Here is a 70,199-nt window from a genome sequence, read left to right as displayed (position 1 = left end):
TGTATTTATAGCTGTGGCACTCGAGTTTGATCTCCACCGAGCACACTGGTTACTAGCTAGGGTTTCCTCGATCTGAGTTGCAGAAGCATGAAGCATCTTTTATCACCGGCCTTGTATTTATTAACTAATTCACGTCTGCTTCTGAGCTTAGTGATCACAGGAGATAATTATTATTTTAACTGATCACTGGCGCTTCGCAGCTATAGTTCTGTGCTATTCTCGTTGACATCATGCAGCGGGCAGGGCTCTCCGCGCACGGACATCATCTTAGTTACCTGAAGGATCGTGCCAGTCAATTGATAATTACTGCTGCACATGAGTTGACCTGAAATTAAACCTTGGAAGATCTGGAGAAGGCAGTCCGATTAAAAGCGCTGCGCAAGATCTGAGTTGACTTGAAATAGTAAACCTTGGAAGATCTAATGTATGAGTACAGAGATCCAAATGAAGTTCTGAAGTACAGAGATCCAAATTAAATTTTCTGAACCTTGGCAGCTCAAGCTGTTACCTGTAAATTTGCAGCATAGATCAGCACAGCAACCCAGAAAGGCCGGCAGGCCAAAGCTCCTCCATCCCATGTGTCATGTGATGCACTGGAGGTTATAGTCCTTTTGCAGGCTAGAATAGAATCTTATTGATGTCAAAACCTGATGCCGTCGTTTGACAACTAAGTTACAGTTGATATAAATACTTGAGTAAATATGTAGTATATTTCTACCATGGAAGCTCGTCGAACTCATTGATGCATATGCAGACTTTGTCCTTACTTAGTTCACTTGAATTGGATACCAGCTGCCTAGAATGGAACTTGAGCAGATGAGCATGCCTGCTCCGAAAATTATCAGAGATAGATTGATTTTTTTGTATTTACAGTAATGGAAACTTGTATCCGAGTCTAACGGAAACGAATCCTACACCAGACCTTATATTGGTGTGTCAGCAGCCCATGCGAAACAAGTTCAATGTTACTCCTCCAAGCACCCAAAGTGGTAGTTTGGACACGGATACAGTCTTCAAAACACAATTCTTTAGAACTTGTGCCGAAATATATGTTTAAACATAATGAATATGTATTAAAAAAGAGTCTGGTGCATATATATACCATTCTCGTATAGCAAATCTAAACATGTACAAAGATATTGTTCATTAAAAGTTCAAATAATTTGACTGCATGCATCTCAAAACGCCACTTACCTGTTATTACCAAGAGTAATTTCTCAACTGGTATAGCAGCATTCTCCTCCGAATGCTCCTCCTCCGAGTTCTGACTGAGATGAGATTCTGAGAAGGGAAATTGTAGTCCCTCAAATTTAATTGGATGCGTTGCTTCGGGCCTTGCCCATGTTTTTTCTGAGTTTTGGGCATATGATGGAAGATCATTCTGACTGATATATACTGTTTCGCTGACTTCATGAAATCCATAAAGCTTGAGATCTGAAAACAGATTCGTTATTCAGTATATGTGTTAATATCGTACCATTCTTGTTTGTTTTAATATCTACTTTGAATTCTCCAGAGCATTTTGTTATATATGTAATCTATGGCCGCGCTGTGTCTACACTTGGAGAGAGATTGAACCAAAGAAATGGTTGGTCTTTCAAGTTTGTTATTTTCAGACAATTGGAAAAATAACCCCGGCTTTTGCATCCATAGATGCACACAACCTATCTAAAACTTATTGCAGAGTTTTGAGCGCAGAGTTTTGAGCACAAAGCTGACGGAAAAAAATTAACAAGACGAACGTAAGTTTGACCGCTCGAATATCAACTAGCATGTTTCTAAATTTCCATTATGGTGTTCTCCAAGGTACGACGTGCCATAGATACCCGTCGCCCTCCCATGCAGAGTGTAGCCAATATATTACTCTGAAGATCACTGCATTTTAAGATAATGGAAAAAGAGTTTTCAGCTTCTGTACTACTTGGTGCACACAGCTTGGTTCATTATTACAATAATGCTGCAAGCATTTGAAATGAGAGAAATGGTGAAGATCACCTGCATATGAGTAATATATAGAATATAATTTTATTGACCTGAAAACATGTTGCCATCATTTGACAACTAGGTTGCAGATGATATATACTTGACTATACTAGCAACCACGCACGTGTTAACCACACGTGAAATCAAATAAATTGTGATCCGAAAGAGTGCCAGGACTTTGGACTCCTTCGATGGAAAGCGTGACCAAGGTTTTGTTGGATCAGTTGCTCAATTGCTCAATTGTTTGACTCATCAGGATGGTAAGAAATAAGTAAGGACACTGCAAATCAAATTGAACAAAAGGATGAATCATAATTCCTTGTATTGATAAATGCTATTACTCCACCCAATGCTCATTGATATGCCGGTTCATTTTAATAGCGCAACACAAATGCAGATCATTAAAGTTGATTGCGTAAACAATAGCCTATATGTAAATTTTCGTGCATAATGACTTAATTGAGGCACAGCAAAATGGAGAAAAATAGTGTTTGTTGCAGAGTATAGATAAAGGATTCAGAAAAGAAAGAGAGGCAAAATTCAACTTTAATGAGGAATTACTGATGCATTCACAATTTAATTGGATAGGAGACATCACTGTAAATGACACATGCTTGCAATGAACCAATGCAAAGAGTCATGATAAATGCTATTTAAAAAGAATGAGTGAATAACAAACTGAAACACAAAAACACCTTTTGTTATCTCACTAAAAAAATCAGAAGAATAGAACCGGCTGCATTTTCACAAATGTGGAAATAAGAATATTTCTTACTTTCCATGCATAGGTCACATTTAAAGATCTTTTTTTCCTTGACATATATTGTATTGTTGTGAAGTAAACTTATCAGCATATGTCTGCCCGCTGCCATTTCACAAATGTAGAAATAAGATTTTTTTTTTCTTACTTGCCATGTATAGGTCACATAAAACATTGGAAATCTAGGTATGGAAGACAAATATTGGATGTCTAGGTATGGAAGGTAAATAATGGGAGATTGAAAGTATTTTTGGAAAGAGGAACGAGATTTAACTTTGCACGATGACCGTTTGATCAACTCGGGTGGACATTGGAGATAGATCGGATCTGCTAGAACTTGTACATTTTATATGAGTATATATATGTGTATATTAGGTGTACCACCTGCACGTTGCTGGGCGGATGAATAATGAGCATTAAGTATATTTTACTATTATTATCAGTTGCTTACATTCATAGATATTATTGGAATTTAGGAAGAGAAAAATACTTTTCATTTTGAAATGCTTCACAGTTTAGTTGGAATGCCTTCTTTATGTTGATTATAGTGGGGTTAGAGGAACTGAAATAATACCCCTACCGTTCTTTTTTTGTTTATCATTTTAGATCGTGAGTCAAAGTGTTCTTTTTTTTTGTTATTCTAGGATTTCAATTAGAGATATATATAGTTACAAGCACCTGCACCATTTAGTATTTGTTATATTTTCTACAACTTGATTCTGTTGCTCATTGATCACCATGGGTGGTTGAGAAAACAAACTAATTTAATTAGGCAGTAAGAGACACAACTTTAATAAAGAGTTAGGGACGTATAACACCTTAATACCTCTACACAAAACTACAATAACGAATAAAAAAACAGAGGCAATAGCATATTACATTTGACGTGCATATGATATTATACATTGCAGGACTAAGCAACAGACATTGTTATAGATGGACATGATACTGATCTTACTTGAAATACGTTATTATGAACTAAAGAATATATGTAATGCATTATTTTTTTACCGGAGAGGGGAGGGTAAGACTTTGTGAATTGAAGTCTTCATGACTTTTTTTTGTTCTAAATATTCCTGGGAATCGAGAGGATCAGTTGGAGTACCAACTTATGTTTTAGAAGAAATCCACTATTCATACTAAATTGACGAGTTGCTTCCTCTCCCACTCCTTCCAAGCTTCCCTTGTCAATGGTTAGGCGCGTCATGTTTCATGCAGTTCTTAGATCATCTCCAACCATATTCTCTTCATTTCATACTCTTTCCGATTCCCTTTCCCGTTCTCATTCTCTTTATTTTCTCTCATCTCCAACAGCTTCCTTTCGAAGAGATTCGTAAAGAGAAAGTCGAAACAAGCGCTGAAAGGAATGAAAATTCCTTCATAAAAAGATTCTGTACCGTGATGAAAAACGGTTGGAGATGATCTTACGCTTGTTTCGACTTGTCGTGCAGGTGTCCACATTTTCTGGCTTTTGCTGTTGGCTGGGATTCATATGGCTGTGGGGCCGGCTGCCGTGGTGAGCTTCAAGCTTTTGCAACTGGCGGTTTATGCAGCTTCATGTGTCGCTTCGATTTTAGTTCGGTTGTAGACATTGTCTGTAAGTTGTGGGGACGTTTTGTTTCTTTGTGCCTTTACGTAGGGGTTGTGGTATGGGGCCACTCCACCCTAAGGGTGGTGTTATAAGGTGTTTCCCTCTTTATGGCCATTGTAATTATCATTTAATTGTTGATACGAAAGCTAGCGCTTTTGCCCATGATTTTAAAAATGCATGGGGTCAACCTAGATATTTTTGCGTACCAATGTTCAAAATTAAAAGAATTAAAAACATGAAAGAAACAAAAACAACTATAACTTTAGAAGAAAATTATAAGGATAAAAATTGAAGAGAGATGTGTTACATCTCTTATGATAGTCACTGCAAAAAACTGTCGGCAATTCAGCCCCAAATTGCGCCTGAACTTAATAAAAGTACAATTCTGTACGTGAGCACCTTTTACTTTGGTCTGGTCTCTTGTATTGGGTCAGCAAGTCATATGGACTGGTCCATGGGTCTAGTTCGCGGTGGACCGTTTTCACAACCACAGCTCAACATTTTCCACAGTGAACCAAGGACCAGGACAGTGTGGTCCATAGACCAAGGGCCCAAATGGCAGTATTCTATCCCTTTTTCCAGAATTTTGAAAATCGTTATTAATTACAGAATATATTTAAAATCTGCAGAATATTCTCAAAATATCCTTGTCCCTTTTCTTTTTCTAGAATTAACCATCCGGAAGATCTTCTGAGGGTTGTTTCTCTTTCATTTTAGTTCCAATTTTGACGATTTTTTTCTTATAAATTGAATATCTATTCATTCAAGATATTTCCTAATAATGTAGAATTATAACTTAATTTGGTTTGCCAGATAACCACACAAATATTGTCTTCATACTTTCAATTCACATAGTAGTACATAACCGAAGAGTCTAAAGAGTTTATCTAGGACCATGAGAACCAGTTTTTCTTGGTGTTCTTTCTTTTCTTTGGAGTTCATTTGGATTTGGAGTTTCTCTTGAGTTTGAATTTGGGTTTATGTTACAAGTACTAGAATACGAGAAAGAAGTTGAAGGGCAGGACCTATTCGAGAGGAACCCATAAGACCGAATTACAAGGAAGGACCCGAAGAAGACTTCGGAAAAGGCAAGTCCAAACTCCCTTGACCATATTCAACCCAGGTTTTATCACCACAACCCAATCAACCATTTTAAAATATTATTATATGCACGATCTATTTAATTATTTCAAATGCTTGAGTAATTATGACCTAGCTTGATTATGCCATACTTTGATATTGATTTACCTTTATTCCATGAAACCCTAGAAGGTCCCCAACATCGACTATACTTGATTGTTGGATGATGCTTTGTTTATCAGTACATTTAGGGCTCAAATACTCATTGTAGTATAATCACGAGTTATCATTCACCTTAATCATGCTTTTGCAAAAGGTGTGAAGTGTGGTGTGAGTTTGGTGGTGTGCGTGGGTAAAAAGGTGTGTGAAAGAAAATCAAAAGCCTACTTTGGTGGGGTGAGTAAGGTACCCCAGGGGGCAGAAATACCTTAGGAGCAAGTGGATTCACGAGCCACATATTGGTAGAAGGCACTCACCTCGGCCATATAAGGACCGATTCTTTGTGACATCTCACCAAACCCTAACCGTACTACCACATGCCTTGTATGGGCAGGTCTTGGGCTCACACCCCACTAGCTGAACCCAATGTCCACTCGAAGGCTGATAGTGGCAACGGGAGCCAAGAGAAGACTCGAGCGAGCTAAGTGCAATCCCATGATCTGGCTGGAGACTCTAAGACAATTGATTTGAGCCATGTTGATCATGAGCCCCTAGTTGCCCGTGGGTGGATATCGTGGTGACGCTCGGTGGGTACAGGACTTGTTATGCTTGCTCAAACCACGACGGTGGTGAGAGTATGTGCATATTTTGTGGATAAAGTGTCCAACCTTCGTTGAGTATAAATCTATTCGAATAGCTGCATCCTTGGTCATGTTCATGGTTATAGTGGGGTCTCTTAATTATTAGCTCAAGTGTGCGTGTCCTTGATGTGTGAGTGGTTGTATGCCTGTGTTTTGGAACATGTCAGGTACATGCCGTGAGTTGGAGAGGATATGATATCCACCAACTATAAAACTTGGGAACTGATGGGACACATATCATCTGTCTCAGGGCCTACAACATTTAATATTGATAATAAACTTGGTTTTACAAAATGTTTGAAACTATGCTTTGCAAACTCAACCCTTTGCATAAAAACTGGCTTTATACTCAAAACTAAGCCCTATGGCCTAATTCTTTGATAAACCCCTAAGCATCTACTCATATCCCTTGAAGTAGTGTTAGAACTTGTTGAGTACCTTCTGTACTCAAATTTGCTTGTTGAATTCAGGTGATAAGCCATGGCATTACTTTGAGGATGATGATAAAGCATAGAAAATTAAGGCAACATCCAAACCCAAGATGCTTGTGGCATGTGCATATCGTATTTCTGCTATCGAATTCTCTTTTGTTTGATCAGTCGGATGTGGATTCCATGAATCCTAAGTTGTGAGACCTATGTATAGCTTTACTCAGGTAATAGATTTTTATCTGAAGTGTGACTATGATATTATTTTGTTATAATATATACGTATCAACTACTGATCATGAACTGATATTGGACCGCATTTGCTTGCCCCATCAGTAAACCAAGGCCTTGCAGTGTTGGTACATAAAGAGCTTCCATAGTTATTACAGGAGTTGAGCACCACTACCATTGATATATGGGTCAGATGCTGCTGCATCATGTTACTTGCTTGTTACTGCTTCTTTTTGTAGTTTTCTATTTTGGAGATGAGACCTACCATCCAATTTGATTGTGCTAATAGCCTAATACTTTGAAAATGTTGATACGGGACAACTAATTTGGAAATTGGGAGCCCAATGCCTTTTTTTTTCCAAAACATTTGCTATTGCCACAATCATAAAACAAACAAATATGTAGAGGCAGAGCTTCCACAATGGCAGGGTACTGTGATTGTTGGGATCGGAGTCCCCGATAAGGAGGACCTTCGGGGGTGGAGATGGCGAAGGTCCCTTACAGTGACGTGTACTGGAAGTAGAACAGTTTTCGATTACCTTTCACGGTTACACTGTGGCTCTATTTATAGCCCATACCCGGTGATCACGGGTCCGGTTTACATATATTACCCCCTAACCTGCTACATTCCCGGAATATCTGGGGGTAATACGGTACAAATGAGCATGATCTCATAATTACAACCGTGCCCAGGATAACTGGGCCCACTGTCAAACTGGTCGTCCAACCGAAGGATATCGAAGCCCTCTTCGTCCGACCTCTTGACGAGCTACCTTCGCCGCATCCTGGCGAAGGCCTGGTCTTGTCTTCGCATGGTCCGAAGGACGCGGGACGCGAATTGGGGCTTCGCCCGACAATCGAGATCGGTCAGCCTTCGCATGCGCCAATCCGGTGAGAAGAAAATGCTTGGACGCTTCGCATGTACCAATCCGGTGAGAAGAAGATGCAACCAGCGCAACAGTTGTCCCGCATCACCTCCAACTAACTTCGCAGTTATCTTCAGGTGCGGGGATGGCGGGAGATGATCCCCAACAGTAGCCCCCTACTGGCAAGGTTTATCTTCGAGAGGCCGAGCCTATAGTCTTCGAGATATCTAAGCGTCATCCCCCTTCGGCCTGTCGAACCAATGCACGCTGTTAAAAAAATTTATTTTATTTTATTTTATTTTATTTTATTTTTATTATTATTTTTTCGTTTAGCGCCGCCGCAACGATATCTATAACTACCTGCATTTAATGTTCATGGTAGTTATCCGAGCACGGTTTCCGGTGTTGGTTCAATTTTCGATGCTGGTAGTGTTAACCGCGTCCGATCCCCCCTATAAATACCAGATGCTGTCAAAAAAAATTTTTACCGTGCCCTCGTTTAAAGTTGTCGCCCTCGTACGAAGTAAGTTACAGTTCTTCAGACGCCCTAGACGAAGCCCCCGATTGCCTTCGCGCTGCAAGAGGATTTCCTTGAACTAGATGGCTCCGAAACATAGGTCGTCCCGTCCGAAGACTTACTGGATTGGACAGTCCAAGGTAGATGGCGAAGTTTTAGCTGGCCTTGACAGGGAAGGGCTGATTAGTGATGTATCGAAGGTCCGGCTTCCCGGGAAACAGGAGACACCGGAGCCCGCTGACGATGAAGCTATCATGTTTGTGCATTATTTTAGGGCTGGCCTTCGGCTTCCCTGTGACGAGAAGGTAATCAAGGTGTTAAAGCTCTTCGAGGTATATTTGCATCAGTTGACGCCTAACGCCATAGTCAGAATGAGTCTTTTTGCCTGGGCCACTCGATCGGAGGGGGTTAAGGCTTCCGCAAGGGCCTTCTCCGCCGCGCACCGTCTGCATCATCAACCAAAGTCGGTCTTTGTCTGCGGAGTCCAGAGCGAAGCACACTACGGTTGTCTAAACTTCGCCTACCGCGCCGGCCTGTCTACTCCTGTGGTTGTATATAAGAATAAGTGGCCTAGCGACTGGACTCAATGGTGGTTTTACCATAAGGTGGAAACCGAAGATTACCTTGTATCAAAATGCGAAGGGGTCAAGGGAAACCGTGCACCAGATGTGCGGTTGAAACCATCGCAGCAAACTGCGCTTGAAGCCTTCGCCCGGTGTGCGAAGCATCTCTCAACTCGTGATTTGGTGGAGGAGTTTTTGTTTGCCGGGGTCTGGCCCCTTAGCCATGGCTGGGCTATTCCGGCCTTCGGGGAGAAAGGGCCCGAGGGGCTTTGCCGTCCTCATCCTACTGTGGAAGGCTTCGCAGGTACCCTCTTGACCGTGCATTCTTACTTAATTTAAATCTTCTCGTCTAACAGTTGTTAATTAATTTTTTTTTAGATTTGTCAGTAGCCGAAGTGGAGGCGAAGGCTGTGATGCTAGTTGGCAAGGTTACTCCCGGCGAAGCGCAACTGTGCGCCGACCAGGGACTTAACCGTAGGTTGAACAGAATCTTCGACTATCATGGTATGTCGTATGATGAACGCCCGAAGATTTCCGCTGTTCTGCGAAGCAATGCGGGAGGCTCCCCAGCAGCGAAAGCGGGCGAAGAACCCGTCGCTGGCCCTCCGACGAAAAGGAAGCTCTCAGAGCGATCGCCAAAAACGGGCCATACCAAAAAAGCTATTGCCCTCCGTAAAAAACCACGCGAAGCCGCGCCCGAGTCTCACGCAGAAACGTCTCCGGAGGACTCCGCTGCTTCGCGCGACCTGACCCGTCGGGAGAGTTCCGAAGGAGCGCAGGAGGCCCAGGCGCCGAAATCCCTGTTTTGCTCGCGCGTCGATCTTCCAACGTTGATTCTGAGTGACGACGAAGAATTGACAGAGACGGGCGCAGCATCCGAGCCCGGTGTTCCAGAGGAGCCTGTTGACGAAGGTGGCGACGACGTAGAGGTGGCGGCGCACTCGTCGCCCTCCTCACCTTCGAGCTCATCTTCCGAGAGCGAAGATTCCACGCCAAGTGCGCCCCGCCACAGAGGGAAGGGCTTGATGGGGCTCGGCGAGCTGCTCGACGCGAAGGCCCTTGCGCCCGAGGCTTTGCGGCCCACCGCCTTTGAGCCGAGTGTCGGGGAGGTCAGCGATGCGAGGAAGATTTTTGGAACCTTCGTTGTTCCTGAGGTCGAAATCCCGCTTGCTCAGAAGTCTTCAAGCGAATTGATTGATGCATCCGACGTGGCTATAGCGAAGGTATATCGAATATTTTCTTACATTGACAGAAAGAAAACTTTGTATTTTACTAACTTGTAATTGACATTTCAGGTTTTGCTTCTCTCCCGAGCTCAACGTAAGCAAGCAGAAAAGCCCGTAGCCCGTGCCCGAAGCGCTCAAGCCCAGATTGACTTGCTACAAAAACGGGCGGAAAAAGCTGAGGGCCAGAAGCGCGAGATGTCGCGGCGTGCGAAGGATGCAGAGTTACGATTGGAGCAGCTTGAAATGGAGCTCGACGCCCTATGCTCGGTGAAGGGAATCGCTGACAGCGAAGTGAGTTGCCTTCGACAGAATCTGTAGTCCTCCGAAGCGCAAGTTTGCGAATTGCAATCACTTTGCGCGTCGGAGAGAGAGAAAGCTGAGCGGCTGCAGATTGAACTAAGCGAAGCGAAGGCTTACAATGACGATGCCCTTAATGTCATTGGGGAGCTTGAGCCGAAGGCGGTTGCCACTTGCGAAGCAATCAGCCGTACCTTCGAAGATATAGGCGCCTCGGCGACTCCTCCATCACTTGAACTCGTCGGACTGGGTGGGCTTATCGGTTGGATCAATGAGACCAGCAGTAGCCTCCTTCCGGCTGCACAACTTTACGGCGACTTCTGCGCCATGGTTGCCGCCCGGAGTCTCGTGCAATCTGTGGAGATGACGGGTTGCGACCATCACACTACTCTCCAACGACCTTCCTTCCAGTATCCTTCGGATCTGTCAACTTCGGCTGTTACAAAAGCATCGAAGAGCACTGCTCGATCATTCACCACCAATTACTGGTGCAAGCATGGCCACGAGCTCACTCTTCGAGAGGCCGAATTGAACCGACAGAGGGTACAGCTACCAAACTTTTGTTTTCTCTTGCCGAAGGTTATGAAAGTGGTTATATGTGGCAATAATGTATTTATTGTTATTGAATTTTTTTCAGGCCAAGGAGAGGGATGACACCTCGTCGAAACCAACTACTATGGCAGCCGAAGATACTAGGAAGGTGGGATGAATTGGCGCGAAGGGTCGTGTTTATGCTTTTGTTTTTGTAATTAGCGATGTGACACATTGGCTGTGTAATACATTATATATTCATAATGAAGTGTTATTGACCTTTTTGCGCTCCCTACGCAGGTCCTTGCTTCGGACACTGCGCAGGTAGCCAAAGAAGCTGTGCCTTTGACTATGATGAGGGATAATTTTTATGTATCCTGGTCCTGCTGGGAATCATTTCACCGACGTCATGCTAATATCGACTTGGAGCGGTACTGGCATGCGAAGTGTAGATCGTATGACGATATGAATGCTAGAACGAAAGCGTTTTGGAAATCTGTTAGTCCTTCGATGCTAGTTAGTCGACGAGCTGAACGAAATCTGCGCCGTGCGGCGAGAGGGGACGTTGACGGCACATCGGTGCTCATTGAGCTGAAGATTGAACCTCAAGACGAGGAGCCGTTTTCACACAGACCCCAATTGTGCTATCGGCGTGGTCCCTCTTCGCAAGTAGCTAGGTGAAGTGGTAGTGATGGCGAAACTCCTATGTTGCCGTCATATTGTAATCAAGTTGGGGCCCATTCGGCCCCATCGTCGCGTTTCCATGCCAGCGAAGGCATCGATTATAAATTTTCTTTCAGTTTTTTGTATAAGGATTTTGTTGATCCAGAAGTTGATTTTGATGCGGAATAAATTGGGTTTGTGTTATGATTTGTTCTTTTGGTACACCTTTACCGGCATGATGCGCGAAGCGTTTTTTTTTGTGCGATGCGCTCTGAACCTATGTTGGATTCTCCGGGTTAGACTTTCTTGACGAAGGCCATCCCCCGATTTTCACCGCAGTTTCCTGCGATTCTACTGGGCTGATATTTTTCTTATTATCATTGTTATTTTTGCGAAGCGCCGTCCCCCCCCCCCCCCCGACTTTTACTCGCAGGTAACTTCGGCCTGGTGGGGGGCAAGCAATCTTGGCCTCTGACGTATAGCTTTGAAGGTTTTTGGCTTCAACTCGCTGGACGGTTGATATTTGGGTAGGCACTCCTAGCCCCCTGCCCTTGACGAAGTGTGCTCCTTTTAGTTGGCTTAAGGACACTTCGTTTTTTTTTTGTCCCGAAGGTTTGTTTTACCCTTCGGTGCGGGGGCAGGCACTCTTAGCCCCCGACTTTCGGCGAAGTTCGTTGCCTTTTCTTTGGCTCGGCGATACTTCGTTTTTGCGAACTTTTGTTTTTCCCTTCGGAGCTGGGGCAGGCACTCTTGGCCCCCAACTTTCGGCGAAGTTCGTTGCCTTTTCTTTGGCTCGGCAATACTTCGTTTTTGCGAAGGTTTGTTTTTCCCTTCGGTGCGGGGGAAGGCACTCTTAGCCCCCGACTTTCAGTGAAGTTTGTTGCCTTTTCTTTGGCTCGGCGATACTTCATTTTTGCGAAGGTTTGTTTTTCCCTTCGGTGCGGGGGCAGGCACTCTTAGCCCCCTGGCAGTTTTTATAATTCCGCGAAGGTTGCAAGTGTACGCTTGCTTGCCTACACTTCGCACCGTGTTCTAGTCGTCGATTGGTGCGCCAATCTCTTAGTCTGGCGCACTTCGACGAAAAGTACTACTACTTAAGACAAGCAATATTTTTTGGGGGGCACTATCATTGTTCACATGGGTTCCTGCCTCGTTAAAAACCTCACCCCCTAGCGAAGGGGTCCCCTGTGAGGAAAAGAGTGCAATACCCTTACAATGCGATTACAAGAACTACTACAAAAATTAAAAATTACATTGGAGTCTCAGACTCTAGTTGCCAATCTTCAGGCGTAGAACTTGCGAAGGTTGTCTGCATTCTAGGTGTGTGGAAGCTCTTCACCTTCCATATTGGCTAGATGATAAGAACCGGGTCTAAGAGATCTTTTAACTATGAAGGGGCCATCCCATTTACTCTGAAGTTTGCCAAACGATGCTGTTGTACCAGATCTTTACAACACCAAGTCTCCGGGTGCGAAGGTCATTTCGGATACATTCCTATCTCTCCATTTTCTTGTCTCTTTTTGGTAAGTGGCCAGGTTTTTTGCGGCTTGCAATCTTACTTCTTCGAGGGCATCTTTCGATGAAAATTCCTCGCATTGTTCTAGTTCATTCCCGACCCTGAATGATTTCGTTTTGCATTCATCTGGAGTCATGGCCTCTTCGCCAAACAGTAGGTGAAATGGCGTGTATCCTGTTGGTCTTGCAACCGTTGTTCTTAATGACCATAGTACCTTGGGCAATCCTTCGACCCACTTTCCTTTTGGCAATCCTTAAAGATGCTTCGCAACCCTTGCGAAGATGATGCCATTTGCTCTCTCAACTGCGCCATTAGATTGTGGGTGGTAAACTGATGCAAACATTAATTTTATGCCCAGGCCATTACAGAAATCTCTAAATCCCGCGCTATCGAACTGAGTACCATTGTCCACGGTTACTTCGTTTGGAACCCCGAAGCGGCACACAATATTCTGCCGTAGGAATTTTTGTACGTTTTTTGACGTTATGCTCACAAGTGGCATTGCTTCTACCCATTTTGAAAAGTACTCTACCGCCACCACCGCATAGCGCAAATTTCATGGGGCTGGCGGCAGCTGCCCGACAATATCGATTCCCCATCGCCGCAATGGCCAGATCGGCGGAATAAGTTGTGTCTTTGTTGTCGGTCTGTTTGATCCCTTTGCCCAAAATTGGCATTGTTGGCAACTTCTTACTAGCTGGTCCGCATCACTTACAGTCGTTGGCCAATAAAAGCCCTGTCTGTATGCTTTTCCTACCAAAGCCCTTGTTCCGATATGTGAGCCGCACAACCCACTGTGAATTTCACTTAACAGTTGTTGGCCTTCTTTCTGAGATATGCATCGCAAAAATGGTGCGCAGACTCCTGCTTTGTACAGATCTTCGTCTATAACTTTATAATTTCTTACCCTCTGAGCCATGCGCTTTTCTTCGACCTGATCTTCGATATCCCTTTGGCCCCGCAGATATGCCATTATCGGAAAACGCCAATCTTCGCTCTCAATTGTTGCGACCAGGCGTGTTTGGTTGGAACTGTCATCGAGGGCCGGTTCAGTTAGTTTCTGATAGAAGACATCTGGAGGCATGGGCATGTTCTGCGAAGCCGCTTTTGCTAACTCATCTGCTTCGCTATTATCATTCCTTGATACACTTTTCACCGTGAATCCGATGAAGTATTTTTCCATTCTTCGCACTGCTACTCTGTACTTGATCAGCTCTGGTTCCTTTGCCTAGAATGTTTTTTCAATCTGGCTTGCTACAACCTTCGAGTCTGTTTTGACAAGTATTCTTCGAGCTCCCAAAGCCTTCGCCTTGCGAAGTGCTAGGAGTACAGCTTCGTATTCCGCCGTATTGTTTGTGGATCGGAACTCTAACCTGGCGGCGTATCGCAGCTTCGTCCCCGAAGGTGAAAATATTACTGCCGAGACTCCTGCTCCTACAGCTCCCCAGGCTCCGTCGCAGTACGCGGTCCAGATAGGTTCTGCTGCTTCGTCATCCAAAGCCTCAGATGAAGGTGTCTATTCCGCCACGAAATCTGCCAGCGCTTGCGATTTTAATGATGTTTGTGCCACGAAGACAATCATGAATGGAGCTATCTCCGTTGCCCACTTCGCTATTCTTCCGATGGCTTCTTTGTTTTCGAACATGTCGTGAAGGGGTAGGGAAGTTGGCACTGTAATCTTGTGAGAAGTAAAATAGTGGCGAAGCTTGCGGGATGCCATTACTAGTGCATATGTTACTTTTTCCAACTCTGTGTATGACTTCTTTGGGCCTGCTAGTACTTCGGATACATAATACACTGGTGCTTGGCACAGCCTGGTATCTTCGGGTTTTTCCTGCACGAGAACAGCGCTGACTGCTGATGGGGAAGCCGCTATGTATAACAGCAAATCTGCGCCTGAATCCGGGCTGGTCAATGCTGTAAGCTTCGTCAAGTATACTTTTAACTCATCGAAGGAAGTCTGCTGCTCGGCACCCCATTTGAAAGGGTCAGAACTTCTTAACACCATGAAGAGTGGTAGACTTCGCTCGGCGGACTTCGCAATGAACCTGTTCAATGCTGCTAGTCTTTCTGTCAAGCATTGGGCTTGCTTTTTGTTATGTGGCGGTTTCATATCCAAAATTGCTTGTATCTTCTGAGGATCCGCTTCGATTCCTCTTTTCGACACTAGAAACCCCAGGAGTCTTCCGGATTGCACTCCGAAGACGCATTTCTCCGGGTTTAATTTTAAACCTGCTCTTCGCAGATTATCGAAGGTTTCCCGGAGGTCTTCGATGTGTTGGCTTCTCCTGGTACTTTTTACTACTATGTCATCAACATAGGCCAATACATTTTGTCCCAGCTACGACTTTAACGTGGCATGTACCAATCTTGTAAAGGTTGCTCCAGCATTCCGGAGTCCAAAAGGCATTCTTACGAAACAGTATGTTCCGAAAGAGGTTCTGAAACTCGTTTTGTCTTCGTCTTCCTTTGCCATCCATATTTGATGGTACCCAGCATAAGCATCTAGGAAGCTTAGCATCTCGCAGCCGGCTGCGGAGTCTATAAGCTGGTCAATGCTAGGCAGTGGAAAGTCATCTTTGGGGCAAGCTTTGTTTAAATCTGTGAAATCGATGCACATTCTCCACTTTCCATTGCTTTTCCTTACTAATACTGGGTTGGCCAGCCATTCCGAGTGCATAACCTCGCGTATTACTCCGGCATCGAGCAGTTTTTCTACTTCGACCTTTGCTGCTTCTTCTCTTTCCCCCCAAAGCCTTTCTAAGCTTATGTTTCCTTGGCTTCGCTTTGGGGTCCACATTTAGCTTGTGCTGAAAGATGCTTCGACTCACTCCTTGCAGGTCTCTAGGGGACCACGCGAAGACATCGTTGTTTCTGCGAAGGAACATGACAAGTTGTTGCTGATCTTCTGCCGGGCCTCTGCCCCTATTGTACTCTTCTTATCTTCTTCATGATTTAGCAGCACTATTCTGGTAGGTCCTTCTGGTGCAGCCTTCGCACATTTCTCTATGGTTTTCCTACTGTGGCCTGCTTCGGCACCCGTCGAAGGGTCTGCGATGTTGTGGACATTTCTTCTTCCTGGGGCTATTCCTACTTCGATTCGCCTAGCAACTCGCTGATCTCCCAACACCTTTATGACTCCTTCTGGGCCAGGCATCTTCATGCACAAATAAGCGTGGTGCGGTATTGCTCTGAATTTATTGAGAAACCCCCTCCCAAATATCGCATTGTATCGGTAACTAATGTCCACCACGTCGAAGGTAATTTCCTCTGTGCGGAAATTCATCTGTTCGCCAAGCGACACTGGGATTGTTAATTTTCCCAGAGCGTTGATTGTGTTTCCGCCGAAGCCCAGCAACGGCGACCCAGCTTGTTTCAAGTCATTTCTTCGCAACCCCATCTTATCGAAGGCATCAGCGAAGATAATGTCCGCAGAACTTCCCCCATCGATCAATATCATGTGTACTTTGTTTCCCGAGATGTTCGTGGTAATGACTAGGGCATCTGTGTGCGGATAATCTAATACCCTCATATCCTCTTGCGAGAATGAAATGGGAATGTTAGACCATCTTGAATTGATGTACGTTGGTCCCACTCCGACGTGGTTAACCCATCGTACGTATTCTTTTCGCTGTCTCTTGGATTCTGTTTGCTGGCTGGACCCCCTTGAAATAGCCAGCACCACATTGTACCCATTGTTTATGGTATTAACTGATTTGCTACTTTCTGGCGGTGCCTCGATTGCAGGTCTTGGCGGAGGCGGGGGTAGATCGCCCCGAATGTTCAGTTGCCTAGTTTGATCAAATTGGGCTGAAGGTGTGGGTGCAAATTGTGGTGCTGGAATTTGATGCCATTGGTTTGGAAACACCATGTTCTGATTGTGGTTTTGCCACCCTTCGCTTCTTGCGAAGCTTGTTGCGTGGTGAACTGCCCTTCCGTTATCTATTGACTGCTTCGCTATACTTTCTTTCATGGCCACGACTTGTGGGCAATGTTTAGTCCGGTGGCCTGCTCCTTCGCCGTGCAGCTCACAGTAAAAGGTTGCTAGGTCATGCGAAGGTCGTCCTCCTCTACCTCCGCGGCCTCTTCCCCTGCCCGCCCGGCCTCCTCTATTGGACGAGTTGTAGGCTTCGCACAAGCCTTGGACTACTTTGGGCGGGCCGGGGTTGATCTGGTTGATTTCTTTTTGGCTTGGATAATCAGGACCTTCGGGTTTTCTTGGACGCTGAGGTCTGTCTCTCTGATTGCCACCAACTGCCTCCTTATGTGGTGCATGCTTTGCTCTTCAGGCCGTAAACTCGTTTTTCCTTCGTAGATGATCGAGTTCAGATCTTGAATATTCTTCCATCTTGTTTAGTAGCTCTTGGACGCTTGTGGGTCTTTTTCTAGTGAGCTTCCCTGCCAAAAGGCCCCCTCTGATGCCCTGTATTGCGGCATCGATGATGGTATCTTCGCTCAGTCCCTTCGCCTGACAACGTATGTGTACGAATCGGCGCATATAGCCTTGTAAAGTTTCTGTTGGTTGTTGCTTCAGCGCGAAGAGGTCGGTTACGGTGATGTTATCCGCCCGGTTCCCTTGGAAGTTGCTGTATAGGGCAGTGCGCAGCTGTTCCCATGAATATATGGATCCCAGTGGCAGAGCGGAGTACCACGACCTTGCTATTATTCCCTTGATCGCCAATACAAAAGCCTTCGCCAAGGTTACACCGTCTCCGCCAGCTGACTCTACGGCTGCCTCGAAGCTCATGACAAATTCTCTCGGATCCGATTCTCCATCGAACATAACCACTCTGGGCATTTTGAATCCTAGCGGCCATGGCTGATTTTGTAGGTCCATTGCTAGGGGTGACTCAGGATCTCCCGTGGAAGATCTTCGCCGAACTTCTTGCGAGGCTCGTATCAAATCTCCCGGTGGTGTCGGCCGGCGAGACATGCCTTCTGCTTGGAGTATATCGATTTCCTCCTGGATCCTTTCCAACATTTTTCTTGCTTCGTCTGCCCGCCGACGGTACTTCGCAGCTTTCCGGATGGCTGCTAGGCCATCCAACATGCGCTTTTTGTGTGGAATCTGCCTTTCCAACTCCTTAGCTTCTAGCCTAGCATTTCGTTCTTCGTTTGTTTCTTCATCATGTTCCAACTCGGCGAAGTCGCCTAGTTCCTCCCATTCTTCGCTTCGCCCTCTTTTGCCTTCTTTTTCTGGAAGATCGAAGCGAATGCGATCTATTGGCTCCATGATCGGCATTTGCTCCGTGTCCACCCGTAGTGTGTCGTCATGTCGGCCATCGGCAGTTTGTTGTGGCACTGTGTCAACTTCGCAATGCTGCTCTTGTGCGACCGAAGCCCCCCCGGCCGAGGCATTGCCTGATTCTGGTACTGCCGGAGTGGTTCTGTCGGCCGAAGGTCCGACCACGGCTGGGAGTTCTAGTAGCGCCTCCGCTCCTCCAGGTGGCTTTGCTTTCTTCTTGGGTGGCATGTGGTCGTGGGTTCGAACCCGCGAACGGCGCCAACTGTTGGAATCGGAGTCCCCGACAAGGAGGGCCTTCGGGGGTGGAGGTGGCGAAGGCCCCTTATAGTGACGCGTACTGGAAGTAGAACAGTTTTTGATTACCTTTCACGGTTACACTGTGGCTCTATTTATAGCCCGTACCCGGCGATCACGGGCCCGGTTTACATATATTGCCCCCTAACCTGCTACATTCCCGGAATATCCGGGGGTAATATGGTGGTACAAATGAGCATGATCCCATAATTACAACCGTGCCTAGGACCACTGGGCCCACTGTCAAACTGGTCGTCCAACCGAAGGATATCGAAGCCCTCTTCGTCCGACCTCTTGACGAGCTGCCTTCGCCGCATCCTGGCGAAGGCTTGGTCTTGTCTTCGCATGGTCCGAAGGACGCGGGACGCGAATCGGGGCTTCGCCCGACAATCGAGATCGGTCAGCCTTCGCATGCGCCAATCCGGTGAGAAGAAAATGCTTGGACGCTTCGCATGTACCAATCCGGTGAGAAGAAGATGCAACCAGCGCGACAGCTGTCCCGCAGCACCTCCAACTAACTTCGCAGTTGTCTTCGGGTGCGGGGATGGTGGGAGATGATCCCCAACAGTGATATTGTCATCAGTTCATCACCAAAACTAAGATTACAACCATGAATAATTGGACAATTTCAGTTACTGTGATCGATAGTACATTTTGATGAACTATTGAATGTAACTGTACAGATATCAGAGCACACTGAAAAGTTTCAGCATATCATTGCCAAAGTGGCAAAGTCAAGAAACTGTTAGCTGGGGATTAGCTTCCAATAGTCCATTAGAACAAGAAAATAAACATTACCGCAACATATGCCTCTGACTAAAGTTGAGATAAGTTTTCACATCACAATATGGTTAGCAGGCGAACCAAAGTATCGAGCTAAACAAATAGAAAATATTGTGTTGGAATACGTGTCGAATATATGTACATAGTAGGTTAGAGATAGACTTGAGTTGTAATTAGGTGGGACTAGGATTAGAGTTATAGTCAAACTTCTAATTCCGGGCCTTTAAATAGAAGGCACCACCATTGTAACCAATGGTAAGACTGAAACAGTTAGGGAGGAGCGCCCGTAGTCATACCTCGAGGATATAGGTAATTTGGCCAAACCTTGTTAAAAACATCATGTCTTGTGTGTTGATCTTGTGCTTGGCTTGATGATCTTGGTGATGCTTCCGTCAAAAACCCTAACAAGTGGTACCAGAGTGATGATGAAATATTAAGGAAAGACATGAGGATATGTTCCAGACCGCACAAGGCTTGCACGGGTCCGAGGAAGGATAGCGCAAGGTGGAGCATGGTGGCGATCGACGATTCGGTCGGTGGATTCAGACACTTCGAGTGTGGCAGCTTGAACCCTCCGATGGGCTGCATCAACGGGATCCGTCTAGACGTGGAGATCGGGTTCATGGTGGCTAGGGGCTGCTGTTCGATAGGGGTCGGTCAGACGTGACAGCCATGTTCGATGGTGCAGCTGGAAGACGTTGCGGACAAGGCGGCGGCTTCGACTCACGGTCTGATTGACGGGCGGTCAATCTAGATCGGAGCGGCTGTTGTTTGCTCAAGGTGGAGCAGTGACAGCGGTGGCGAAAGTTATGGTGGACTTCAGAGGTTGCGAAGGCGTTCGGGATTGTGAAGCGACACGGGTGCGCGTGGACGGGTTGCGAGGCAGTAGGCAGGCAGTTTGGCGCGGCCCAAGCGCGTGGCAAATTCGGTGCCATGATGGATCAGGCAGTCGGTCTGCTGGTCGTGGCGCGTGGAGGCCGCGTAGGATACGAGGATGATGGTGCTGGATAATATGGTTGCATGCGAAGTTGGCGTACGACGGCTAAGAACGCATAGGAGACCGAAAGGAACCTGGAGGATCGGCGCTGGTTTTGTTTGCTACAGTAGTCCAGATCAATCAACGCTGGTGCTATCGGTGATCGAGTGGTGCATGTAGGAGGGCTCCACGTGTATTAATGCACATGCAAGGAAAAGATGCTTCACGTGTATTAGTGAATGCAGCCTGTTCATTGCATGTGTGTATTAATGCTTTGGCTGGAGTGCTCGGCGGATTAAAATACCAACAGCAGCGCTGAGGCAGCTGGCCAGGTGTGGGCCACTGGCCGACTCAAGCGCAGGACGTGGAGGGCGTGTCGGCCTAGAGAAACAAGGGCGTCGTGGTGGCTCGGTTGCAGGCGACGGCTTGGTACATGGCTGGCGCGCCTGTTTGGTCAGGAGGCTCGTGGGGTAGTCGGTCAGCTAAGGGGTGCTGGACATGTGCGCCTGGCGAGATGGCATGCGGTCGACTGGCCTGGTACGGGAGGCTTGGTTCAACCGGTAGGACAAGGCCTGGCGCAGGAACGCTTGGGAGGCACGAGACGTGCAGTAGGTGGCTAGTTTTATTGGAGCGCGCGGATCAGGAGACCGAATATTTGGAGTTGGAGTCGGTCACGACTTTTGTGTCGTAAGGCAATCATGTTTGGACTCATCCGATTTGGATTTAGATCAATGGTCCGGTAGGGCAATAAATAGTAGCTGTGTACAAGGTGCAAGAGAGCAGAACGCAGAGGCAACCGAGGTTTGGAGTTCACGGATCGCGGGATTTGCAATTGAGCTATTCGTGAACCGTTGCTTGCGGCGGTTGACGGCGAACAGTGGGCAGCGATCGAGCAGGTCGACTTCGTCGTATGCAAGCGGCGTGGCAGTCGACAGGGCTTGAGAGCGGCGGATCGTGCACTGACGGTGTACGAGGCGGCGTACGCGTAGTTCGGTGTGTGCGTGGTGGTGCGTCCAGGCGGGGTGTGGGTCTACGGCAACAAGCAGATGGAGTCGATGGGGTCCAAATTCGAGGTGATGAGATTTGACGGGACTGGCAACTTCGGGCTTTCGCAGATAAGAGTCAAGAACTTGCTGGCGTAGCAGGGGATCCTGAAGGCTCTTAGCGACAAGAAGCCAGTCATGGTAGATGATGACAAGTGGGAAGAGATGCAAGCACAAGCGGCAGCGACAATAAGGTTGTGTCTCTCCAATCAGATCATGTACCATGTCATGGATGAAACATCACCTAAGAAGATTTGGGATAAATTGGATGATCAATTCATGTCTAAGACATTGACTTATAAGCTGTATCTGAAGCAAAAATTGTTTGGGCTGAAGATGCAGGAGGGGTCGGATCTTGCTGAGCACGTAAACGTCTTTAATCAAGTTGTCGCTGATCTTGTGAAGGTGGAGTGGAGGTGACAATTGATGAGGAAGACAAGGCGATTATTTTTCTGTGTTCCTTGCCAAGATCTTATGAGCACTTGATCAAAACACTGACGTATAGTAAAGAGGCAGTCAAAGTGGATGATATTCTTGCGGCTTTGTTTGCTCATGAACAAAGGAGGAAGAACAATGCTGGTGAGAGTTCATCTGGAGATGCTTTTTTCGTCAAAGGTGATCGAGGCAGGGAGACTGACAAGAAAAAGAAGAAGGGGCCACATTGGAGACATGTAAGGAAAGATTATCTAGAACTGAAGAAGGGCGTGGCAAATATTGTGGTTTCCAAGAAAGATGACTCGGATAGCGATGGTGACCTTCTCGTGCTATCAGGTGAAAAGTCTTGTGGTAAAGCATGGTTGTTAGATTCGGCAAGTTCATATCATGCAACATCAAGCAAGGAGTGGTTCTCTTCATACTCCGAAGGTGATTTTGATTTTGCTCGCTTGGGAGATGACACGGGTTACCGTGTTATAGGAGTCGTTAATATCAAACTGAAGATGTATGATGGATAAGAAGTGCTACTTGAGGGTGTGCGGCATGTGCTGGGACTTAGGAAGAATCTAATGTCGCTTGAATTTCTGCATGGAGAAGGTTAGCTGTATCAGGGGTTGTCAGATAAGAAGACCTTGAATGTGATACAGGAGGGAAAGACTATGATGATAGGTGAGAAGACGGGAGATCATCAGTACAAGCTGAAAGGTGAAGCCATGGAGGTGGGAGCTGCAAATTTTGCGGAATACGTTCCTGGTGGCGAGGCATCCTCGTTGGACTGTTCAGGATGAACGCGGAGATAGACAGCTCAAGTCTAGGTACACGGAGGTTCACACATGACGGACTCAAGTTGGCGTGCATATTCGTCGAGGTGGAGTTTGTTGGAATATGTGTCGAATATGTGTACATAGTAGGTTACAGATATACTTGAGTTGTAATTGGGTGGGATTAGGATTAGAGTTGTAATTGGGTGGGATTAGGATTAGAGTTGTAGTCGAACTCCTAATTCTGAGCCTTTAAATAGAAGGCACCACAATTACAATGGTAAGGCTGAAACAGTTAGGTAGGAACGCCCGTAGTCATGCTCCGATGATTAGGCAACTTGGCCGAACCTCATTAAAAACATCGTGTCTTGTATGTTGATCTTGTGCTTAGCCTGATGATCCTAGTGATGCTTCCGTCAAAAACCCTAACACATTGCGTGCCAAAGCATGTTTGTTGTATACCAACTATGTTTGAATCCATTCTTTAGCTAATGTTTTCCTGAGGTCCAATACATAAGCACAAATGTACTTCACTTGGCATACTCCCGTTGTACATTATCTACAAGGCTGCAACTACTATCCATGTAGGGTCAACCAACAATCAGGCTCAAACAGAACAATTTACAATTGAACTAATCTGACTGTAAGGTAGTAAAAATGTAGGGTCAATCATTAATAAGCATAGGCACAGATAACAGTAGTTAAGAGTTTGAATAGCATACATCCAGATACAAATTTGCCATCTTAATGAACTAAGCAAGAAAGATCTTATCTGCAGCTTTGATTTTCTTTGTAATTACCCTTTAAGTATAGTAATCAAAGTATATTATTCTGAAATGATGAAGTTGGAATCTTATCTCCAGTATTAAATTTTACTATATTCTTATAATAATTGCAATCGGGCATTCAATTCATGTCATAAAAGGTAGAGCCTAGCACTATAATCCTGTTTTGGTCTACTGCAGTTGTTTCATCATAGGTGATGTGAACAACTAACTAGTGGAAGCAACCAGCACATTTGCAGTAATAGTGGAGGGGAGGTTACTTTGAAGCTGAACATTTCATCAGCACAGTAAGTAATGAAGATTTATGGAAATACCTGAGGTTACTTCTCCTTGTCCTCTATCATAGTGCGTGTTGCCCTTCTCTACAACCAGCATATGACACCGAATTATTTGCACCGCAGATGATGACGGATGGATGCAGCAAGCTTGTGTACCACCTGTGGCACACCAGGGGATCACCGAATCCTGTGGCACCACGCCCAATCATGATAATGAGTTGTCTAGCTTGTAAAATCAGTTAGCCATGATGCGTAATGTTTGTATACTAAATTACAATTCATTGGCATGTAACACGTCGAATACCTGATGGGCATCTCCATCCTTTTGCACCTGCTTGGCCATCTAGGAAGTGGAAAGTGCCATGCAGAGCAGACAATGCCAGATAGGAGGGAGAGCCAGTGCTGAAGCTGAGTGTACGCTAACCCCACGCGCGGTCTAGCTAGCCCAATCGCCGACCTGCCACGCACGCGAGCCGCTGTGTCCTACAGCCCTTCGTGCGAGCCGTTGTGCCCTATAGTCCTTCGTGCGCTCCGGATCCCCAATATGTCATGCCACCCAGCTTGAATATTAAGCTATATGGTGCTCTACAAATCAGGTGACATAGAGAGAGGAGATGGACAAGGTCAGAGGAAAGCTTCGAGCTTGCATCTTACCTTCATTAGCCACAGGTGGGTGCATGGTAGATGTTGCGTGTGCTGACCGCAGCTGTGATCAGGCCGCTGGACGCTCGGACGACTTGTGCGCATTTCACCAAACACATATAGGGCATCTCAGTTGTCACATCATCGCACATGTCGTTGCGAGCTACTGCACCACCGCTCGGCAACCCCACCGGCAAATCGTGCCATCCCGCTGATCGCATGGCTTACCTCGCCGTCACGCGAGGTGTCCAGCGGTCGTTCGCTGTCAACGTAGCCAAAGCCATCCATCAGTCACCGCAAAAAAAGGGTGAACCGCATGATGATCCAGAGACGGGTGAAATAATCACTCACACCGCGAGATGAATGCCACGATGCGGTCACAGGATCTGCGCTGCGCAATCAACGGAAGATCAGCTTGACGCACCCAATCTGTTTAGCACCAGAACATGAGCACCGAGGAGGAAAGCTGAGGGAGGGATGGACGAACCAGAGCAGAGAGTGCCAGTCCCACTCGTGGCGGCGGGAGCTGCCTCGCGCGTGACCAGTAATGTGGAGTACGTCGGGGCGGCGTCCACTCCCTTCCTCTCCGGCCGCACCAATTCGAGCCGTGCGGAAGGGGGTTACATGGCGAGGAGGAGGGCGAGCGAGGGGAGCTCGCCCATCCCGTGCGCGTCGGCCGTGAGGTTGGGGTGGCACGGCGCATGCCGCGTGGCGAGCCGATGATCACGTGGAAGCCGTGGGCGGCGGCTGCGGCGAGGTCGGCATTATCGTGGGTGAGGAGGGAGGAGAGGGACGGGACGAGGTCGGGAAAGAACTCGGGGGGCGCCGGTGCTCGACCTCGGCATGGATTTCGGCAGGAGCACCCGCGATTTGAGCTGGCCGGTCGCCGTGTTGCGCGTCTTCTCAGGCTTCCAGAGCTAGCGATGGAAACGGATCAAAAACATATGGAATCGAATTTAGAAAGTACAATTTATTATATTTTAATCTGAATGTGATTACAGAGCCGGATATCTTCGAATATGAATACGAATTGGATAGTTCGAGTACGAATCCGTATTCGGATATCTACTTGATCTTCGAAATTCAAGTCGGAAATTTAAATTTTTGAAAAATTTTGACTGAAAATTGATAAAAATTGATTGGGCCGAAATTTTAGAAATTTTGTTCAAAATTCATATTGGAAATTTAAATTTTTGATCAAATTTAACTGAAATTTAATGAAATTTGACTGAAATTTGTTCCAATTTGATTGGGTTGGAATTTCGTTCATATCTGAAATTTCTAAAACTTTAGAAAAATTTGGTTCCCTGGTTGGCGGATACGGATACGAATCGGATATATCTCGAATTCGGATATCCACATTTGAATCCGAATCTCGAAAACGAATTCGGATATATCAATTTTAGTATCCATTTCAGAAACAAATACGAACACGGATATCCATATTCGTATTTTAACGAATACGAAATCGGATAATTCGGATTTCCTGCCATCCATTTCCACCCCTATCCAGAGCACACCCAGGGACGTGGAGGGACCGGGATCCCTTAACTTCACGCGTTGTCGCAATGATTTCAATGTCAGGGGATCTTTCCTCTCTCACTGGTTTGATCCGACGGCCGGCGCTTTTTACGCTGACGTGGCTCAATATCGGCTGAGTAATCTTACGCGAATTAGGTAGTAAAAATAAATTAGGCGATAGGCGCGTGTTACGCCGCGTCCGTACAGATGATTGCATCATCCGTTTTGTTAAAACATTCACAGATTGTAATACGGAAATATAAAAAATGTTGTATAATACAACAATATAACGCTACATTAGTAGCAAAATAAAATCTTGCCCCTTTTACAGATTTCTTTAGTTCCTTACTGAAGTGAACTCTCTCAAACTGAGTTTTTAGCGTCGAGGAATTTATCACTTGATATTGATGCTGTGTTCACTCTTTTGTTCCTACATTCAGTTGTCCATGTTTTTATAACTTTTGCTTGATTCTTAACGCAGGTGAAATTTGGATTTTCTCTGGTTCTCATTGATCAGACACAGTGGCCTCTCGCTCATCGGTGTCCTTGTCGTCGGCGTCGGGCTCCTTGACCGCGAAGTACGAGTTGTGCATCTTCTCTAACATCAGTCTTATGCTTTATGCAGTCATATTTTAATCCTGCAAGACTGAAAATGCTGGGTAATCTCATGGTATGGTACTATGGTGTTAAGTGTTAGTACGTGCGCCGTCCCACGGACGCATGTATGCGGACACACGGGCATTTGGGCATAAAAGGAGCCTTTTGTTATCACCTTGTGATATGTTACCCTTTGGTCTTTCAACATTTATTTGGAATTTTGCTGCAAATGGCATACTCTTGAGCGATACTAATCATGTATCCATACTATACTGACACTTGCTGGTTCTGGTAATTCCAGGCAAGTTATCTCAATTTGCGTACACCCAGTTCTTAATACTTAAAAGTGGTGAAAACTTGGATTTTTATTAAAACCGTGCAATCCAGGTATCTATAGCAATTTCTTAGTACTTACTTTCTAGCTGATGTATCCACATCTTGTTTTATCAATGCCAGCATGTTTCCTATGTTGTTGTCTATAAGCTGAGAAGCTCCATGAAAATAAAGTGCTTAGAAAGAAAAATGATTGCGCTTAGTGTATCTTGATGATTACATAATTGGTTTTATATATCGAACCATCACTGTCGGTTCCTAATAGGCCGGTTTTATATGTTCAGAAATCGCATGGGAAGAATCAATCATTGTGGCTTATGAACCGCCAGTGATAAGGGTCATCACTGCGAACCGATGGCTTGAGCATATATTGATGTTTAGCTCCATCATCACTACTGGTTCGTGTTACGAACCGACAATGAAACCTTGACTATTACTGCCGGCTCAACCATGAACCGGCAGTAATAGTTCATCAAGTATTACTGTCGGCTCGTGTTATGGACCGGCAGTGATAATGGGTATCATTGCTGGCTCATAAGAAGAATCGATAGTGATAACAGGTGAACAATGACTGGTCAGGTGAATAGTGCCTGGTCGGGTATCACTACCGGTTCATAACACGAGCTGACAGTGATAATGGATGATAGATTATCTTCAAAAATTCATAACTTTTCAATACGAAGTCAGGTGATGACAAAATTTATATGAAAATTATAGCTCTCGACGAGATCTATGACTTTATAGTTGAAAAACTTTTCACTTGAAATCATTTAGATATCCAAATAATCATTTGAAGTTTTAGACAGAAGAGATCAAAAGGATTGCATATACTACTGTTATCACAAGTACTTTTGTGGTGAGATGGTAAAGATGTATCGCGCGAGCTGAGAGGTCTCAGTTCAAGTGCCATGAACTGCACGCGCGCGTATTTCGCGCGAAAAATCGCGTAACTTGTGACTTGCGACAGCGTGGGGTTCCTCGAGTGCAAAATTTATTTATTTTTTTTAGTTTTTTCGGCCCAAAAAATAAATCGGGGGTAGACTATATCACTCCCGGCTGAAGACTTCAGCCGACAGTGACAACCCTTTCACTGCTGGTGTTTGGGCCAACAATAATAGTCCCTGATTACCACTGTCCGTTGTTGATTACCGGCTATAAAATCGGCAGTGAAGACTACTTTAGAGCCGACAGTAATAGGATTTTCTGTAATAGTGTGTGCACATTTCAAATGATCTTAAGCTCAATTCTTAATAATTGTTTTCTAATATTCTAGGGGCTGAATTGCTTTTCTGTTTTCCCCCTATAAGTTAAGTTGGCAGCTACAATATGACCTCTGTGAATCACCATCTTGGTCCATGTTCTCATCAGAATTTAGAACCGTTCTCATTTACTGTAGCTAAACAGTAACACTCAACTACCATTCATGTACAGACAAGCTATTCATATTCATTTTCCTCAATTCTGACCACCTGCACGGGTGGTTTTCTCTTATGTTTTAGCTTCTTTCATCTTAACAATAAGTGAAATTAGTCCATAGAGAGTTCTATACGGCATAGATGAGGTTTAGAATCCCATATAGTGTATATTTTTGTTATTATCAGAAATATTTTTTATTTTTAAAATTGGCTGCTTATAAGATTCCTGCTGAGGCTCATAATCCAGATATTGCATTGTTTTTTTCATCTTTAATGTAATTCCTAACTCTGAAGTTGATAGCTTTTGCATATGTTTGATGTTATTTTGTGCAATTTTTATTTCTGTTGCAACGTACTGACACTCAACTAGTCTTATGAATAAGTGAAATCAGTACATATATAGTCCAACCCGCTTAGATTAAACTCACCTCTAAAAAAGCTTAGACTTCTTAAAAAAAAGGAGATACAACATTTAAATTATATTTTGTACGAAATATGGTGGTTAAACCCTTCATGTATATCGCCATAGCGCATCATGACATTGTGCAAAGCATCAGTCCACCATTTTTTTTTACTTCATATCGCTATATTTTGTATCTTTTTTTTATGTAAGCATGTAATATATTAAACACATAGTTTAATATTTAGTACTACTTACAATATGTAATTTATCGTGTTTCGTTCCATAATTAACTATTAACAATGACAGGGTTATCAGGCGTGGCAACACTGCGCCATCTTTCTAGTGAGACCTGATCATTTTCTCATCAACTTGGACTCTCTTTAGACCTTGCCATGTGGCAACTCCCCTCTGCCACCTTCACTCTGCCATGACCAAACCAATCCATTAGACCTCAGACTTAGTTAAATCTCTGGGCACACAACCAGTTACAAAATCTGGGAAATGATCCAACCATAGCTAAGGATTGTAAGGATCAGCGGGATGGGAAGGAGGGTTCGTGCAAGTTAAGAGGTTATGGGTTAGAGTGCTAAGAACCGCACACACGTGTATTTCACACGAAAAATCGTATGACCTATAATGACGTGGCCGCGGGGTGCCGGGTTAGGCAAATAAAATCGTTTTTTTTTCAAAAAATATCGATTTGAGGACCGATTATTATAGACGGTCCACTTAAGGAACCGTCTGTGAAAATGAGGTAATTTATTAAGTGAACTGTATGTGGTAATCGGTTTTTATTGTATATGGTAATTGGTTTTCACCTACGATCTTTTTTGTGCCTATGAAAATAGAAGATTTCCACATGCATTCAACCAGAGTCGGGTGGCTAAACGTCTGTGTAAATGGATTACTACTCGCCTTTAAAAATTGTTTTTATAGTAGTGGATCTGACAAACAATGGCACTAACAGGTCCGTGAGGATGTGAGGAAGAAGATGGGACGATCAATTTCTGCGAAGGATTATGGAGGGAGGCGTATTTGGAAAGGGAGGAAAGAGGTTTCAATGGAGAATGGCTCATCGTCGACTAAAAGGAAGGCTAGGGCCCAAATTCGCCTTTGCGGCAGTTTGCAATTGCTCGGGGATGGAAACAGGGAATGGAAACAAGGATAACATGACGAAGGAAGCGACTTGAAGCCGGGTGATGGAGCTATTGGCGACAAGCCCGGGCTTGAAATTCTACAGCAGCAACGAGCTCAGCGGCCTGAGGGAGCATGCATGTCACGCAGATGTTGAGGCCGAAGCAGGTGTATGTGTGCTCAACTTCTCCGTCTAGATCCAGCTAGCTTAGTTGTGAAATGATGCACGCATGCCTGCATAAAGCTTCAAATTGTAATTTCAAGTTGATCAAACTATTTCCTCCTTATTCTTCTTAACTACAAAAAGTCTAATATAAATAAAGAGAAACATCGTGGCTACATATTTCAAGCCTTCTTGCCTAGCTACGTTGTGTTATTATCTCTAAAAAAGCTAAATTAATTTTTTAAGTTCAAGGAATTAAAAAACATGCTGCTAGATTTCATGCGGATCATATGGAGGTGCACCGGAACCCTAAATAAGTATGACTACTACAGAATAGGGCATAAGTAATGCCTTATCAGTACCGGTTGTTAAACTCTCGTGCGCAAACAATGACTGAAGCGCTAAGAACCGGCACTGAAAATGGACTATCAGTACATCAGTGCCGGTTCCAACCGCGAATGGGCACTTGTCGAGGGTAAATCCCTGACAGTGATTCTAGGGTGTGTTGGTGGGTGCGTGAATGACGTTTCAGGGAGAGAATGTGTCTATTCGTCTAAACGAAGATTTTGGGACACCGGGGGTTATACAGGTTCGGGTCTCCCGGAGGATAACAACCCTATATCCTGTTTCTTTTCTTTGTTATAGTAGATCTTACTTGGTTACAGCGGTGTTCTAGAGGATTGCCAGAACTGATCTGTCGTGTCTTTACAACGGGGTCTTCATCCCTTTATATAGTAGAGAGTGGGAGAACTAACATGTTGGTTCTACACAGATGGCCTCTGCTCATCCTAATATCTATCTCAGCTCATCATTATGGAGTACTAGGCACGTAACTTTGCTATGACAGTATTGTACATCGTGCAGCCGCGCGCTGTCTTTGCCCAGCTTGTAGAACCTCATCCTGCTGTATTTAATGCGATGGGACAGAATGGTACACTCCTACGCCATCCCCGTCTACTTGCCTTTGCGCACCGTCCTCGTCCACTTGCCTCTGCGCGCCGTTCTCGCCCACTTGCCTCTGCACGCCGATCTCACCCGCTTGCCTCTGTTGAATGGCGGATAACATCCCATCTGTCGTGCGACACTGCACCGGCCTGTAGAGTCTCACACTATAGCTTTTAAGGTTACGGGACGGGACACGCCCCCCCTGCACCACCCACGACCTTATCCATCGGGGCTGGTGCCTGTTGAAGAGGATTGCTCGGGCAAGTGTCCAATCAGGTCCTGTGACCAGGAGGGCTAGTTGTGGGTTTGCGTGAAGATGCGGTGAGAGTGGTCGCTGGAGGCTTTGCACCGGTCGGGGTAGCTCATCGACTGACTAGATTTTTTAGGAGATGTTCCCCTGACCGTTTGTGCCCTTCGTGGGTCCGTTTAGCCGGGGTACCCCTTTACTTGGTACACCGACAGTAGTCCCCAAGCTCCACTGTGATTGCGGTTCGCCCTGATCCTACCACTTGGGTCCCAAGGCCAACGTAGTTTGCCCCAGGAGTGGTTATTGTCACCGTCCGTCCTCAAAGTTTTAACCTTTCGGCTCCGCATCACGGGGGGAGGTTTCAAATGACCTAAGGGATTCTTGGCTTTTTCTGCGTTCCCCTTCGGGTTTCGAGTGGTTTGAAGGTTTGTTGTAGTCTTTTTTTTAAAGAATGGGTGTTTGAGGGTCCTCCGAGTCCTTCTTCTGCATTCTTTCCTTGTTTTGAGCACTCTTGTGCCTAGAGTCCAGTATCTTCATCCCGTCTCGCACTCAGCTCTGTAGAGTAGTGACCGTTTAAACGTGGTCGGACGCTGTGGTCGGAGGTCCAATTTTGGGGAGTCCGTTTTTGGTCAGGAGGTCCTACAAAACAAGGAGTCTGGTTTTTAATTTGAGGACTTAAAGGTCACATTCCATGCTCGTCTGGAAGGTTCTACAAAAATAGAGAAAATAGGCCATTTTCCGAGCGACCCTACACATAGAACTTGCGCAACAGGGCAATGTTCCAGGAGTTGTGTAACTCACGACCGTCCTCCATGGCTAACTTGACCGTAACAGGTCGGGTGACATTGACCACCTTGTAGGGTCCCTCCCATTTGGGGGACCGACTGGCCTTATTCTGAATTTGTCTAAGGATGAGGTCGCCTACGACCAGTGTTCGTTGTCTTACCCTTCAGTCGTGATAGCCTCTGATGCTCTGCTGATACCGAGTGGCTCAAATCAAAGCACGATCGCGGAACTCTTCGATCAGGTTTATATCGTCCTTTCGTCGCGCCACTTGGTTGTTGTCCGAGTAGTTGCTGGCTCGGGGTGACTGGAGGGCGATTTCGAAGGGGAGCCGGCTGGGGGAGATTTCCGCGCCAAAGACCAAGGAGAAAGGGGTTTCGACCGTGGCCTAGCTGGGGGTCATTCGTAGCGACCAGAGTACCGTGGGGAGTTCGTCCACCCAATGCTTTGAATAGCTTTTAAGCCGATCAAAAACCCGGGTTTTGATCCCTTGTACTATCATCCAATTTGCCCTCTCGACTTGTCCGTTGCTTTGGGGGTGAGCCACAGATGCATAGCAAACCTTGGTCCCGATTTCTTTGTAGTAATCTTGGAAAGCACTACTGGCGAATTGAGTTCCATTGTCCGTGATTATGCGGTTTGGACTGCCAAACCGCACTACCAGCCGTCGTATAAACTTAATCGCTACTGCGGCGGTGATCTTCATGAATGGCTCGGCCTCGATCCACTTAGTGAATTTGTTGATTGCAACGAACAGGAACTCAAAACCGCCTGGGGCTTTTTGGAATGGTCCCACGATATCAAGCCCCCAGACAGCGAAAAGCCAAGAGAGTGGTATAGTTTGCAGTGCCTGGGCTGGTAGGTTAGTATTTCGGCCGTGGTACTGGCACGACTCACACTGTTTCACCAGCTCGCAGGCATCCTAGAGGGCAGTGGGCCAATAAAATCCTTGCCGGAAAGCCTTTCCAACCAGAGTGTGATATGAAGCGTGGCTACCGCATATGCCTCCATGGATATCAGAGAGCACTGTGCTCCCCTCTTCCTGAGTGATGCATTTCAGTAAGAGGTCACTGCTCCCTCGACGGTAGAGGCGTCCCTCTACCATGGAGTATCTGCAGGCTTGCCGCGAGACCTTTTCTGCTGACGCATCATCGTTAGAGATTGCTCGGTTCTGAAGGTAGTCCAATATCTGATCCATCCAAGTCATACCTGAATCGAGCAAGGCGACCACATGATGATCGCCCGAGGTCAACGGCACCGAAGGAGGCGTTGCCTCCAAAGGTGTTGCCTCGGGTGCTCCATTTTTGAGCGGAGCATCCCTGTCACCTTGGCCCGGGGCCGTGGTGGATGGTCGTGAGAGTCTTTCTTCAAAGACTCCTACCGGGACAGATTCTCGAGAAGAAGCTAGATGGGCCAGCTCATCGGCTAGGAAGTTGTCCTCGCGAGGGACGTGTTTGACCTCAAAGCTGATGAAGCGTCACTCTAGTTTTCTCACTTCGGCGAGGTATGCCGCCATCGTCGGGTCAGAGCACTGAAACTCCTTTTGCACCTGATTTACAACTAGTAGCGAGTCCCCTATCACTAATAATTATCTAATCCCAAGTGTGGAGGCTGCTCGCATTCCGGACAAGAGGCCCTCATATTCAGCAGTATTATTAGTGGTTGGAAAATACAATTGAACGACATACCTGTGGATGTCACCAATGGGTGAGGTCAGAACCACCCCCGCTCCAGCTCCCTTCAGCGTGAAAGACCCGTCAGAATGCAAGGTCCAGTGCTCATCTACCTCCGGTCGTTGTACCTGCTCGGGCTCAGAGGACGACCACTCGGCTACGAAATCAGCCAACGCCTGGGACTTGATAGAAGTTCGGAGGATGAACTGAAGGTCGAAACCCCCAAGCTCCACTACCCACTTTGTTGTTCTCCCTGTTGCATCTCTATTATGGAGAATTTGTCTAATTGGGAATGAGGAGATCACCTTGATTTTGTGAGCCTGGAAGTAGTGTATGTGCTTGTGAGAGGCTATCATGATGGCGTACAGCAGTTTCTGAGCCTGTGGGTATCGAGCCTTGGCGTCGGGTAAGACCTAGATGACGTAGTATACCGGTCGCTGGAGGCCCTCTCGCTCGGTGATCAGGACCGCGCTTGCGACCTGTGGTGTCAAGGCAACATAGAGCAAGAGCTCCTCGTTGGGCCGAGGTGTGGTTAGTATAGGAGGGGTGGAGAGGTACCTTTTGAGTTCTTGGAATGTTGGTTTTGCCTCTAGTGTCCACAGGAAGCGGTCGTTTTTCTTTAGGAGTTTGAAGAGTGGCTGTCCCCTTTCCCCTAGCCTTGAGATGAACCTGCTCAAGGCATTAATGCATCCTGTTAGTTTATGGACTTCCTTTAACCTGGTCGATGGCCACATCTGGTCGATGACTCTGATCTTGTCGGGGTTTGCCTCAATCCCCCGATGAGATATGAGGAACCCCAGTAGTTTTCTGGACGGAACCCTGAACGTACACTTCTCCGGGTTCAGCTTCATACGGTACTTCCGGAGATTATCAAATGTTTCTTGGAGGTCGGCGACTAGGTCTATCTTGATTCGACTCTTGACGACCACATCGTCCACGTATGCCTCGACGTTCCTACCGAGCTGTGGTTGGAGAATGAGTTGAATGCATCGTTGGTAAGTGGCGTTGGCTCTTTTCAGGCCAAAAGGCATTTTTATATAACAAAAGATCCCGAAGGGTGTGACAAAAGCCATTTTCTCTTCATCCCCTCTACACATGCTAATTTGATGGTACCCCAACCGGGCATCTAAGAAGCATAACAAGTCGCTGTCGGCAATTGAGTCAACTAGCTAGTTGATTCAGGGAAGGGGAAAAAGATCTTTCGGGCATGCTTTGTTTAGGTCGGTGAAGTCGACGCACATCCTCCACTTACCATTGTGCTTCCAGACCATGATTGGGTTAGCTAGCCATTTCACATACTGTACCTCCCGGATGAAGCCTGCCTTGAGGAGCTTGTCAATCTCCTGTCGAAGTGCTTCCTTCCAGTCGGCCACAAACCGATGCGCCTTCTGCCTGACGGGTCATGCGTCCACCCGTACGGATAGCTTGTGCTCGATCACATCCCTGGGGACTGCGAGCATATCAGATGGACCCCATGAAAAGACGTCCGCGTTTGCCTGGAGGAAGGTGACGAGCACGAGTTCCTATTTAGGGTCCAGTGAGGCCCCAATCTGGACGGTCCGGGTCGGGTCGGTGTTGTCTAGGCTTACTACTTTGAGTCGATCGTCTGGGCTGGCGATGACTTAGACTTTTACCGGCCATCTGCTGGGCTCAGCGGTCTCTGGTTGTGACCCGGAAGTTAGCTCGACCATGTTGAGGCTACTCTTGTCGCAGTGTAGGGCTGTCTTGGCGTTGTCGGCAATGGTGATGGCCCCTGTTGGCCCAGGGATCTTGATCGCCTGGTATGCGTAGTGAGCTACGGCCATGAACGGGGCCATCGCCGGTCGCCCGAGGATTGTGTTATACACAGTACTGAAGTTGGCCACATCAAAGAGGATCCTTTCGGTCCTGAAGTTGTCCGGCGAGCCGAAGGTGACCAATAGCTCAATTCATCCTTGCAGTTTGGCCGAGGAGCCTAGGGTGATTCCGAAGAAAGGTAGGGAGGGCTTTAAAGAGCTTCTCAGAATTTGCAGGGCTTCCAGAGCGTCGGTGAAGAGAAGATTGATCGAGCTTCCACCATCGATGAGCACGCGACCTAGCCGAATGTTTTGTACTGTGGGTTCAACCACGATGGGGTAGCAACCAGAGCGCCTGACGTATGCTAGATGGTCGGCCTGGCTGAAGGTGAGCGGGACCTCCGACAACTTGAGGCATGGGATCAGGTCTGATGCGATTGCCCATACTTCCCGGACCATCGATTTGTACTCCCTATTAGAGGAATACATCACGACACCTCCGAAGATGTGATGGACCATGTGGTCGGCCTGTTGGTATCCTAGTGCCTATTGGTCGAGGGCAGTCTGGTCTTCATCGTTGTCACCACGCTTGTGCTTGCGCTCTCCGAACTCCTGGTCGATGATGCCTCGTACGACCTTGCACTCGGTTAGGTCATGGGCATCCGTGTGATGGATCGGGCAGTAGTCCCGACGTTTTCTCCCATCCTTCTTTTTGAAGCGTCTGAGTGTAAGACCGGCTTGTTCGACAGCCAAGACTTCGAGGGATCCAGCATTTCACTTGTTCTTCTTATTCTTCCGGTCAACTCCTTTGTAAGCGGGCCGATCGGTCGCCGGGCGCAACCTGGAGTCGATCTGCCGCTCTCGGGCCTCCGCAGCATGTGCACATTTGTTTGCGAGCTCGAAGAGCTTGGTGGTGTTTTTGATCACCCGGGTGACCAACTTCTCAACCATTTTCTGGTCTTTGACCCTCCTTTTGAATGCTATGACCACGGATTCCCCTGTGATCCTTGGAATGGTGTTCCGACGCTTAGTGAAGCACTGAATGTAGTCTCATAGTGACTCGCCTTGTCGCTGTTGGACCTGATACAGGTCGTCCTCGACCCCTGGTCGGACATAGGTTCCCTGGAAGTTGGCGATGAACTGGTCGCACAAGTCTTCCCAGGAGTGAACCGACCCACAGGGGAGATTCATCAACCAAGACCTGGTGGAACCAGTCAGGGCGGTAGGGAAGTAGTTGGTCATTACCTTCCCGTGTCCTCCGGTGGCCTGCACCACGGTGGTGTAGATCCGCAGGAACTCTTCCAGGTTAGTCGAGCTGTCATACTTTTCGGCTAGAACCAGTCAGAATTTGTCCAGCCAGCACACCTCTCATAGCCTGGCGGACAAGGCGTTACACCCCGTCCCGTAATGGGGTGCTACCCATTGCTGGACGGTGGTGCGTGTCCTGGGGGAGAGACGACGGTCTCTAGGCCCTGGTGACGGGGTGGAGCCATCCAATGCTTCCCTATAGGGGAAGGCATACGGTAGGGCTGTTTGCCCTTTTCTAACAGCCGTCGGGCCATGTTCTCCTCCCTTGTGGCGACCTGGCTCTTGATTACGCCTCGAAGGTCACGCTGGCACAGGGAGTCGCGTAGGTCGGAGGGTTGGCTTCCCCGACTTGGTGGTGGCCCACGGGTACTTCCCGTTGTTGGGGGAGCATGGGATATATTCCGCAACGGGCCCAGTTGTGACCAATGGCGACCGCGACCCTCACCGAACCTTGTGAAAGGCGCGGTGCACGCCGATGTGGTCTGGCGCCGAGTGGTTTCCGCCAGGAGGGCGAGATCATGTAGCCAAGGTGCCGCCAGCAAGCCTTCTGGTACGGGAACCGGCGGGTGGTTGAGGAGAACCCGTAGAGTCTGGAGGTTCTGTGCTGGCGTCATGGTCTCATAGTCGAGACGCTGGGCATGGAGTTTTGATAGGTCACGAGGTGGGGAGCCCCCAGGGTTAGGGCGGCGCGATATCCTGGGTGAAGATGCCACTGTAGAAAATGCCATGTGCAAGGGCTCGTCGGGACGGTGCTGGGAATGCTGGGGTTGTCTTGAAGTTCCTACCTGTCCGGTGCCAAGCTGGTTTCCCCCTGGGCGCAAAGCCAGGGGTTCACCACCGGCGTTTGAGGCGTGGGGCCCTCCAGTGCCCTCTACGGAATGGGCCACCATGCAGATCTCGCATTGGGTCTTGGAGCTTCCTGATTCCGGCTCGGTGTCCCATGCTAGGAGTACACCTGGTTCGTCCATGTGGTATCCCATGACGAATACGTCGCGGGAGCAGGGGTCCTCGAAACGGGACTCAACAGTTGCTGTGGATTCGGCCATGGGTATCCTGATCAAGTTTTCTCAAACTTACTAAAATGACGAAAGCGCGCCCCCCTACCTGGCGCGCCAAATGTCGAGGGTAAATCCCTGCAATGATTCCAGGGTGTGTTGGTGGGTGCATGAACGGCGTTTCAGGGAGAGAATGTATCTATTCGTCTAAATGAAGGATTTTGGGACACCGGGGGTTATACAGGTTCAGGTCTCCTGGAGGATAACAACCCTACGTCTTGGTTTTTTTGTGTGTTATAGTAGATCTCACTTGGTTCCAGCGATGTTCTAGAGGATTGCCAGAACTGATCTGCCGTGTCTTTACAATGGGGTCTTCATCCCTTTATATAGCAGGGAGTGGAAGAACTAACATGTCGGTTATACACAGGTGGCCTCTGCTCATCCTAATATCTATCTCAGATCATCATTATGGAGTACCAGGCACGTAACTTTGCTCTAACAGCGTTGTACGTTGTGCAGTCGCGCGCCGTCTTTGCCCACCCGGCTTTGCATTGGTTGGGGTAGCTCATCGATCGACTAGATTTTTTAGGAGATGTTCCCCTGACCGTTTGTGCCCTTCGTAGGTCCCTTTAGCCGGGGTACCCCTTTACTTGGTACACCGACAGCACTGATAGTCCATTTTTAGTGCTGGTTGGAGCCATAACCAGCACAGATGTGTCGGACTCGAAATTTGGCTCCAATCCAATTTTGGCTCACGTCCGGCACAGTCCTCGTGAGTCACGTCCGCAGAGCCTTATCTCTTTCTCATGTCTGGCTCAGAGTCCTCACGTCCCTTATCTCTTCCTCTCCCCTTCTCTCTGCCTCTCTCTCTCAAACTAGATCTCTCCTCCTCCTCTCTCCTGATTCACGTTCGTGCAGGTGCAGCTCACGCTCGCTGTGCGTGCAGGTGTAGCTCACACGGTTTGTGTGCGGCTCGCTCGCCGTGGGGTTCATTGCAAACCATGCCGTGGCAGACGAACATGCCACCAGCGACTTCCTCATCGCGTGGGGATGTGCCGCGCGCAGGCTCCCCATGGACCAGTCGCTGCGACACCACCACCCAGATCTCTCTCCTAAGCACACCGTGAGGATTTTGGGGTTGATTTTTGGGGTTTTTGTTGTAGCGGAAGGTGCTCACGCGCACAGAGGTCGGAGGTCCAGCGAGCTCCACAGGCACGGCGATGACATGGATGAAATGAGAAGATTTGAGCCTGAGATGATTTGTTCTTGTGTTGTGTTCTTGAGTTGTGTTGTGTCCAGTGAGCTCCACAGGCACAACGACGACAGGGATGATTTGTTCTTGTGTTGTGTTGTTGAGTTGATTTGTTCGTATGAATGAGATGAGAAGATTTGAGTCCGAGATGAGTTGATTTGAGTTTGAGATGAGTCAGATTTGATTTGATTGTGTGATGTGGTTGTATGGATGAGCATACGGCGGTGGCGGTAGCAGGAGCACGACAGCGGCAGGAGCACGACAGCAGCAGGAGCACGGCGGCGGTGGCGACGACAGGAGTGGCAGCTGAGTCGGCTCTTTCGAGATGGCTCGTTTATTTTTTGTGGCTTGGGAACCTTATCAATGCCGGTTGGAAAAATGAACCTGCACTGAAAATAACTTTCAGTGTCGGTTCTAAACCCGACACTGATAGTCGATGACTATCGGTGCTTAATAAAAGTGCCGGTTGAGAAACTGATAGTGAAGTTATTTTTCAACCGGCATTGATCTGTCTTTTTGCAGTAGTGTATGATCTATATATCTCAGCTTAGAAATATCCACTACTAGGATAATAAAGGTCTATGGTAATTAATTTGTCCATTACTGGTGGCTGCTGACCTATTTGTAAACAATTATTGTTCAATTTTCTTTAAAAAAAATTCAGATTTGAATTTTGAAATTAAAATCTTTGATCCTATTACCAATCTACGGCCAACACAAGAAAGAACAATTTAGAAGTGCCATGGAAGCGGAACATTAGGGGGAGAGTGAATTGATATATAATGGCATGAAGCTCGGCAGCAGGTAGATTCTTGGTGGTTGACCATATGCTCCCCTTTGACTTTTTCGAGTGTAGGCCTCAATTAGAAAGTTTTGTCAAGTATTTGTAACTGGTGGGAGCAAAATCTTTGTTTCGCTGGAAAATCATAGGTGTATGCATTCGAATAACTATGAAATGGCTGTTGTTTACCTGTATGGAACAAAGAAAAAAAATTGTTGCTAATCCTACTATATTCCTATATTTTTCTACTTCTATAGGTTAGTACTTCCAAAGACATATTTTTCTTATACCTTTAGCTTCTATGGTTAAACATTCCAACCAACAAAATCGTTGTAGTGAAGGTGGCTATTCCAAAATCATTGCCAGCCGAGGCAAATAGTAGTGTGTTGTAAAGTTTTTCCACGTTTTGAATTTCATTGTAATAATTGTTTATGGTGCCACAAAATCAGCATGGCAATATATAGGCCATATTTACAAAGACTATTATCATGGCAATAGGAATTTGTTTTATCGTGGCAATTAAAAATCATTATGCAATAATATTTGTTTGTTGCAATAAAATCATTGTTAACTAAAATTGTGAGAATATTAATAGTTGGCGTCGCACAATGCTTTTCCACCACGTTAAAGAAATTATGTGTGTATAGAATACAGATAAATTTTATCCTATCTCTCCAAAGTGGATTACATTGAAAATATGGCAATAGTTAAAAATCACGGTAATAGTATTTGTGTATGAAACAATTATGGCGATAACTCATTTGTATTGCAACCAATTTCTAAAGTATTACCACATTAGTATATCGTGGCAGTATAAAATTACTTATTAGCACAACAAAACCAATTGTAGTGATAAAAAGTGATATATTGCCACAAAAATAAAAACTATCCTAACAATTTCAAACTATGGCAAAATGATCAGCTTAATGAAAAACGATATATTTTTTCCCTCACGATACACTTGCAACAAAATTTGAAGATATGGACTTACTAGGAATTCATGGCAATATAATCATTGTATTGACAAGAAATTACTAATCGTGTTGTTGAAATATATTTTGTGGCAAAAGTTCATTTTCATTTAAGCTTTGGTATTTTTTCTTTGCACGTTTCCATGTATATAAGTGTTTTACTTACTTTGCAAATGTTTTTCAGTGTCTTATATAGGACATAAAAGGACTTCAAATGTATACACCAGTATTTCGGAGCTCTCGTAGCTGAATCAACAGACACATGCAATGTGTGGCAGCGTTATTGAGTCAATGTGCAGACTACAGAGTAGTAAGACTCCAAATTCATTCTTCTTCATCTTTTCTTTTCCGGGTTATTCTTCTTCATCTTTTCTTTTCCGGGTTATTCTTCTTCATCTTTGAGGCACTTGAGTAAGAAACAACATTATTCTCATTGAAAGCTAAGCCATACACGGTAATGGGAAAGCAAAACCGGCCCTCTTTGACAACAATAAACAACATCAAAACATACTAAAACATTTATGGCGGCCAAAAAAGTTTTATAATAATCCCTCCTAAGCGTGCAATGATGCAAGCAAGGCTACGAGGCAGATTCGTGCACCCATCAAGAGCTCAGTTTCCTACGTACTGGAGTGCCAGTACTTTCCATGGCAGTTCTGCTTGGTCGGGCACACCCCACACAAACGCATGGTACTTGCTGAGATTCTTGTATTCATCAGCCAGTAAAAGCACTAGGAGGTAGTTGTTGCCGATGCCCGCAGTCTTCATGCTCGCCGAGAGCACATCAACGAGCGTAAGATACTTGTTCTTCCGTGTCAATTGCTGCACAACAGATATCCCAATCTTCCAGTACAAAGTGTCATGGAAGTTGTAGATTTGTTGCCACCCTTGGGACCAATCTGGGACACTAGATGACGGTGGCATATAGCCGTCATGAGCTTGGTAGGTTGGAGGTTTAGCGAGGGGACTAGGTGGTGGCGGCGACAGCGGTGGCTGAGTGTGCCCTTGTAAACTCGGAGGTGTGGTAGGGGAGCCAAACATTGGTGCTGGAGGTTGGTTGAGATAAGTTGGAGGTGTGGCAGACGGACTAGGTGGTGGTGTGGGTGGACGGTTATTACCTTGATAGGTTGGAGGCATGGCAGGAGGATTAGAGGGTGGTGGCGGTGGTTGGTTATTCGGTTGATATGTTGGAGATGTGGCAGGAGGACTAGAGGGGGCTAGAGGTGCTTGGTTATTTGGTTGATACGTTGGAGGTGTTGTAGGGGTACTTGATGATGGAGGAGGCATATTAGATTGTGATGGTGGAGGGGATTGGTATGGAGGCGTGGTAGGGAGACTAGAGGCCGGTGGAGGTGGCTGGTTATTTGGTTGATATATTGGAGGTGTGGTAGGGGTGATCGATAGTGGTGGAGGTGGACTAGATTGTGGTTGCAGTGGAGATTGTTGTGGAGGTGTGGCAGGGGGACTAGAGGGAGGCGGTGGTGGTGGATTATTTTGTTGATACATTGGAGGTACGACAGGAGTACTTGACGGTGATGGAGGCAAACTAGATTGTGGTGGAGGTGGAGATTGGTGTGGAGGAATGGTAGGGGAACTAGAGGGCGGTGGAGTTGGTTGGGTATTTGATGGCGGTGGAGGCGTACTAGAATGTGGTGGCAGTGGAGATTGGTGTGGCGGTGAGACAGGGGGAGTAGATGGCGATGGAGACTGATGTGGCGGCGGAGGCGATTGTTCATTAGGTTGATATGTTGGAGGCATTGCAGGAGGACTAGATTGTGAGGATGGTGGAGATTGGTGTGGAGGTGTGCTAGGGAGGCTAGATGGTGATGGAGGCGGTTGGTTATTATTTTGATATGTTGGAGGCGTGGCAGTAGGAGTTGATGGAGGCAGAGGCAGTTGTTTATTAGGTTGATAGGTTGGAGGCATGGAGGGGGGAATTGATGGTGGTGGAGGGGTTTGGTTATTAACCTGGTTGGTTGGAGGTGTGGTGGGAAGACTAGATTGTGATGGCGGTGGAGATTGTTGTGGCGGTGTTGCAGGGGAACTTGATGATGGTGGAGGTGGCTGATTGGTTGGAGGCGTGGTAGGAGGGCTATACTGTGGTGGCAAGTTGCTATGTGTTGGAGCTATAGTTGGGGGGCTAGACAATGGTGGTGATGATGAAGGTTGTCCATAAGTTGGTGCAACAGTTGGGGGAATGGACATCGATGGTGCCGGTGGCGGCAGCAAGCTCGGAACCATAGACGAAGGAGGTGGCTTGTTGGTTGGAGGCGTGGTTGGAGGGCTAGATTGTGATGGCTGGAGGCTTTGTGTTGGAGCTATAGTTGGGGGGCTAGATGATGGTGGTGATGGTGAAGGTTGCCTATAGGTTGGTGCTATGGCTGGGGGACTTGACCTCGACGGCGGTGGTGGCAAGCTTGGAGCTATGGACGGAGGAAACGACGATGGGTGGTCATTGCCTGGGTAGGAAGGAGCCCCGACCGAGTCATCGGATGGTGATGGCGACTCTTGTCCATCACCACAGTCGGTGTTCTTCGGTGGCCCGTGACCATCACCATGCGGGTCCGGACCATTCCCCGGCTTGGGGCAATGTGGATTCTTCACTGGCCCTACACCATTACCAGAGTTCTTGTCGTGATCACCTTTGTTGGAGCTTTTCCGGCCATCATCTTCATCTCCCTGGGAGCTCTGGTCTCCACCATTGTTGGCGTCGGAGCCATGTGCCTTGTCCCCAGACTTCTCATCAGCTCGGGCTATGTGGACAGTGAGTACGAGGGTGAGAAGGAGCAGGAGCACTACGGGCGATCTCATGGTGTGAGACCGCTGACGTAGGCAGCAGCTAGCCGGGGAGGTTCTTGCTTGCTCAAGCTAGGGCTTATGTTGCATGGACAGGACGAGGCCTCTATATATAGTGGTGGCACTGGTCCTTTAGGGTTACTAGCCAGCTAGGGTTTGCTCGATCTGATCTGATCTGATCGAGTTGCCTTTTCCCACCGGCCTTGCTTTTGTTAATTCAGTGTCAGCTGCTCAGATTCATTATCACCACTTGTTTATGTCGATCACAGGAGAAAAGGAATCCTAAACTGAACTGAACGGGCAGTTCATTGCTTAACATTATCTTTTATTTTCGTTGACATTTTACGGCGTGCACCGATCTCCGCGCGCGCAGGTAATTGATATTTATTGACAGGACTTGATCTGAAAGTTAAACCTGGGAAGATCTATCTACACACGGCGGATACCCAATGAGCAGGGTTACTCAAAATTAATTGGCTCTGCACAATATCTAAGTTGACCTCAGAAACCAGCTAGACCCTCGAAGTTCTCTGAATCTTGGATGATCTAATTTGTGAGTACAGATATCTAATTTAAATTCTGAAGCCTGCAAGATCAAGTTGTAGTGAATATAGTATATATCTGTAGCATACAGAGATCTGAACACCAACACACAATGGCCGGCCGGCCTGTAAAGCCGCCTCTGTCTCCATGTGTCATGTTATCATGTGAGGCATTGGAGCTTCTAGCCATTTTGCAGGTAGAAATCGAGTCGGATTGAACTCAACATCTGATCGATGCTGTCAGTTGATAACTAGCTTCATTAGGTTGCAGATGATGCTTGAGTATATATATGTACATTTCTCATGAAAAAGCATGTAGAACTGAGCGATTCATGTGTAGTGCATGCAGAAGCTTGTCGATCCCTTCTTTATCTCACTTGGATTGGATACCAGTGCACAGATTGAAACTTGACCAGCTGGAGGAACCACACTCTGAACAGGAAGAAGAGATGCCTATTATATTAAAAAAAACGTTAACCAGACTGAGCAGTACATCACCCAGGAGGAGAGTACAACAACAAAATACCAATATAACAAGCACAACTAGTTTTTACTATGTACAAGAATTCCAAGTTAATTGAAACGAATCCTGCACCAGACTTAGGTTTGTGTGTGCCGGCATCTCGTATGAAACAAGAATTTCAACCTATAGTCACTGGAAATTACATATAAGATACGAACACAGCCTCCAGAACACAACTTCAATCTTCGATTTCTTCTGCAACGCATGTGCCAAACATATGTGCATACCTGTTGTATACTATGGAAGTATTTTTCAAGACAAAATCCATATACATACCATCTTACATAGCCTGTGTAAATTAATGGTTGGTAATTATAAGTGAAAATTGAAAACAGTCTGATTGTACACATCTAAAAACTTCACTTAATTTTGTTGGACGAACCAAAAAACATTCACTTAATTTAACCAGCAATAGTAACCTCAAATGGTAGGTAAAGCTGTCCCTCTCCTAACATTTAGTTTATTTTAAAAAATCACTCTGAGAAATGAAAACTACAAACTATCATTTGGCAGAACTCCCTTAATTTCACTTTAAAAACTAATTTAAAAACTCTACCAAACAAACTCTAAAAGATGCTACTTATGACATAGCAAAAGTACATAATCAATACACGGACCAATGCCAGTATGTTAATCATGCTCCTGTGTCTGCTAGTTCATTAATTCATCCATTGCCAGTTCAAAGCCTTAGGCACAGATGAGAACCATCATGTATACACCTAAAAGAGAATATCAGTCATTCATCTCTTGGTGTTTCAATTTCTTCTGTAGCAACGAGAGAAAGAGAGAGTACACTCTCTCCTTAATCCCATCGTATGGAGCATAGATAGAACCACAACCACAATAGAAGATGATAATAAAACTTAGGTATTACAGTAACAGCTGTACACATCAGCAAGCTAACAAGAAGGCCTTCTTGGGTAGAAACAAACCCTATGATATATGTCGAATATTGTACGGATTTAGTTACATATAAGATATAGAGTTCTATTAATAGTATATGGTGGATTTAGAGTAGGACTTCAAGTGGAATACTAATATGACTCTTGTAACTAGACCTCTTCATAAATATGAGAGCAGAGTCGCTGTTTGTAACCATGATAGTATAGCAATAGGTTCGCAGGGCGGTAGCGGTACTGCCAGAACCCGGAAAGCGGTCGGTGTTGCTAGTTGAAGAGTAGCGTCTGAAGTCATGCCTCGGGGATGTAGGCTTCTGTTGAACCCCGTTAACAAACATCATGCCTCTGGTGTCATCTGTGATCGTGTGCATCATCTCGGCAGATCAATCTGTTGCTTCCCCTGGTGGCTAAATTCCTAACAGAACTCAAAGAAAACATGAATTGAGTTTTAGTCTCTCAAAAGATTTTACCCATATGGCTAATTCATGGCTAGAACTTGTTAACGCTTGTTGGAGGACTTACGGGTCAATTTCAAAAATTACATTAGTCATGCCCACACTACTGTATAAAAGGTCATTACTGCCGGTTCAAAAACCGACAGTGATTGTACATATCACTATCGGATCATATAACGAACCGGTAGTGATACAAGCTATCAATGCCGTTTCTTGAGCTTGTTCTAACGGTTTTTATACTTATCACTGCCGGTTCTTGCTACAAACCGGCAGTGATACTCAATTTAGAAAAAATAAATATTCAGGCATTATTTTAATTGAGATTTATATTACTAATAATTATAATATTTGATTTGATATCCCACTAATCTTACTGTACACCAAAAACTATGTACGTCATGTACGGCCGTGCGCAAAACCCTAAACCCGCGCGCGCAAAAACCCTAAACATGCATGACTAAGCTACATGGGCCCTGATGATACTCGATCCAGGAGAAGTAGTCGAAGTCGTCCCCACCAGCCTCCTCCTCCTCCTCCAAATCCTCCTCTTCCTCCTCCTCCTCCGACGAGCTCGACCGGGGCTTCTTCGATCTCGGCTCGTCAATGAAGAAATCCCACACCTCATCCTCGAAAACGGACCCAGCCGAGTCACCAGCGTCTGAGGTCATCGACGCCTCATTCGACAACTGTGTCGGCGGGGCCTCCTCCTTCCTGGATGATGGTGCGGGCGTGGGAGGCATGGTCGAAGAAGGCGCCGGTGGAGGCAAGGGTGGAGTCGGCAGAGATGGAAGGCGTGAGAGGGTGAGAGCGCGGTGGAAGGGGAGAGTGAGTTGATCGAGTGTGAGAGAAGGAACCATTTAAAGGCGATAGGAGAAGCTGAGCAGGCGGGCGCGTGAAGCCGAGCAGGTGTGCGCGTGAAGACGTACGGATTTTTTTTATATTACTGCTAGTAGTAATACCTATTATCACTGTTGTTTTTTAAAGACATGTCTTATGATGAGCTCATATCACTAAATCGGCAGTGATAATTTGAATATCATTGTCGTTTTGTAAAAGAAACAGGTAGTGTTAATTATTATCATTGATGGTTCTTATTGGCTCGGCTTTTTATGTGTGCTTGGAGCTCACGAACCAGCAGTGATATGTTATCACTACCGATTATTTTTGAACCGGCAATGAAGAGAGGGCGCGGATGACCCTTTCTGTAGTAGTGCCACACACTCAATTTCCACTACTGCACGCAAAAACAAAAAATCAATTTTGAAACATCTAAAGTAATTTTATTAATCTAAACATGTAGCCGTAGCTAAATTAAACAAACATATTGTACTTCGGACCTAGCTAAATTCCGATTAAGCCCACTATAGATTCTCTAATTCATGTAATAATGTATTAAAAACCCAGTAGTCATCTCGTTCATATTTTTTAGAAAAGAAGCTTGATGCAAAGTTATCTAAATATTAATATTTTTAGGTGATGTTTCTAGATAAAATATATCTAAGCTGAAAAGAGGTTGAAATAATGATATATGGCAATGATGTAATGACTAATCTAGATTATAAGTTTTCGATATGGTCTTACGAGGGTCCTAGTTATTTTGAGGTATTGGTCTAGCACGAACAGCTTGTTAATAATTTTGTTTGTGATGCCGTTAAATTTTTTAAAAATAAAAGTTTAGAGCTAGAATGAGATATATGTAGGACAAAATAAAGATAGGAAATGTCATGTACACCCATTCTTATAATGTTGTTTCTGCCACTGAAGCTGTTTCTGTAGACTCAGTCAGACCCTTGATTGTAGGTGACTTGCATTACTATAGAAATGGTTATTCCTGCCCCTTTTTCACTACCGGATTAAAAATAACTGGTAGTGAAACCATATCATTGTCGATTCATAAGCTGAACCGACAGATCATTTTTCACTACCGGATTGAAAATAACCGGTAGTGAAACCATATCATTGTCAATTCATAAGCTGGACCGACAAATCTAACTGTGAATCGTTACGAACCAGTAGTGATCGAACCGGTAGTGAAGTATCACTGTCGGTTCGTAATACCAACTGACAGTGATAATAACTATCATTATCGGTTCAAAAGCTCTCCGATAGATCAATAATTGAGGTAATATGAGCCGACAGTGATACAAACCGGCAGTGATATGGTTTACTACTGCTAGTTCAATTTCTCACTGATGGTGCAATTATTGAGCGAAGACGAACCTACAGTGAGAATGATTATAATGGCCGGTTTGTTTTTCAAACTTGTAGTGATAATTCTTCTGTAAATTGAGCCTGTCTCCCTTAGCCAGATGTGCCCCAACTCACTTCATTTCCAATCTCAAGAAGCTGGTCACCAGGGGTAGTGGTAATTGAGATAGAGCGGTGGTCATCGTCTCCACTATGGCCACCTCTACCCCTTGTGCTGGTTTCACCTCAGCGTCTCCGAGCCCATCGCCAACCTCACCGTTTCTGTGCCCATAGCCACCTCGCAACCTCCGAGCCCATAGCTACCACCTCGTTGTCACCATGCCCATCTTCACCTTGCCATCTCCCAGCCTGTCGCCGAACCCGTCGCCAGCCTCACTGTCTCCCGTCTCCTCATCTCTTGAGGTCGTAGCAACCTCGCCATCTCCCCATCTCCTCAACTAAACGAGTGGCTAAGTTTAAGTGTTAAAGATTATGATAATACATAGATCTAAACGAATAGCAAAAATACATTAGCTTCAAGATGATTATGTTTTTATCATTATTTTAAACTTACTATTGTCACAAGATGTAAAAACGGATGACGTAAGACTACTGTATCAGAGCTCTTTTTTACTTGAAATGTTACTGCCCTAAGTACTTGCCCTTAAATTACTAACCGCCGACCCATACCCATCCCGCCCCAAGCACGAACAAATGACCACTCGGTCAGAAAGGCAAGCAAGTAGACAAAGCACGTTAGTTATCCAAGGAGGTTACTCCTAACCGCTTCCCACCTTTTAAGTACGTAATCATTGGTCTAAACAGGCGAGGTGGATTAAACATTGGGACATGCGAGTTTTTTTTCATTTTTATATTTTTTGATTAAAAATTTAAATAAATAGATTCCTCGTGAAATTTTTTTACAAAACTAGATGCATGCAGCCTCCTGAGAGCGTTGCAACCCTCTGAGATGGCGGTTAGGCCTTCTAACCTCCCCTGGGAGGGCGGGTGAACTAACCGCCCCTTAGAGGGTGGCAAGGGGGCTAACCACCCTCTCAGGGGGCAGGTAGGGCCTGGGAGGGCGATTAGCAACCTAGCCGCCCTCTGAGGGGGCGGTAATGGTATTTTGTTTTTCCCGAAAATTGCAAAATTTTGTGTATTTCATCATAAATTAAAATAGGGCATTAAGAAAATTTGGAATTAAAAATATTAAAGAGGAATGAAAACGTTATACTGAGGAAGCGAGAATTTGGAGTAGGTTATGTAATAGTCGGAGAATAAAAAATAAGTAATTAGCACTTGCAGCATATTACGTGGGTATGCGGTGCAAACGACGACAAACATAGTATTAAACATAGGGTGAAAACATTACATAAGGCTGTAACCATGACGACACGATGAGAAAATGAAGGTGGCATGTACGGTTCGCACTAAGACCTACTTATTAGTGCGCCGCTCCTAATCGTAACATGCCTTAGGGAGTGGAAGTATGTCGGGTTACATTAGATATTCTCTACTGAGTGCATCTAGGATTCCCTTTCGGAGGGCATCGGGACCTGTCGCCTTAGCACGGTGGGCTCTCTCCCGCTTCCTTGCCCTCTCAGCCTCCCGAGCCTGAGCCACAGTATGGTCGTGCACCGCCTTCCTCATGCGCTCTTCTTCCTTCCACTTTAGGCGAAGTTCCTCTTGCTGCTGCTCGTACTCCCGGCGTGCGTATGCTTCCCTTCTCCACCTCATGTTCATGTCGACCCACTGCTTCTGTTCCTCATTTTGCTCATTGTCGAGCCATTGAATAAAATCACAGAGCGGTAGAGGGGACTGAACAAATAGAACAAGATGAGCGGTTAGTAAAACAGGATGCAAAATCGGCAGAGATGTGGCTGATATCTGTTGTTATACCGGTCGATACTCATATGTTGCATGTTGAGGCTTGTCATATTCATAGTTGGCACACATGAAGAAGCGTAGCCCATAGGTGTATGAGATGTCCTGCGACTCGCGGAGCCTGCAAAGGTCACCACAAAAGCACATTAGTGGTTTGATACCTTGAGGTAAGCTAGTCCTTCAATGTTTCTTTGGTGGGCTTGGTGGAGCTGAGGAAGACATTGCACTTGAGATATCTGAGAAATGAGTGGTGCATCAACGTATGGAGGTTCGGCTATTTATGGTTGGGGAAGCAGGAGCATTGGATTCGCTCTTGAAGAAAGGAGTGAGTGCAAGGGCTCAGATGGTGGCAGGAGCATTGGATTCCATCTTAAAGAATGGAAAATTTGTGTCATTGATGATGGACAGAGATTCAATGTTTATTGGTACCTATGTTGTCATTTATTGTGTGGTAAAAGCTGTCCGGTATTGTCATTTCTTGTCTAAAGCCTGCGCAAGGAGACATGTGTTGTCATGTCATGGTTAAAGTTCAGTAGTGTGGTCACTTCGTGATTAAAGTTACACTCCCGACAGAGTAAGCGAGGTGTCACTTCTTGCATAAGTAGCTTTGTAAGATATACATTGGTGAGGACGATAGAATGTAGTGTGTGGTCATATTGGATTAACAAATGCAACTAGGATGCTATCGTATTGGAATAAGAAATGCAGTTACAACATGCTAAGTGGACCATAAAGAGTACACGTGTCTGAATACATAGGAGTACATCGCGAATTGAATATGCATTTGTAAGTTACAAAAACAAATCTAAAATTCTACTGCTATCCCCCCCGCTGCCATCGGTCGTGCCTCCCATCGTGGTCCCGATGCCGCTGGTTGACTCTCACGTGGCCGCTAGAGTAAGTGAGGGGGTCGGGTGGACCGACCTGTCTGGTAGGCCTAGTAGGGAGCACCGGTGTCGAGGCCTCGTCCTGCGTGGGCTGTGTCCGAAGGGAGCACTAGGTACTTGGGACTATTGGAGGATGTCGTAGTCAGGTGTTCCCCCGAAGAAGTCATGAACGAGGTCGTACGTGGGGTCCGGGCTAGCCTCATCCTCCTGACTAGGGTACGAGGACTATGAAGGCTCTCCTAGCGTCCATGTGTACTGGCTGGAGGGGCCTACAAATAAATAATTATATTAGATATGAACAATGTGAAAATGAAAGTAGTAGTAAAAAATGCACAATTGTACCTACGTGGTATGCCGGTGCAACAGAAGATGGCCAAGCAGGCGTGCCGTAGTATGGTTCGAGCGGTGCTAGTGGGATAGGGAGTAGGGCCGCTGAAGACAGCCCGACCTCATCAGCGAAGTAACCTGTGCACAATATTAGCTTAATTTGCTGAATATATTGAAAACGGGGATGAAGGGGGCGCCCAGTACCTGAGGGTGGACGCACAGGGCTCAGTCTACGAGGTTGCGTCGAGGCTTTTGTAGGTGCACCTAATAAAAGTTTAATAATCAATGCACTAGTAAGAAATGAATATATTTGAACGTCGTGCAAATTAAACGGCAAAGCGGTAGGAGTCCCTCCACTGCCAACCTAAAAGTATTGAAGTACATCAATAATATGGAATTACATCAGTGATATAGCAATTTCGTATGAAAGTATCGAAGTACCAGTGCTTCCATCGATCGTCGATCGTAAGCAGCTCTCCAGGGCCCCCTGGTTGAAACACTCCTAACTCCGTCTGGTGCTCGGCGGATAAGAAGTTGCAGTGCCTCTTGTCCACTACAGGGTCCAAAAGCTCGGGGGTCACAGGGTCCGCCATATCTGCATTTGAAAGACATGTAAATTAATGCATTGCTAGATGTAGACATGAACAATATACATTGAAAGCAAATTCACTATACAACTATATGCAACATGAACACATTGCGACATTTACTTACAAATGAAGGTTCAAATGCTAGAAATCGATGTACAATTAAGATAGCAAGCTACGCTAAATACAATCAGACTACAACGCGTCATAATACTCACCTAGACAACAGGTGCATCAACAGGTGCATTTTTAGGACAATACTTGTACGTGTGACCTGTTTCATTGCACTGACTGCATCGCTTGATCCTAGGACCTGCCTCGGATTCATCCATATCGTTGCGAATCTGCCGAGTTTGTCTGCGGCCAGGTGCGTTCTTCATCTTTTCCAAATCAGGCACATAGATTCTTGAAGGCCCTGAATTACTTGTAAAAGTGTCAATAATGCCGTAACCATACAGCTCATGATTCCAGGTGTTTAGTATTTGATCTTTCATGAAGTACTTTGAAACATATTGCCTGGGAAGCATATGGTGCTCCGCACACGCAACTATAATGTGTGTACAAGGTTTGTGGAGTAATTGTGGCTTCTGATAACTACAAATGCATGTCCCACTCCTTAGCACATACTCTTAAACATGCCGCTCACGTCTTCCACCCCTCCGACCCTTATCCCGGCACAGGACACTGAACCTGTGCTCCGCAGTCCCCTCTTAATTTGTGCGATGCATGTGGACCTTCTTAGTCCTTTGTACTTTCCAGTCAGAAATGTTCCATCTAGGCATATGATGGGTCGACAATACTGAAATGCTTTGATGGTTGCAGCGAATGCAAATAAAGCACACTGCAATACTGTTTTCCCGTTGTACTCCGCATCAATCGAGGGGTAATGCTTGATATCATAGTAGCTGCCTGGGTTCCTTCCATAAATTATGGCTAATTGACGAGGTAGATTGTGATATGAATCTTTATATGTTCTGAAACTCATCTCAATAGCCTTTTGTTTCGCCCTCCATGCCTTTACATAGTTTATTGTGTACTGGAACCTTTGCTCAATAGCACGGATTATTGATCGTGGCTCATACCTTAGGTTGTCCACAATCTCCCCGTACATAACATTTACAATAAAGGCATATGACAGGTTCCGGTGGGCGAACTCTATTTCCTCAATGTGACAATTATGTTCCTTAACTATTGAGTACTACCAGTAGTCTACCCTTTTCCCTCTGAATACATGCACCCGCCAAGGACACTGAGGCACCAAACACTTCACATCATACTCCCTTTTACTGGATTTAACAACCTTGAACTGCCTCCAAAGAGACAACGACCAAAATTTAACTACATCAATAACTACCTCCTTTGTAGGGTACATAGCACCTTGGGACACCTCTTTCTCATGGTACTGCCATGGTATCCGATCAGCCTCGCTAACCACCAGCTTTGAAAATTCATGATCCCTCAAATCTGCAGGCACTAGAGCATTACCCTCCTCGTCAGATGAATCCCCATCGGCAAGACCTTCCTCCAACTCTTGATCCTCCAACTCTATCTCTTCAATGATGCTAGGGATATGCTCCCCTTTATCGGCTACACCCATCGGTTGCAGCTCTGGAATATCCCCAACATCTTCCCTGGTCCCGACATTAACCTGGCCCAATTCATCTTCCACTGCCTCACTTAGTCCTTCTACTGCTTCCGTAGAGTTCACCTCAGTTTGATCTTTCAGGTATGCCTCAGCTAACAAAATCAGAGGTAGGCCACGTTCACAAGATATATCTATATACTACCTCCAAGTTGATGTGGCTTCGATGGGAACAAGCTCGCCAAAGTATCCATGACTAGCACGGCTGAGGACAGCTTTTAGCTTCAGCTCATGTTGCTGCGGATCCAGTTGGAAAAATCGCATGAGCCATTTGCATACACCCACAATGGTCCTCTCATTAGCTTTACTAAGACCATTCATGACATGATAAAATCCAGACAGATCTACACCGTTAGGACCGTACATAATTTCATCCTCACAATAATATATCTGAAAAATTAATTTATCTGCCATCCCTGAAAACACCCGCAAACATAACCAATGTTAAGACCAACGAAATATATTTCTCATTATCGGAGAAAATAATTTACCGACATCGATTCATACATAATAATAGGTTTTCAATAATAGTCCTACCCAAACTTACCTACAAATATTATTCTATACAATCTACATTTAATAGCTATTCTACCGTGTGAAAATTAAACGCTCCCATTTTCTAAATGCTACATTCTGGGTTCGCCTATTATCATACAGTGCTAGCTTCTAGGTCGCACAATACAACCCTACAATTATTGTTCTATAAAATCTACATTTCCAAAACTAACATAGTAAAAATAATATTCTATATTTCACCGCTATCCTACCATATTCTAATTAAATTTGACAATTTTCTACTAAACATAGCATTTTCTAAACCCTAGGTCATACATGACTAAAACCTATGTCATATACTACTACACTAATTAACAACAATAAAAAGAAAAAAGGACTTACCGGAAGGTGATCTTCAAATCCGCGGATCAAATGCAGCAGGACTTCGTCGGGCTCTCTTTCTCCCCTCTCCTCTCCTCTCTTCTCCTCCCTCTTCACAATTTTTTCTTTTTTCTAAATAAAATGTGATTTTAGCTATTTTTAACCCCTTTTATAGAGGATGGTGGAGGGGTGAAGGCCGGTGGGCGCGGGCAAGCAGCCCTCTAACCACTCCTGAGAGGGCGGTAAGGAGTCATACCCGCCCCCCTCAGGGGTGGTAAGGAGTGGGCACGGATAGGCACCCTCTTGCCGCCCTCTTAGAGGGTTGCAGCTCTCTTAGACACCTAGTTTTGCAAATTTTTTTCACGAAAAATCTATTTATTTAAATTTTTAATCCAAAAAATGTAAAAAAAAAACTCACCAGAGCGTGGGAGGACGAATCGGGTCGTGCATTAGTGGGCTGGGGATAGGGAAAAGCCGAGAAGAATTTTGGCCTGGTTACTTTTGGAGGTTTTGGTGTCATTTTTATTTTCAAATTTATAGGACCTCGCAATAAAAAACAAAAGTCCACATAAATTCAAGTAAACTCAGATAAATGTCTAAAATAGAATCATGTAAATTTGTAAATTGGATTTTCAAATTGCAGAATAACTTACATAATTAAATATTTTTCAAATAAAATTCACATGTTGAATAGCATAAATGAATATTTTCATTATTGATAATTTCAAGTTTTAAAATAAAAACCACGCAAATAACTTTCTTTTGTTAGTTGTGCCATAATACAATATATATGACAATACCAAATTATTGTTGTGATCTAGTCAAATGTGTCTTAAATCAAGCAAATAGAATGTACTAACTAAGGTCCTCTTCGGAACATAGAACTTGTAAAGGAATTTGCACCGGTAGGATTGGATCTTTTCGTTTTTTCTATATGGGTTTTTGAAATGAATGATTGAATATTTTAGAATCATATGAAATTCCTACGGAGTACCTCAATCTATAGGAATTTTGGACGAAATCTAACATGAAGTCCAGCACAACGTCGTGGAAGTTTATCCTTCTTATCTATCTCTCTCCAAATTCATGTCTGTTTTCCTAAGTTGCATCCAAATGCTCCATTAATTAAAAACTATGGATTGCAAGTGTCAGAAAACTCTAATCCTGTGTTTTTCCTATCACTAATTTCCAAAGAGCGCCTAAGCCTGTCATCTATGGTATACATGAAAATAATATTGATTTGCTCCGGTGTGCAAAATGATTCTCTCCAGTTGCCAGATGTTGGAGGACAATCATGCATGTCAATGGAAGGACACAATCAGTGGCGGAGCCAGCGGAGGCTCGAGGGGTGCTGATCATCTCCTTCATCCAAACAAGTTATAAACAAGGGGTGCTGATCGTTTCCTTCTTCTTCCATCTCCTCCTACATCACCTTATTTTCCTAAAGAAACTATATGAGAAAAGTTGTAAGCTTGCAGGGTGCTGCAGCACGCCCAGCACCCCGTGGATCTGCCCCTGGACACAAATGATGCCAAGATGTCCAGCACAAGTATGACCGGGTATGTCAAGCACATTGCCAAAGCGAAGTCTTGTGTTGGTCCTTGCAACTACGTGTTCACGGTGCCGACAGCTTTGCTTTTCATCCTCCTGGTCCATCATTGCACACGCCTCCATCGATACGATCGATCTCTACGTGCATTCAAGACCACTTTAGTTCGAAAGATGGATTGAATTTAATACGTGTCCGACATGGATGAACGGCCACAGACAAGTCAAGCCCCTCCCATCATGGGATACAAAAGAGTAAAATGCATGGGAGGTATAACAACTTGCACGATGGGTACAAGTAAGTCATTGTTCTCCAAAATGCTCAAGCCAGTTACAAAAGGCGATTTGAGGGTGCATTGGGTGACGTGGACAAGAGATTTTGGGAAGGGCTGATGCCAGTCTTGCATCCACGTAGGCAATGTTCACACATGGTTCGGAGGAAAGGTTTGTTGGGGTACATTTTCAAAGGGACCTTGCAATGCCCGGCTAACTCGTTTTTGGCCCTTGGTATTTTTTCTCTTCCGGAATTCACAAGAAGATGCTACTGTTCAATTTCCTCCCGAAGTATCGACTGCCCTAGCGGGTGTATTGACATCGGTGGCCGATTCCTTCCTACACGCGGCGGTTACAAGGTTTAGGTGATCTGTTCACTCAACAAGGAAAGAAGTTATCACCACCCTGAAGTTAGAGTATGTATGTTTGTCTAACTCGAGGCACTATATATGTCTCCCTTCTCCGTTTCTTTCTTCAGTGTCTAGGAGAAGAATATCGAGAAGGCATCGAGGGTGTCCCGCAACTACCAGGCGAGCAACGGCGTGGCGTACTCGATGAGCCGGCCGATGTACGCCTACTCCAATGCAGGGCGACGGCGCGCGTCAAGACCGACTGGTCCAACGCGCCGTTCGTCGCCAAATACCAGAACATCCACCTCGACATCTGCGAGTGCAACTACGGTGCATGCGTTCCCAGCTGTGCGGCGGCGTTCAGTGATTGGGGGCGCTACTGCCGGCTGAGCGACACGCTGGTTGGGCAAATGCAGTGGGTGTAGGAGAACTTCAGGATCTATTACCACGGTTGAAAAATGCGTCGGTAACCGATAAAAATTCGCAATTACCAGCTTTTTTAGTCCGGCTCGGTTTTAAAATTCGAACGGTAAACGAATTTTAATTAAAAAATTCAAACCGATTTTGAAAAACTCAAAAAAATCAAAAAAAAATCAATAAAAAACTAGAGCTAATTTTAAGAGTATATGTGCAAACAAAATTTGAAACAAATCTTGTTTACAGCTCCAAATCGGCGACCAAAGTTCGGAATTCGGTTAAATGGGCCGATTTGTTAAATTGGCTGAATGCACAGTATTCTGCGGCCCGTTTCAGCCCACGTGGAATGGATAAGGTTGCTGTCGGTGTGGAGAGCGTTGTGCACAGCAGAAATTCCCCACGCCATTTCTCGCAGCCGAAGACGTAGGTTCAGCACCCGCCCGACCAAATCTGCAGCTCTCCAGAGGGAATCCGGCGTTCCAAGAGCGGTTATCGAGCACTGGGGCTCGGTTACCGACCGCATCACAGCAGTAATCGACTGTCTCCACCGAGCTGCGCGGTCTTCCCTGCCGCAGGTTGGTAACCGACGAAGCAAGCTCAGTAACCGTTTAAACTCAGCGATTTATTGTGTTTCTCGGTCGGTAATCGTGGATATGGGGTCGGTAGGGGTTGTCTGTGTTCGATTCCGATGATGCAGTGCGTGATGGTTCGGTTGTTGACCATTTAGTAGCGTTCTTTCTGTGTATTATGGTCGGTAAGCGGTGTTAGAAGGGTAGCACTTCATCGTGTAGTCGATTAGGAAGATGTAGCAGTTGATTCGCTCGGTTATGAACCTTATTACATCGGTTACCGTATACATGCGAATGTTGGTATATATTCGTGCAAGATAATCGACCATTTACTAGCGATTTTAGGTGCAAATATTGCTAATATTTGTTTAATTGAGTTTATTAGTAGGCTAACTATTGATAATTTTCGTTCAATTGAGTTTACTAGTGATTTGAACCTGTATGATGATATTTATTAGTAGGCTAACCATTGAGTTTTTTTTTCTTCCAACAGAGAAATCGCAAATTAATCGATGACATATAGAGATGTGGTGTGGCAGCATGGGGACAATTTGGCCCTAGGTTTAGGTGCAATTACTGCAATAAGGAAAAGAAAGGCGGTGGTGCCACAAGGTTGAAAGAACATTTGGCAAGACGCGGATCGAATGTTATACATTGTGATAGGGTGCCTCCAGATGTGCGTGATTATTTCAAATGTGAGCTGGATAGGGCAAGAGATAAGAGGAAGGGAAAGGCTGAGAAGAGGGTTCGGAGGCAAGAGTCAGCAAGAGTTCAGATAGATTTGACAAACGACAATGAGGACACGGAAGAGGAACAGGTGCAGCATGACATGGCTCAGTCGAGGGACGAGAAAGAGTTTCGGAGGAGGGCAGGCGAGTCCTACGAGCATAGAGGTGGTAGTGATAGTGACAGAGGGGGTTCTGTGTTAAAGAGGATGCTTAGGAGAGCATCTTGAACAAGGGAGCCACCATCAAGTGTCAGATATTACAATGTTGCTTTAGCAAAAGCCCCTGTGCAGCCGAGGATTGACACCGGGTCATAAAGTGCGAAGGGAAAGAAAGCAAAGGAAGCTATTGATTTGGCATGGTCCAATTTTTTCCACACTTTAGGCATTCCTGGTAGAAGGGCGGACGATGCATTCTTTATCGCTGCAATGAAAGAAACACAGAAACGGGGTGAGCGATTAAGTTTGTAATGAATTTATTGTTGTCATATTTCTTTCTTTTTGACTTATGACCATTTGTTCCATAACAGGTGAGGTGGTACCATCTCCAACTGGTCGGGATATAGATGGTAAGTATCTGGACGAGAACGAAAGTGCATTGAAGAAAATATTTGAAAAGTGGAAGCTAGAATGGCCAGAGTATGGTGTGACCATAATGTGCGATTCGTGGACGGGACCCACATCAATATTATTAATTTTCTCTTATATTGCAATAGTCGTATGTTTTTTCACAAGTCTGTAGATGCGACTGGCTACAGTCAAGATGCAAAGTTTTTGAATAAGGTACATTATTTTGCTAAGTTGGTAACATAGTATTTCAATTGTTGCATATTAATTTGGTTCATTCTTTTATGCAGGAGATAAGAGCAGTGGTCAATGATTTGGAGCCAAAAAAATTGTGCAGATTGTGACTGATAACAGGTCCAACTACAAGAAGGCCTGTCAGGTTCTCAGAAGGGAATATCCTGCTATTGCGTGGCAGCCTTGTGTGGCGCACACGATAAATTTAATGTTAAAATCAGTTGGTGATTCATAGAGAACATGACATGGTCATCCAAAGTGCAAGGTTCATATCGCAATGGCTGTACAATCATTCAAAACTAAATGAAATGATGAAGGCCACGATTGGTGGAGAGTTGGTGAGGTGGAATGCCACAAGATTTGGCACAAACTACCTATTTCTTCATAGCTTTCTACGCCGAAAGGATAGGTTCATGCAATGGATGGCATCTAGTGAGCTCCAGCAGTCTCGATACATTAGTTCTGATATTGGGTGATATGCACATAGTTGCCTATCCAGCTTACCATGGTGGGACAATCTTAAAATGGTTGTCAATTTCGTCCAGCCATTGTATGCATTCCTCCGCTTTGCTGATCAGGACAAGGTGCCAACATTGAGTGAGATGCTCCTGAGATACACCGTTGTGAAGCAGGAGTATGAGGCGTTGTATTGCAATGATAGGGATTCTTTTGAGAAGTACATGGCAACTATCGATCACAGAATGCATGATCTAGTAAATGGGGCCTACATGAATGCCGATAATACACTCCTACCACTTGCTGTCTTATTTGTACTGATGCTTGTGTTTCTAATGCTTATAGTACTAATGCTTCAATCATCAACTTGCAGCGGCCGCTCTGAACCCACGCACGCATTACGCGTATGGTACGGGTCCAAACTTGTTTGAAGATCTCCGTGCGGTGTTTGAGAGGATGACCAATGTTAGTACTACTGCGGAAGCACTTATTGAGGCTGAAACCTATCGGACAAAGTCTCTCTCATTCGCAGGTCCGCTCGCTGCACGGATGGCTTGTGACGGCAGGACTAATCCTGGTACAAAAACCTTTACATATCTATCTGTTGCATCATTTTATCTACTTTTCTGAGCCTCATATCACTTTACCTACTTGCAACGCAATGGTGATCTATGTTTGGTTCGTCTACACTACACTATCAATGCTTGCCAAACGCCTAGTGTCTCAGTGCGCTTCATCTAGTGGGTGTGAGAGACTGGAGTACATTTGTATTTATCCACACCAAAGTTCGCAACCGTTTAAGCTACAAGAAGCTCCATAAGTTGGTATATGTCAACGACAACCTGAGATACAGAACAATTTGGATGCAGGTATCAGGTCGACTGTTGATGATGATCCATTTCAGGGGCTTATGGAGCTCACATTGAATGAGGAGAACAATCCGCTCTAGAACTAGATGTAGACCGGCAGTTCAAATACAGCCCCTGAGCTTGACGAGGAGGACACAGATAGAGACATACCCCTGCCTACTCACCTGATGAAAGACATGGCGAACACACAGGACTTACAGCAGTGGGCTGCTATAGTGGTTGGTGACACACACATGGGAAAGAGGAAGAAGCAAATGACGCATACAAAGAAGAGCAAGAAGACTAAGGGTAAGGGCAAAAGACAACTGCAAAGCGATGAGAGCACGGATAGTGACTCAAAGAGCCCAATTTACCAAGAATCGAATGACAGTAGCTCAAATACAAGCAGCGGTGATGATGATGGTCAAGGCGGCGATGTTCCTTCATGCCAATCCTCTGTTGTTCCTCCCGTGCAATTCACTGGTGAGAGTCAGTTTTCGCATGGTGCCCCATCCTCACAAAGGCATATAATACAGGGTGGCCACGATGGACCATAAGATATTAGGAGCTATTCTAGCAACTATGGCATGGAGAGTAGTTCTGGATCATATCCGTACCACTATCTTGTCCCCAATGCTCAGTCAGAGCCTTCTATTCAGTGGGTCTATGAGTGGCAAGACCCTGAGTTTTATGCCATTTTGCAAGGACAATAGTCAACTATTTCTGCATGGACAAGGCAAACATGGGCTGAGTTTAAGGCAGAGTTGCTATCGACATGACGGATAATGCTAATGTCCACCGAGGAGTACAATATGGCCGAATTGAATCGCCCCCAAGCTGGTGGTTCTAAAGGTGATGAAAATTTACTTTTTGCAACTACTTTATTTCCATACTATGGTATTATACTAATTTTTCCATCTCATAGGTTGCACGTGGAGTGGATACATGGTAAGTACTGGTGGATGTGATGTAATTGCGTTTTTAGCTTTACTACGGATAATTCAATATATATTTATTAATTTTAGGCGCTACATATGTAATGTATGCATATATTCGATGAAACAATTATATGTTCGTGCTCGCATTGCTATTATTATCTATTTGTTGCCTTGGAAACTTCCAAAATGTAGCAAAGGTCATGCCAATTTTTTTTTTTTGATGTTACAAAACATACCATGGTATTATACTATTTTTTTCCTGATTTATTGGTGATTTTTTTGTGTCTTTTATGATTTTTCCTACACAATTATTGATAACGTGTTCATATCGCTCGGTAATCGCTCAAATCGTTCAGTTTTTGCTGCAAATCGGTCGGTTTTTGGACTCTCAGTTACCGCATAAACCGCTCGGTAACCGATCCAATTCGACCGGTTACCGAGCGGCTAAATTCGCGATTTTTTCCCCAAAATTTAATTTTTGTCAAACGAATTTTGTTCGAATTTTTTTGAAAATTTGAGCAGTTATCGCGGTTACCACGGTTTTTCGGTTACCACCGTAGCTCGGTTACCGAGCTTAACGGGACACACACTTAATGGGTTAGAACGAGACACTTAATGGGTCACATATTTAATGGGTTAGAACGAGACACGCGGATTGGATTCGTAAGAGGGTTTGTTTGGATTGTGATCCATGAGGGACTAGAGTTCTAATAGGATTCTAACATGGAAGCACATTCTATGATCTATATAAGGGGGGCGTGGGGAGGAGCGCGCGTGGTTGAGCCACTCTGAAACCCTAGCTGCGTTTTCTCTGCTCGACTTCTTGAAACCCTAGTTATATGTGCGATACTAGCACATCGGCATTTAACATTCCAGTCCAGGACGTGTGAATACCGTAGAGGCGCTGCTATTATTGTGGCACTGATCAGCTCGACGTCGCAACCAACAAGACGATCATAACTAGTTAAAACCCTCCCAACTAGGTAGTCGGAACGCTCCCGAGAAGAAAGTTGAACCGAGAGGTTGATCCCAACTAGGAGGTTGGTCGCCTACAACAACTCTACTGTGTTCGACTGCTTTCTCTATATCGACGCGTACAACATTTGATCAGCCTACTCTAACTCTTCTTCCGCTACACTACGCGTTAAGTGGTAACGATCTATGACCTTTTTACTCGTATGATTTTTTGGTTGAGCGTGGTAGAAAATTTTGTTTTGAGTTATCGTAGCCTACTCGTTTTCTAACCTCTCGCATGCCACTTTGTGTGAAAATTTAAGTAGTATATATAACTAATTTGTAAGCGCATATGACCCTCTTATAAGTATAAAATCCATTTTTTACACACTTATAAATCCGGTACATGTGTTTACAAGTTCATTTATACACTACTTAATACTCATGAGTGAGCAAATTGTATTGTCGTATTTACAACTGTCCGATAGAATATTATTCATATAAACGTATACATAGAATTGTCCTAGGAAAAAATGGAAAATGTCACGTGGAAACCATCCCTCGGTGGAATTGTGAAAACCTTGTGCAAAGTTTTAAAAAATTAAAAAAAACATGTATAGTAGATGATCATGATTTACAAATGAAATAGAGTTTGATATTAAAAATTTTATATGCTTGTGTACGATCCATAGTTGTCACGATGCCAAGTCGTCCAGTGGGCCGTGGGAGGACGACAGAGGCCTTCGCCTAACTCAGGGGACTTAGACGGCGCCGGCGCCGGCGCTCGAGCTCGCCGTTGCTGCCAGCCCCCACTATCCAGAAGCTCCACAAGCTGATTTCGCGAGCGCCACCCTCCGATTTCAGCCGCTGCCGCTCGATTTCACGGACGCCGCTGCTCGGTTTTACTCGTTGCTGTTTGATTGTGCCACCGCCGCCGCTCTATTTCGGCCGTCTCCCCTCAATTCGACCGCCTGCCTTCGCTTCCGGGGCATGGACAAGGATGGTTAGCGAAGATCCATGAATCCGTACGGGGTGAGGCAGAGGAGGCGTGAGTAGGGTTAAACATTCATCGGTACCTGATAAAAATGTGCGATAATCGGGCATCTCGGTCCATCTTAATTTCAGAAATCGAACGATAATTAAATTTAAATTCAAAAAATTGAAAAAATTAAAAATTCAAAAAAAATCGAAAACAAATTTAAAAAAATTAGATACAATTCTAAGACCTTCTGTGAAAAAATTTCAAAAATAATGTCGTTTGCATCATATTCTATAGGGAGGAAGTTTAAAAAAACGAAAAAAGTTGAAGCGTGCGGCTCAGCTATTAAATCATGTTAAGGAAAAGCTTAACATGCAAACCTATATTTTTTTTAGAACTTATCTTAAGAGGATCTTTAAAATTGATTTCACTTTATTTTTTCTCTAAATTTAAATTTTTTCAAAAGAATTTTGTCCAAAATTTATTCACGACTTTTCGGTTACCGCTGCACTCAGTTACCGACCGGCGATCGGTAACGTGAACCTTAGGCGTGAGAAGGATGGCCAGGCACGGGCTGCGCGCAGCTCTCGGTCGCCGGCCGTCGGGTCACGACGAACAGCGGACGGCGGAGCGGCGGCCAAAGCAGAGCGACACGCGGGAGGGAGGAAAGCGCTGGGCTTCACAGCACCAGGTTCTTGCCCTTGTTGTCTGACAGTCCGAACCTATGCTTTTCCGTTTGATTGATTCAGTTGGTTGTGGGAAATTTGTAACTGGGCAATAGTTTGATCCATTGTAGGCTTTTGCTTGCATTTTCAGTATAGCAGACTAGGGAAAATTGAAATTTGTTTTTGGGACCAATCCAATGCACTGTATAGTTTTTTTTGTTCCTCCCTGACCAATTTGTTCTTAAAAACGTTTGATACGACTTTTGATGAGATAGTATCTACTGTTAAAAGGCTTCTGACCAAATAAGAACTATCTAAGTTCCCAATGTTTCCTAACATGCGTGTCTTGTCACTCAAAAGATGTTTCCTTGATTATGAATGTGATCACGATCTGGACAGCAAATTGGGAGGACCTAGGGAGCTTTCTTGAGAATGCTCCTTGTTTGGAGAAGCTTACTCTGCGGTGATGCATGGTACATACTTTTGTCTTTTCTATCTTGCCATATCTCTCATTCTTTGCTCAGCTAACTTACGTGAGTCCTATATTACTACCAAAAGTTCTGCGCAGATTCTGGGTTAGAGTGGGATATCGTGAGGAAAAGCGTCAGTTTACAACGTCAGGATGGAGACTTTCCAATGTCCGAAGCGAAGTCATGTACGACCATGACTATGTTCATCTACTCATTGAACTTTTGTGGCGCATTGCGAGGAGGCTACCAAATGCCAGCGTTACACTCACCCAAATGATTTCATGGCGGTCCTCTTCTCTCTGCAATTCTCCTTGCCCCAGTACTGCTCCTAGATTATCTTGAAAATTTTGGTGCCCAATGACATTTCTCTGTTGTATAATCATTTCGGCAAGGGCTTCTACTACGGGTATCTTATTGGTGGACACTATAACCAAAAGTGCTAATGTATGCTTTTTTTTTTTAGACAAATCTAATATTCTTTTGAACCTATCTCAATGATTCTTAATAAGAAAAACATAAGAAACTTCATATAAATCCTTCATATCAAAATTAGAAGAAAGAAATCTCTTAATCTCAAACAACATGTTCTTCTCACTGCTCACTAATAAAATATTATCCACATAAAAAAACTAAGATGATGAATATTAACTTAAATGCAGTTATTAATTTCATTTTTTTTTAAACCAAAACTTCTTATGAATTTATCAAACTTAGGAGCGTCTCCAAGAGACACTCTAAAATTGGTTCCCATATAGGGAGGCATCCTAAAAATATTTTTTTCCTAAAATCTTCCCTTCTCTAGCAGATGCCTAATTTGTGATTCATTATATTCTAAAATTGGTTCACGTAGGCAACTTCCGATCGCTCTCTCGTGCGCGCCTTCTCTGATTCCGCAACACACGCCTACGCCTCGTCTCCCTGCGCTGCTCCCTGCTGCCCATTGCCGCCCCTTCCATCTCCCTTCTAGCGCCGCCCCTCCCCTCCACTTCCCAGCGCCACACCCTGCCACCCCCAGCTGTCCTGAACCATTCGCTAGAAGAAGAAGGAGAAATTAATCTGTTTTGCGATAAGTCGTCATAACTTTCTCATGCAAGAGGTCTTAGATTCGTCGTCATCGGATGATGATGATGAATTCATTATTGCTGCAGCACACATAGCACAAAATCAATATCAGCTTGATAATAAACCGCACCATGGTGGATTTGTCCTTGGACATCAAGTAGTTCATCAGAGTAGAGAAGCAGGATATTTGAGACTATATCAAGACTACTTCTCGGATGATCCTACGTACGGCCCTACTTTATTCAGGTGCAGGTTTGTAATCAGTACATATATTTTTATTTGTATTTGTTGTAGATTGTGATATGTATGGCTCATTCTTATCATACTCGCGTAGGTTTAGAATGAGGTGTTCTCTGTTTGTACGCATAATGCATGCTGTAGAAGAACATGATGACTACTTTGTGCAGAAAAGAAATGCAGCCAGTAAACTTGGGTTGAGTTGTTTGCAAAAGATTACTGCATCATTCCGTATGCTAACTTATGGCGTAGCAGTGGATGCTACGAATGATTATGTTCATATCGAAGAAAGTACTGCTATAGATAGTCTGAAAAGACTTGTCAAATCTATTGTTGAAGTATTTAGAGACGAGTATTTGAGATCACCAAATGAGACTGATACTGCTAGATTACTTGCACTTGGGGAGGAAATAGGTTTTTCGAGAATTCTAGGGTCCATAGATTGTATGCATTGGAAGTGAAAGAATTACCCAACTACATATAAAGGTATGTACAACAACCATATTCACGATACTACAATCATTCTAGAAGCCGTTGCTTCACAAGATATCTGGATTTGGCATGCTTTCTTTGGTTTACCTGGGTCTCATAATGATATCAATGTTCTTCAACGCTCCCCACTCTTTGCAAAGCTAGCTGAAGGTCATGCTCCAAAAGTGAATTATACCATCAATGATTACAATTATACAATAGGATATTACCTTACAGATGACATATATCTTATAGAGGCCACATTTGTGAAGACCATACAGATGCCACAAGGCAATAAGAAGAAATATTTTTCCAAAGCAGAAGAAGCAGTTAGGAAGGACGTGGAACGAGCATTTGGGGCTCTACAAGCTCATTTTGCCATTGTTCGAGGACCAGCGCGATTTTGGGATCAAGACACACTTAGAAAAAATATGAGAGCTTGTGTAATCATGCATAACATGATCATTGAAAATGGGCAAGATGAAGAAAATGACTTCAATTTTGATGGGGTGGGAGAAACTATGACAGTTTCCCATAAATGTACACCTGAACTTCATAAGTTCATTGAAACTCACAAAAAAATTAGAGATAAGGACATTCACTCACAACTTCAAGCTGACCTAGTGGAGCACCTATGGCAACATCATGGAGACCAGTATTAACGATAATTATATTATTACAGTACAAGTTTTATACAGCTTTATGTCCTTTTTTTTATCATCGAAGTAGTAACCATTTTCTTATTGTCATTTCATTTCTCAGACATTGGCATATCTTTCATTTTTATATTTTTTTTTTCAGGCAGCAATTGAGTACGTACATTCTCTATCAAGAGCATAGCCGGCTCGTTCTGTCAATGGTGCTGGACAACATAGCAATATCGCTAACAACATCAGTGGACATCCATATGATCCATACATCCAAACCATTGATCCAAAACATATAGATTGCAGTAATAAATATTAAAGAAGCTGCCTAACAATTTGATAATAAAATTCCACACAAGTAGCTACTTAACAGTTTCATAATAAAATTGCACACAAGTAGCTGCTTAATAGTTTCATAATAAAATTACACAAAAGTAGGATAATAACATATAGATTGTAGCAAGGAATAGTTCATCTAGTAGCTATCAACCCGAGTTATTCAATCGTCGAGTCATCATCTCATCCTGTAAGCTCCTGTAGTATTGCTTTTGTGGGCCAGACATGTCACTAATGTCTATTGTCATAATTCTCTCTTCTTCTAACATTCTCTTGAACTCAAACTCTTTGCTCTTTAACTCTAGATTTTTTTGTCTCAAGTGCAACCCTCTCTTGTTCCAGTGCATATGCTTGTTTGTATCTCTCATCTTTCTTGAGCTCTTTCTGTACATCAGCCTATTTCTTCCTAGCCCACAAATTTTCTAACGCCCCCATGTACACAAGATCTCCACCTTGACGTAATTTTTCTTTGTCCCTCTTCTTACCTATTAGTCTCTTCGATATAGCAGCCTCACTCTCATCAGGGCTAATAGGAGTAGACGTAGTTGGACTTAGAGTGTCAGATATCTTCTATTTTTTGTGAGATGACTTTTGAGTCTGCCTATCAATCCACTTTGGCTGTGTTCATAAGAGGTTCCAGCAATGCAAGAATTGAAATGACTTACTAGTCTTATCTTCTGACTTGAACAAAGTGCATGCCTGCATTAACTATACAAGTAAAAAAAAGTCAGTACATTTAGCACCAATTCATGTAGATGTATTGACAACAAAATTATAGGGAAACTTGTCAATAACCTTGTCTTCGTAATACACTCCACTTTGCTTTATACCCTCAATCTGGCTTAGATATCCGACAAACTTGTTGATATTTTCTTGAATAGCATACCAACAGTGCATGAGGGAACTTTGGGTGTGATCTGAGGTGAAGTTCTTATTGGAGTGGAAATAATCATAAATTCTCTTTCAATATGTAGAACGAGTTTGATCGGTGTCTTGGACTGCATCCATATTGATATTGAGTCATGCTGACACTAATATTTCGTCTTCCTTCTCACTGAAATTCTTTGATCTTTTTTGGTTTGGTCTCACGATGGGAGTAACTTCCACAACTGGTGTTATTTGCACCTCAGGTGGACTACTCAGTCCATCCCAAGCCAGTTCATTGCTCCCCTCATTCATCAAGTTAATATAATATTCACTTCTGTCCATAGTCCTTATTAAATTCATAAAAATGTCAATTGTTTTAGAACACTATGCAGGACCACTATGCAACTGGGCATATATTTTCACATGACAAAAAATGATACAATGTCAAAGCAGACATGCACACATAAATTTCATTTATAATAGCCAATGCCAAACTAATAGTAAAGTAGTCATTTGTTTGTATAATAGGTACCTGCAAGAGATAGGCTTAGCTATAATGTCTAAAAATCACTGTAACATCTAGTTGAACCAACTTGGAAGTGCCCTTTGCCATGCATATCCCCTGAGCAATTACACATATCAAGGTATAAAAGATGTCACAACACGCATAACTCAGGCTAATGTGCAATGTGATTTGCATTTCCATCTTTCTCCCTGACCATGTTGCTGGCTACAACCCTATGTTCACAAGGCATTTCAACCTGATACTAGCTTTACTAAAATTCTAGAGTGCATTGGTATATTTCTAGTACACAATCTAGATTCAAGATAGCCTTTTTGTCTATTTGATTTTACCTGCTTTTGATGCGTCCTTGGAGCGGGAGGAGGAGGAGGGGGCACAACCCATGGAGGTCGCCGCCTCCGATGAAGTCGTAGGCCAGGTGGGGTTCATCGTGGTTAGGGGGGTCGGCGGCGCGCAGCGGGAGGGTGGGGTGGTGGCGGCCGGCGGAGCACGACCTTGGAGTGACGGAGTCGACCTTGGAGCAGCAAGGAGCACGGGAAGGAGGAGGAAGGGGCGCGACCGGCGGAGGTTGCCGCGTCCGATGAAGTCACGGGCTAGGTGGGGATCGTCGTGGTTGGGGGCGTCGATGATGTGTGGCGGGAGGATGAGGGTCGTCGCGGTTGGGAGCATCGGCAACGCGTGGTGGGAGGGCGGGGTGGTGGCAGCTGGCGAAGCATGCCACTTGGGTGCCGGGTTGGCGTAGGAAGGAGAGCGGGAAGGAGAGTCCTTGTGCAGGAACCCGACCGGGGGGGTTGGATTGGGAACGAAGCTCACTCGGTAGATGTAGCTAGGATGGGGGTTTGTTTAGGGAATAGCAAAATTAGGGATCCTATTTGGGGAGCTGTTGGAGGGTGTTTTTTAGTAAAATAATCCCTAAATTTGCCTATAGAGAACAGAATGGGGTGTCTCTTGGTGATGCTCTAAGATACCACTACCTAGACGCTTACTTTAGACCATAAATTGATTTCTTCTACTAACACTGAGCGAGCAGCAAGCATAAGCAATAGTTTTCGTAGGGGTAATAAGGCAACATCCCATATGTTTTTTTCCCTTCCACAACAAAACCTTCCGATTGGACCATGTAAATATTTTCTTCCAAGTCACAATTAAGGAATGCCGTCTTTACGTCTATTTGATGTAGCTCTAAATCATAATGAGCCGCAAGCTCCATAATAATTCTAAAAGAATCTTTAGTTGATACAGGAGAGAAAGTTAAATTATAGTCAATCTCTTCTCTTTGTAAGAAGCCTTTCGCTACGAGTCTTCTTTAAACCTTTCGATGTTCTCCTTAGAGTCATACTCTGTTTTGTAGACCCATTTACAGCTTACTATTTTGGCTCCACCAGGAAGTTTTACTAGGTCCCACACATCATTATCGTTCATAGACTTTAATTTGTCCATCATGGCATTAAGCCACTCAAACGAATGCTCACTCATCATGGTCTCTTTATACGAATTGGGATCTTATGCCTTCCCTATATCATTAATATCTTCATTCATGTAGATAGCGTACTTGTTTGAGATGGCAGGTGTCATGTCACATTGTGATCTCCTGATTGGTTCATTGGGTACTACAGGATCAAGACTGGATACTACAGGGGACTGCTGAGACTTATTATTAGGTGCATCGTTAGGAGGCAGGAGGAGGTCCTCGTGCCACCCAAAAGGAGCACGATAACCCTGGCGGCTCGCTAGAGACAAAAACTGTAAATAATCCCCACCGTATAGTTCTAGGGTTTGGATGTGGGGACAAAAAATGGGGATTTTTCCTTCTAAGGTTTTGGATTGGGACGACAGCGGGGAAAACATTTGGGAATTTCACTCGGGATG

At 44.9% G+C, this 70,199-nt stretch overlaps 1 protein-coding gene, 1 long non-coding RNA gene and 1 pseudogene across 4 annotated transcripts; all 3 read right to left on the bottom strand.

The window, feature by feature from the left end:
* Positions 1 to 23,022: 23,022 nt before the first annotated feature.
* LOC133920598 (uncharacterized) lies at positions 23,023 to 25,209 on the bottom strand. Of its 3 annotated transcripts, none has more exons than XR_009910132.1 (5): positions 24,782 to 25,209; positions 24,646 to 24,685; positions 24,307 to 24,556; positions 23,957 to 24,225; positions 23,023 to 23,839 (listed from the first exon to the last, which is right to left on the bottom strand). It is a non-coding gene; the product is annotated as an uncharacterized LOC133920598 (long non-coding RNA). The 3 variants fall into 3 exon arrangements; XR_009910133.1 differs by having other exon boundaries at positions 24,646 to 24,680; XR_009910131.1 differs by having other exon boundaries at positions 24,646 to 25,209.
* Positions 25,210 to 41,202: 15,993 nt separating this feature from the next.
* Positions 41,203 to 43,401, bottom strand: LOC133923157 (extensin-like). The gene is made up of 2 exons (XM_062368593.1): positions 42,559 to 43,401; positions 41,203 to 41,412 (listed from the first exon to the last, which is right to left on the bottom strand). The coding sequence occupies exons 1-2, from the start codon at positions 43,399 to 43,401 to the stop codon at positions 41,203 to 41,205; spliced, it is 1,053 nt and encodes a 350-aa protein (XP_062224577.1).
* Positions 43,402 to 67,089: 23,688 nt separating this feature from the next.
* Positions 67,090 to 68,999, bottom strand: LOC133923156 (uncharacterized; annotated as a pseudogene).
* Between the last annotated feature and the right edge of the window lie 1,200 nt (positions 69,000 to 70,199).

This window comes from Phragmites australis, chromosome 6 (genome assembly GCF_958298935.1).
Source record: "Phragmites australis chromosome 6, lpPhrAust1.1, whole genome shotgun sequence".
Taxonomy (NCBI): Eukaryota; Viridiplantae; Streptophyta; class Magnoliopsida; order Poales; family Poaceae; genus Phragmites; species Phragmites australis.
Note: the sequence above shows the minus strand (reverse complement) of the source record. Positions and strands in the feature narration are given on the sequence as shown.

Coding starts and splice junctions, on each gene's coding strand:
- LOC133923157 (XM_062368593.1), bottom strand. CDS start 43,401: ATGAGATCGCCCGTAGTGCTCCTGCTCCTTCTCACCCTCGTACTCACT. Junction 41,413..42,558: donor CCACACCTCCAACCAACCAG/GTTAATAACCAA, acceptor TCTGTTGTGCAG/CAATTGACACGGAAGAACAA.